This window comes from Triturus cristatus, chromosome 11 (genome assembly GCF_964204655.1).
Source record: "Triturus cristatus chromosome 11, aTriCri1.1, whole genome shotgun sequence".
Lineage (NCBI taxonomy): Eukaryota > Metazoa > Chordata > Amphibia > Caudata > Salamandridae > Triturus > Triturus cristatus.
In genome coordinates, this window is record NC_140594.1 from 909,234,702 (window position 1) to 909,306,790 (window position 72,089).

The window sequence follows — 72,089 nt, forward strand, 5'->3', positions numbered from 1 at the left end:
ACCACAAACTGTTAAAAAGAATCCAGATATTACCACAGGACAAGGGTATATATCTGTCACCACGCGAGGGACTTTTTCGTCTCACATCCCATGATGCAAAAGGTTATACAGATGTAGTGTGATGAAAACACATTGAAGAGAACTTGCACTCTGTGAGGCATTAAACCATGTTATCTAATGCCAGTTCACGGTATTATGGTAATAACGCAGAATTCAACATTTCCACTGTGTTAATAAATGTGCGACTGTGCAAGAATTACATTTTAAAGTTTACTGTTTAAAATATATTGACTTTAAACTTGATAGTTGACTAACTATTACTATAGCAATGTATGCAAACGATGCAAATAGAATAAATAAGTTAAAACAATAAAACAAATTTGCGTTCTTATTTTAAGTTTTAACAGTAGGTGAGCTATGACAGCAATTCATTTCTATCAGGGGGGAGGCGTTCACATTCTTCTCAATGGCCTCCATCATCTACACAAAGGTGAATTATTAATGGGTCATGGTATCTCTAAAGTAAGAGGAGATTGCCATTACAGGCCTAAACGAGGAAGTGAAGGAAAAAGATGGACAGGGCATATTTCTTATGCTGTACTTTCAAACCTATTGCTACAGACACCGCAGCTGGGATTTTGTCTTTTGTATTTCCAGGTTTGTGCAACTTCCTCTACGTCAAAATAGACAAACTGCAAACGCAGGAAGTTTAATGTCAAGTCCCATGATCAAATGCCTTGCGACACCCATGGTGGCTTGTGCTGCTGTGTGTTTATAAAGGAAACCGGGCAGCAGTAGCTCCTTTTCTGAAAAAGCGCTTTATAGTGTGCATTTGAAACAAACCTGACTTGTTTCTTTAGGGCCATGTTGAAGCCCTGGTAGGGTAACCCTGAACCATCGGAGGCCGTTGCATGTTTGGATAGAACCGAGTCTATGACCAAGTGCCATTGGGGTGTGTTAGTATTAATGGGAATGTTTAGAAATTGCTCTAGGTTGCCTTGAGTGTCCTCTGGTTAGCTGCTTTAATTTGGACCAATATGTTAGGATAATCACTTTCTGTACAAGTGGACTGGTCTGGAAGCTTCAATGTATAATGCATTTGTTTCTGGATATTTATATGTGTAGATAGATAGGCAGGCAGCTAGACAGACAGCCAGCCAGACAGCCAGAGACAGACAGCCAGACAGCCAGACAGCCAGACAGCCAGCCAGACAGACAGACAGACAGACAGACAGACAGACAGACAGACAGATAGACAGATAGATAGATAGATAGATAGATAGATAGATAGATAGATAGATAGATAGATAGATAGATAGATAGATAGATAGATAGATAGATAGATAGATAGATAGATAGATAGATAGATCATTGCAATTCATAACTATAATGTCACCCTATAGAATCATTCTAACATCATACTTACATGTTAACATTTTTTGTCAATATAGTTGTACTTATATAAAAATAGCTGTAAATAGGTGTCAAGTTTCCTTCATTGTGCTTATGTTTAAAATAGCTACAAAAGTTGTTAAACTGCCCTAATGTACCACCTTTAATAGCGATTTTTGATATAAACAGAACTATAGCAAAACATGATGTTAGTGCGTTAGTATAAAGCATACAGCTTCTGTCATAAATGATACCACATGCAGTGATGACCCTATGTGGTTTTAAAAGTCAGTGTTTTATGTATGTGATATATGTGTGATTCTTCTATTTTTCCAATAAATAGTTTCATAATCTACAACATGCACACATCGATCCTGAGCCTTGGCGTCAAGTGTGTCAAACTGCTGCGTTTACCTGCTGCTTTCTCCTCCTACGTATTACTTGTTTGGACAAGTGCATTTTTTCTGCAGGGCATAGTTTAAATGCCACAAGTGTCTTTTTAAGAGTGCCTGCGCGCGCCTGGGGCTCTGCAGCGAGGCTAGCAAAGCAGGAAGGAAGGGCGGTGTGCTAGAGATTTCCTGTCTTGCTGTGAGTCACTGATACAGTTTGCTTGGTTTCTGCATTCATTCGGTATGAACAGGAACAAAAACCACTGCAACAGAAGCAGCAACACCAAGGTCTGGCTTCATAAACTTTGCAAACTTCGGCAAAAAGTATGAGGCATAATTCTTCCATGGTGACCTTATTTCTTAAAAAACTCGACTTTGAAAAGAAAAGTGGCATATAAAAGCAAAAAAAAAAAAAAAGTGTTTCTAAAACTTAGTAGAAACTTTAGTACATCGCCACCTTCGTTTCCACAGGCCTGCTTATTTTTTCTGGCCCAGTGCAAAATAAATAAAGTCATGTTATTGTGTTTTAACTTCCTAAAGAAGAATATATTGTAAATCAGAAAGAAACTTGATTTGCTGCTCGGAACTTGCCTAACTGTGTTTGTGGATGCATCATTTTTATTCAGTGGAAATGTGTGTTTTAAAAAAATAACAATGACAGTTTGGTAAACACACAATGACATAACCAATAGGTCTGGCTCGCTGGGAGCTGCTGCTTCAGCTACAGGCCTCCTTTCACTCGGACAGCAGAGACTGTTACCAGACAGAGCATCTCCGAGCCATTTTACACTTTAACAAGACTTCTTGCCTTGAAAAAGCCCTTGGCCTAAGGGTGAAACACATGCTGGCTGGTTTTCCTTTTTTGGTGGCTCATTGGACCTGCTTCAAAAAAATGAACACAAAAATCGAAGAATGTGTTTAGGACTATATCATTACAGTACACGTTATTTGAAGAAAAAAACTGTTTTCGGCCACAACTTTCTCCCTCTATATACCTACGAAGTTGCTCGAGATAGTGGCTCTTGGGTGCAGCCACTTGAGGGATGAGTGCCAATCACCGATTTCGGTCTTCACCCTGTTTGTTGCCGGCATTCCAGACAGTTTCCATCCATTTACCGACTACTTAATCAGTTACGGCCCCTGGTGTCTGCAAAGCGGGCATGAACATTGAGAACTTTGGAATATGACATGGAGACAATCTATAGTGATGTTTGACACAGATTGGGTGGCTCTGGTGTTTCACAGGGCAGAGTATCCCACATTTCTTCAGTTTTAAAAAGCTTTATTGAAAATTAACAAGATATATAAGAGGCCAACAATACAGGATAAGCATAATCAATGGAAAAATAACGAAAGCATTGGTTAGCATTATTAAGAAACAAAGCTTTTTTTATAGGGAATGAAGGGGAGAAGGAGGGTAAGGGAAGGAGAGAAGGGGAAGTGAAAGGAGAACATTATATACATTGGTGTACTAGGGTAGAGCATATTACAAAGGAATGTGAAAGAGTAACGAACTAAGTAATTCCATACAATAAGCTATCAAGGGTTAAGAAATAGAAAAAACAGAGAGAACATACATTCAAGGAGGTTTAAAATTCTCAGAATGTAAACAAGACTTATCTGTTAGGACTAGTTGATCCAAGTATTTAGTAAGGTGTAACCAAAACAGATCTCTATCAATCCTTGGTTTACAGGCGGAGGCGAAAGCAGTATCAAGTCAATGAAATTGGCAAAGGCTATTCCACCAGCGTAATATAGATAATTTTGTGAGTGTTTTCCAGTTGAGTGAGATATGTTGGAAAGATAAAGCAAGCATAAGATCGTAAAGGCCATGAGAGGAGGGAGGCATATCTATGGAGTCAGAAAGGCTTCCAGAGAAAAGAAGAGGAATAGTATAGGGGATGGAAATATGAAATAGGTGAGAGATGTAGGACCAGACTTTCCCCCAAAAGATAGAAACTGCAGGGCAAAGAAAAAGAAGGTGCATGAAACCAGCGTTAGGATAACCACATGTCCAACAATTAGAATCAGAAGAAGGTAAAAATCGCACAATAGATATAGGTGTGAGATAAAATGTGGTAGAGGAAAAATAGAGATAGTGTAAGTGAGGCAGAACGAGATATTTTTAAGGAGCGGGACCAAAGTTTGTCCCAAAAGATAACATTCCATTCACATCCCAGGTCAGATTCCCAAGAGAGTTCCAACTTGGATTTTACATGAACTGGATTAGGGGCTAAGAAGTACTTATAAATAGGGGAAGCTTTAGGGAGAGAGAGAGGAGTATTTGAAGAAGAGAATTGTGAACAATAGGAGGGGACGAAGAGGGAAGAGAGTAATAAACATCAAGAAGAACTGTCATTAAATTAGTGAATTTCTGTAAGAAAGATCAGGGGCAGTGGAATAAAGATTGAAAATGGGGAAATGAGCATGGGGATAGTCCATCAAAAAGATGTTTGACCCAAATTATACCCCTTGATCTCCAAGATTTCCAGAAAATGGGTCTATTATTAATGGGAATAAGAGAGTTGTGCCAAATAGGAGAATCCAAAAAGGATTCCCTACAGATGGGATCTGGATGAACTAGATGTCTCAAGAGGGAAGAAGTGTGTCTAAACAAAGGGGGAGTGGTATGGGGGGTTTTACTAGAGAAGGCGATAACTTCCTTTAAAGAGAAGGGTGGTGATCAGATTTGTTCAATATGTAGCCAAAGAGGAGTAAAGGCGGAAGGGTCGGGAAGGAGCCATTTTGATGCTCGATGAAGAGAAAATGACTTATGGTAGAGACGAAAATCAGGAAAATTCACACCACCATTGGATTTTGGTCTACGCAGGGAAGATAATTAAATCCTAGCTCTTTTATCCTTCCAAAGAAATTTAGAAAGATACGAGTCAATCCGCTTAAAATAAAAAGCAGGAATATGAACAGGAAGCATAGATAATGTATAAATCAAAATAGGGGTGATCATCATTTTAATTGAGTCTAGCCGACCCCACCAGGAAAGAAAGAGGGGATTCCAAGAAGAAAGTAATTTATCAATTCTGGATAAGACTGCAGACATATTTTACTTGATAGAGGAAGCAATGGAATTGGAGAACCACATACCTAAATATTTAATTTTTGAATTATTCCAGGCAAACCCAGTAGTAGAAAAATCATGGGGAAGACAACATTTTGTGACGGGGAGAATTTCTGTTTTGTCTGAGTTAATTTTATAACCGGAAACAAGGGAGAAAGAAGCAAATTCATGTAATAAAGGAGGAATAGAAGTTTCGGGTGCAGAAATAAAGAGTAAGATATCATCATAAGCAGAGAGTTTTAATTGATGGTCACCATGAGAGAACCCAGAAATGGAGTCATTATTACGAATAGAAGATAGAAAGGGTTCAAGAGCTAAAATAAAAAGGAGAGGGGAAGAGGGCAACCTTGGCGGACACCACGTTGGAGAGGGAAATAAGATGAAACACACCCATTAACTAAGACTGAGGCTCTAGGGGCAGAAGACAGTAAGGAGATAAGAGAAATCAACTCGGGACCGAAACCATGCCATTTTAGTGAAGCAAATAAGAAGGACCAATCCACTCTATCAAAAGCTTTCTCTGCAGAAACAGACATGGCCGCCAAGGATGTGGAAAGGAATTTTATTTAAAACATTGAGGAAGAGGCGGGAATTGTCAGAAGTAAGTCTGCCCTTAACGAAACCACACTGTTCTTTGCCAATTAAAAGGGGCATAAGTGGGTCTAGGTGTAAAGCAAGTGATTTGGCAAATAATTTATAATCACCATTGACCAAGGAAATCAGACGATAATTCTTACAAAACATGGGGTCGCGACCTTCTTTATGTATGAGGCAAATTGTAGCTTCCTGAAAGGTACCTTGTGTCATACCAGCTAGAAAAAAATGATTGGAAAAGATTTAAGAGTTTAGGGAGTAGTAATTTGGGGAAGTGTAGATAAAATTCAACCTAGAAACCATCTGGGCTGGGAGTCTTTCCTTTGGTCAAGGTATTTAGGGTATCGGATAATTCAGTAAGGGATAAATCTGTTTCGAGGTCAGAAAGATTAAGACGAGAGTTGGATGGAGTTGAAAGTTTATTTAGATAGTCTTGGATAGGAAGGAGGGGATTCAGGGGTGTAAAGATCTTTATAAAAGAATTTGAATTCATTAAGGATATCTTGATCTTTATGTAAGAGCGAACCATTTGGGAAATAGATAGAATCAATTAGAGTACGGTCTTTGCGTGTTTTTAGATAATTTGCCAAGAGTTTGCCCACTTTATTACGGCCACCATAATAGCGAGCGCTACTGCGGAGAAGTATGGAGGATGCGTTATCAGTAGTAGTTTTATTAAACTCTAATTTAGCGCAAATCAACTCTGGAGGGATTGAGTCCATTGAAGAAGTATAAAATTTATGTTCTAAGGATTTAATATTCGCCAAGGCAGTCTTCCGTTTTTGAAGGAAGCGTTTCTTTTTCTTTGAAAAAAAATCTATGATGAATCCTCTTGCAGTTGCTTTAAAAGAGTCCCATACACTATTGGGAGAGGACTCAGGGCCATTATTAAGGTAAAAAAACTCATTTGCAAAAGAGTGAAAAGAAGAGGAGAAAAGAGGGTCTAGAAGAAGAGAGTTATTAAAACGCCAACGGGAGGACATGGGATGTGGGGGAAGCAAATCAATATCAGTTATTATTGGAGCATTATTTGAGATAACAGTATCCAGCATTTCTAATGGGGGAGTCCCACTCAGCTAGGCCCCAACAAGAAAGAAGGGGCTGAGATTTTCAGAGGAAGGTCCCAAATCTTCTCGTCCAGTATATCTTAACCTTTTGACTTCTGCAGACCTCCACTTAAATATTACTAGAACCCAGGAACCCCCACTGAATCCTTATTGTAATCCGGGGGCCTCCCATGGAGCAGTTACTGGAAGCCGGAAAAACTTCCTTAAGCATTTTCGATATTTTGAACCGCAAAAGAATAGATAAAAATGACAGAAATATATGATGAAATATTTTATTTAATTCACAAACAAACATAAACAAATCTAAATTTAAATGAGAAGGTTGAAGCTTTTCTAAATTTAATTGAGGCCACTCATCGTTAATACTATATTTCGTTTGATGCACTGCTTCCATAAGGGGATACTACCTTAAATTTTAGCTTCCGATTTGAAATTCCTTCACATTTACATAATGTTTTAAAACTTTCAGTATCATATTTTGTTTCTTTATTTCTATGCACTTTATTGATAAGTTAGTAATATTTAATTTTCTAAGTAGTCACAGACCCCTGAGTAGTATTTGCAGACCCCAGTGGGTTCCCAGACACAAGTTAAGAACCATTGCCCTGGTCCATTGCAGAGCATGAACTCCAAATAGTCAAGCATGATAAAAGCTTACAGTGTGGTAGTTCCAGTCATTTATTAAGCTGTACCATGGCTAGCAGCTGTGAACTGGAGGATATGATGCCATCTAGGAATAGGAAGTATTTAACGCCTGGCCTTGGATGTCTGCCAGGGTGATAACATGTTGCCCTATGGTCGCTGGCAGGGCAGGTATCTGCTAGTGCCGGGATTCTGTTGGCCGATAGTTAGTGATACAGTAATTGCTGTAAAATGTTCACACAGTGAACTGACTGGTAGATAAAATAAATAAAGCAAAATCACAGCGTTTTGTTGCAGAAGTCCACTATACTTGGGTGCATGAGTGTGCCAAATCAAATATCAGACCAACTCATTGATACCGAAAGGCCAAAATATTACAGGTCCCGAAAGCTACATTCCATACTCTTTGATCACTGACAACATCAAATCTGATATTCCACCCTTGTCACATCAACAGGTTCCTATGTACTGCATAGGAACTAAAAGAAAACAAGCATTGGCATCGTCAAAATGTCTCGCCTTTTGGACCTCATAAATATGTAGCCATGCAGCACATTATTCTGAGTGCTGTGCCACCAGGGCTTGAAGAGCTATACAAGTACTACTCACTGTTTTTAACTTGTGCATTAGTGGGATGTCAATTTATTTTGTAAACATTTTCAATAGCAGAGCCGCATCCCAAGTTTTAGAATCAGTTTGGAGAGTGTAGTGTAAGGAATCACACTCCTGCGAGAGGTTTATGTGACACCTCGGAACAGTCCTGGCTTTTTAACCAAAAGAACATTTGGATTTTGGGTCTTATAGTTCTGGTTTGCTCGTTCTAGATATGTCCCCCTTTAAATCCCAGAATGCTGAGTGTTAGCTAAAAATACTGGCTGGGCTTGCCCATGTGACAGCTTGGCACTTATGCTGCCTCAAAGGGGTTATGAGCCAGCACCCCTTGTTTCCACAACTGCTACGAACCTGCCAATCTGTGGCAGCAAGCGCCATGAATAACAAATATGAGCAGATTTTTTAAGCTTGTACTAGTGAATACATAAATCCTCGCACAGAGCTGCTCTATCAATCCATGTCCTAAAAACAAATGAAATTAGAAAAAACATTGTCCATCAGACCATTGGCTACTAGAATAATCTGTTGAAATTGGTGCTATAAATTCCTGACTACAGGCTTTAACTCAATCTAAGGAAAATACATCCCAAAAAGCCTACTGTCATTAGCATATGCTTTTCACAATAAATAATTCTGGCCTAATGCCTTTCAGATCAGAGTTATGTATCTGGCATAACGTCCCATTGAATCCATCAGTCTTAAAGCCTTGATTCACTGTCATGTCACCATAACCAACTCATGCCTACTGTCGCATTCAAGCACTCTTTCAGGGGAGGCACACAAATTCTGCTCAAACAGATAGAGTAAGAAGGACGATTAACATGTGGGCAGAGCCAAAGGCCCTCTGTGCAGTGCTTCTTGAAGTTCTTTTTCTGTTGATCACATCAAGTTCATCAACAGCCACACCTGTCAAGTGAGACCTAAAAAGCATGTTGGGTTGAACTTCCCCTTTAAAGACTTGCACCAAAAAACAGCCTCTGCTGCCAGGTAATGTTGTTGTGTATGATTCAAAGTTGACAAGTGCATTGCTTGTATTGCTGCCTTAAGGTGTTTTCTCATCTCCAGAATCCCCTTTGTACAAAGCAGGCAATGTAGCTGCTGGTAGACAGAAAAGCTCAGTCACTTGACTTGCTGGTCACTGGTACCAGTGGCCTCACTGCTGACCTCTGCCTTTTAACCTTCTGCAGTTCAGAGGCCATACAGCTGGTCCTGCTGGGAAAGCACCTAAGCAGGCTTCTGCATGATATACCTGTCTGCCAAGCCCTCCTCCCTAGAGACCGTGGCATTATATTCGATGGCCATGTAAACAATTACAAGTGGCATCTCATAGGTTTTACAAAGGCACTAAAACTGCTTTCTTTCTGCATCTGCTAATAAACTCTTATGCAAGGGCACACGTCCTGAGAAAAATAGCACCTGGGTTTAATTAGTGTATTTAATTCACAATGACTGCACAAACCATCATGTCACAAGAAGTTGGGTTAAACCATTATAATAGTCCCCGTTTAAAATTGAACCAGCCTATTTTACAAAAACAACCCATTGTGCATAATCACAAGGAAAAGAGGAAAGAACATTTTTCGCTTGCGTCACTTTTTTGTATATCGCAGGTTGGCTTAACATGTATCAGTTTGTAATGCAGCTCAGGAATAGCGTAAAGGACACTGTTGTGAAAGAGACCAGAGGAGCTCGGTGTTAGATCTACGAATTGCGTCAAGAGAGTAAGCAAGACATTCAGGGTGTTCACCTATAGAGGGAATGCTACAGGTGGGAAGGGGGTTTTAAAACGTCCAGATGTTAGTTAATGCAAGCATCTGCAGGGCTGGGGCCCAGGGTGACGCCTCTCAGTCTCATTTTGCCTCGGGCAGAGGGAATGCAGGGCCCTCTGTAAGATGGATGGGGGTGGAGGGTGCAGACGGACTCCATTTACTCATGTCCACACCCGACTTGTACCCTGCCCTAGGCACAGCAGGCAAATAAAACTCCTCTGGTTTTCTCTGTGGGCTGCTGCAGCACTGCAGTGGTACAAGTCTGGGCAATTTTGTCGGAATGCAGGAGAGAACAAGCATTTGCAATGCAATAGGTCTTGCATTTGCGAGTGTTTAAGCTATTGGCATTGTAAATGACAATGCCTTTTATTTATCTGTTTTGATAATTAACACATAAATAAAAGGTGTTGTCATTTACAATGCCAATAGCTCAAACTCTTGTAAATGTGAGACCTATTGCATTTTAAAGAAGCGGGCGCCATTGTCCCGGGCTCCTTGGAAAGTGAAAGCGCGCATGGCACACTGAATGTTGCAGGAAAGCATGTCGTGACTGCACTAGGAGAAACTCATTAAAGTAAATAGTGCTTACAGACTAAATAAGGCGTAAGAGCCAGTCCTCATGGCAGGTTACAAATGAAGATAAGGCGGTACTAAGGAGGGACTAACAAGCCTATTAATGAATCAGAAGCCAGCATTTACGGAGGACAATGACACAAGCCAGCCAATGAAAAATATGGGTGGAGAATGGGCGTGGCATCAAGTCCATACTTGAATACAGCATGCCTCGCAAAGCAACGCAAGCGTTTCCCAGGCTCCACCTAAAAAAGAGCTCTTTCAGAATCAAAGGGTGACTAAAAGCTGGGACTGGTACATGACATTTTGGAGGCACAGAGGATGTGCGCATGATGGAAACTAGATCAAAAAATATCTGAAGATATTCAGTCCAAGATGTGGGAACCTATAAATTGTGAAAAAAAGAGGGAGACTGGCTGACCATTCCTGTCTGGTGGGAGACAAGTCAGATGAGGGAGGAAAAAAGCTCTTTGAGACACCCACTCCTCGTGCCATGGACAATAGTCTCACTCCTGGTATGGTTCACTGACCTTTATGGAGCATACATACTCGAAATCACCAGGATTGTGTTCAAACATTTACCTAGTGATCCCAAACCCTAAAATCGCACTCTCTTGATAAGACGTGCAATCGCAGCACTGTGTTACACGGCTTTCAACTCCAGTTTCACAGGATTGACTCTGACCACCACCACTGACCATTCCTTGACATGGACAGCGATAGGAAATACTGCACAGGAGTGTTACAGCTCACATTCCACGTGACTTTTCTAACCCTTTCTCATCTGTGTATCCCGACGGTGCTCTGTAGTGACCGCAAGTTGACATGTTGGTGTTTCATAAAATCCCTTGAATAAATATGTTGACTTAACATGAGTCAGGTGGTCTCAACCCGACACCAGTGGGAGCACAATGCCTGATGGGTATTAGAGGTCTGCCCTTGATGTGAACCATTTAAAATCAGTTTTGCAGATGTTAAGAATTGATTGACTTGAGCTCCAATGGAAAGGGCTGGCAGGGCAGCTGCCAGTCTCTTCCATGTAAATAGGCCATTTCCTTCACTCCTCAGATTTTTAAGCAACATAGAGAGGGCACTGAGCAGAGCGGAAATGCCAAATGCGTCAAGAATGAATGTGCATAGTCCTGATGGGAGTATGGTAAGTATTAACAAGCTGATTTGTGGCAAGCAAAGAAATCAGAATGTTTCTCACTCATGGAACTGAGATCTGGGGCTAGGAAAAGGTCTACAAAACAAATAAAAATCATTGCCCACATTCAAGAATCGACAAGAAAAAAAAGAAAAACTTAGCCAAAGGTGCAGTGCTATAACATTGCTAGCTCTCAGAATACATGTACAAACAAACTTTACAAAAGTGCATGTAAACCTGTAATATCCAACACACAGCACAACAAGTTTACCCTTGCCACGTGCAAGACCTGCGACAAGCCAAATGCACATGTAAACATGCAACCGAGCTACAATTGAACCCCGGAAACAAACAGAAGCACAAGTTCCCCACATCCGCTACTCAGATGTTACTCACCAAGATTGGAAGTTGGCAGGAGGCATGAAAACTGGGCTCTGTGCTGCTGCTGCCCACCCTCCATGACAAAGGGGTTTTAAATGGAACTTCAAGAGGAAGCAGGCACACACAGAGCCTGCCTGCAGCCCCATGATGTTCAGGGAGGGTCAGACTACCAGACTGCCCTGGGGCAAAAGGGTAGCACCATCACCCCAGGGGCACCTCAGCACACAAAACCTGCTTGAAACTGGTTGTTAAGCCGTATGGCACCCAGTAAACTGTTGCAGCAGTGCACATGTTTGAGGAAGGAATACCAAATCTCTGCTGGAAAAACAAGTAACGTGGCAGGAGGGGTGGGGAACTGGGTCAGCAGGGAACAGGGGCTACAAGCAACAGAGCGGGTGGTGCGAGAAGGATGCCAACAACAACAGGAGAAAGAAGAGCGGGAGCTAAGATGCAATAAAATATAAGCAGCGATGGCCGCCAAAGCTAAACATGCACACATTGAAAGCAAGCAAACAGTGTAACATGATCAGGAAAGAAGGAAAAAATAGTCCCACAAAACGAGCACATAAACACTGAAGCGTAAAGATACCAGTAGTTGGGCAGTGATCCATGGGAGGAAAAAAAATCAAAAGGATGGACAAAGAGGAAGGATTCACCACTAGCAAGTAAGCATTTTTAAAAGACAATTGAAGGGATGAATAAAAAGGCAATGGGTGGGCTGTAAGCCTACACAGTGTATACAACAGGTTTCGAAGAGACAGCACAAACGTTGCTTAGGCTCAACCTAAAAAAGGCATAGAGTTTACATGCATTAGGTATGTGGGGCCCATAAAGCCATGTTTACTTTATGATATTGTTGCTACTTTCATGACCACTGAGATTATGGTTTGCAAGTACAGTCCAGGAGTACCAATGGGAAGCCAAGAGTATCAGTACAAACACTGGCTACATCTAATGACATCCGATGACAAACTTGTCAAGATATTGCATGTGCCCGCAATGCCGTAGTCTGTGCATGATGTCAGGAAAGGTGGAACAAACAGTAAAAAAGGACTAAAAACTACATGTCACAGTAAAAGCTCAACCCAATACCCCCAATAAAACTCTCTCACAATAACTCTGCATGCAGCTATAACTGCAAAAGGTGCAGGAGATTTTACAAATGCCTAGAATAAGTGTAATAGTAAGATTAGTGGGCAACCTCAAGCTCAGAATCTGCTTCTCCTTGTACTCAAGCTTTGGAAGTGCTTATCAATGGTCAGAATTTTGGACCCTGTAGCCATGGGGACATAAAGGACAAGAATGGCATCTTGCTCTACAACCAGATGACCAGTGGACTGAACTGTGGAGAGGCCAGAACTGTAAAGATGGTTATAGGTATCAGTGATGTGGTCCCTGGAAAATGCCCACACCTGCCTGGTAACTTTAGCACTGCCCAGGAAGACAATATCTAACTTCTGAAGAAAGTGTAATCTTTGGTGGCAGCACTAAGGAAGCACAAGGGAGAAAAATGTGCCCTTCCCGTGGAGAAAGTGGGTACCTTTAAAGGGCCCTGCAGGTCAGTGTGACTAGACCCTGTCAACAAAAGCATTGATAGAGAGACTTTCATATTTGGCTAGTCATACCATTTGACTGGGGGGGGGGGGAGATTGGAAGCTTTCCAATACACCAGTCTGTAAGGTAACTGCCTCAGCCCCTGTCCTCCCTGCCCCTGCAATCCAAAACAGTGCTGGCAACTGCTTTTATGTTTTTGGTGCAATATCAACCGCTGGTGGCATCATGCAGTAATGCATGAGAGTAATATTGTATTTTTTTCTTTTTTTCTTCAGGGAATGTCATTACTTTGCTTTCTAATTTTAATGCTGTTTTGGTGCTGCTTAAATGCCTAAACATATCTTTGGTGGAAAAATGGCTCCCTTCAAAGGGCGGCCGGCACGGCTCGGGGGTGGGGGTTGCATGCATGGGGGGAACGGGCTCATGGGATGCTTTTAAAATTTTTACAAAAAGAAAATAAAACTTACCTTGCCGCTGCCGCCACCGCTGAGTCCTGCATCTTCTTTCCTGCTGCCTGTATCTGACTCCAGGTTGGAACAGGAAGCAGCCAGCCAGGCTACCACCCCTAAGCCAATCACAAGGCTCCAATGGAGCCTTGTGATTGGTCTGAGCGCTGTGACATGGTGCTCAGCAAGGGGCTGTAGGGGAGTGTGAAGGACTGTTTTGGGTGGCCCGAGAGGGCTTACCAAACAGTCACTGTACACAGGAGTGTCTACCACTTGTCCCCTACAGCTCCGCCCAGCCACCTCATGCACTGCCACAGCAGGAGGGGAAAAAAGATAATAACATTCTGTTAATATAATTTTTTTTCCCTTTCTTTTCTGCTCCTGGCAGTAGGACAATGCTCCTTCGCCTTAGCGGAGGAGCCGCCACTGCTGTCTTGTACTATTGTTACCAGATATCACGCCACGTAGGGGTCCGTGTAGCCATTTGGTAAAGTTGGCCATGAAAATCCACAGGACTGTTCCAATTTTACATTTTTACAAGCCCCATGGTGAGTGCGTGCAAATGCTGATGTTGCATTTCGCCCTGTCTATGGCTTGCTGCACAGGTTCAGTTACACATCACATTGTGGGATTACAGATGACAAAAAAAAGGTAGGTTCACACATTAGGCATTCAAATCAAGGAGCACGTTGTTAACTTGCAATGAACCAAAAGCTGATACTTATCTTGCCTGTGTTCATCACTAACTTTAATCTAACACACATTTATGTATCTTTTATTTAAATCCGCCCCCCCCCATCAAAAAATGTACACTGTATTTTATTTATACAAGCTGATACCGTTTTACAAAAGTATTGTTAGTAGATATTAATTCAACTGCAAGCTATACTATATACTTATTATACGAAATTCAAGTGTCTCCTATAAGATTAACGTGGCAGTGCCTGATACGCCAACAGATCTGTTCCAAGTTCGCACTAAAATCAGAAGTAAACAATGAGCGGCTGTAGGACTCTCTGAGATGCTATCTAGAAGCGTGTAACACACAGATGGCTATTGTATACATCTGATTACAGTGCCGTTGCGGAAGACGTCGGCAGCTGTTGTGCAGGGATACATTAAGCTGTGGTACTTTGACTGGCACAGAGTTGATTTTCTGTGACTCCAATAAAAGGCCCTGCTTACCAGGTTCATGGCAAACTGAGCTGAGCATTGTCATGTTTGGCAGCTCGAATAATGCAGACGGCACCACGAGGAAGCACGTTTTATTTATAGCCTGACTCAGGAAGGTGATGGTATTTCAAATAACAAACGGTGAGGTCATGGTTTCAGGCCTGGTGGAGGGCTTTCAATTTTTGTCTGACGAACAGCCCTTGCTTTCACGCCAAACAACAGAGGGAAACTGTCAATTTAATGCTGTCATAGCACTATCAAAGGAGAACCGGTCATAAACAAGCATTGTCAAAGCCAATAGGTCTCACTTACCAAAGGTATTGGCCTGTTGGAAAGCAGAGATGCTGTTTTGCAGCATGGCTACAAGATAAAAAGAAATGCGCTAAGATGCGGCCATATAACTTTTTAGGTCTCACCTGACCCAGCGCATGCGCTGGTCTGGCGAGACATTTTGTGAGGGATCCAAAAAGTGCTACCAGGCCAGCCTAGAGCTACAGTGCATGTGCGCTGGTGCGCGCGTCGCGCTTTACCGTGATTACTTTCACTTTCGCGGCCGCTTTGATATTTGATCGAGATCGCGACCACGGCCGCTTTGTTGTTCTCCATGAGGCTTCAATAGATTGCAGCAGTTAAAACAAGCATTGGCATAGCCAATAGGTCTCGCTTTTGGGACCTTATAAGTGTTTAGTTATGCAACTGTTGCATGGCTAAACACTTATAAGGTCCCAAAGGCGAGACCTATTGGCTATGCCAATGCTTGTTTTTATTGTTGGTTGGAGGGAGGACAGTGTGTGAGGCAACACAGTGGAAGGGAGGGTGTACTGGGGTGAACAGACTCCAGATTGTGGAGACAAATTATCCTCATATTGCCAGTAGTGTTGCTATTTGAGGTATTGAAGCATAAAATGGCTAAAACTTGAGCTTCACAGTTGAGCTTCACAAAAATCAGTGACTGAGAATCATAAGCCAAATATTTTATGATAATTAGATTGTCCATTGTGTCTTTAAAATAGGTGTATTTAGGAAAAAAGCTACTCGGTGCACCAAATATTAGACACAATCTGTCTTTGGGAGAATGCATAAGGGAGGAATCTGGGAATACTTCTATACTAGCAATTCTGCCTAATTTTTTATCCAAAAGGCTTTCTTCTAGTTCTTTCATAATCAAAGAACTGATGGCTGTGTGTAAGTCTTTATTGGGGTCAAAGGCTACACTACAATAGTGTTCCTGATTATTAATACGTCTGAAATTGGGTTATTTATTTGAAAGGGGAGACTCCCACCAACTTAATACAACCTGGTGATGTCAAAACAATTCTTGGAGTATCTATGCTTAACCAATGGCTACTGGCTATGGCACAAGTAACAGGCAGTCCCCCAGAGAAGTGTGTGTTAAGTTCAAGCAGTAATAACAATTTTAAGTAAAGAACACAGCACAATCAAATTCCAAAAGCAATTTATAAAAATGTAATGAGCAAGAAAACACGAAGATCATAGAAATATAATCGCAGACCCCATAGATAAAAAAAATTTAAGCACCAGGTCAAAATGCACCTAGTAACAGTAAAGCACAGTGGAGGGCAATATTTAATAATTGACCCGGACCCACACACGATTTGAAGTCAACCACAAATGGAGCAGTAGATGTTGGATACACCAAGCAGGTCAACCCAGTAAAAAAATGTACCTTTGGATTTGGTCTTTGAAATGTATTTCAAAATTGTCCAGTGGGGCAAGGTTGAAGGCTGTGGCCACAGAAGGACCTTCAAAGTCGGATACATTGCTATCGAGCTCCCACTGAAAGCATTGGTTTTGATGCCAAACTCTGTGAGTGGAATAAACCTGCATTTTGTAGCAGCCAAAGTTGCTTTGTGGGTCGGATACATTTGCTACCTCTCTCTTGTCCATGGTTTTACCTTTGAACTTAATCACCATTTTGGAGGTCAATATCTTTCATCGGCATGGGTGGAAGCTGTAGCTGGGCAGGGCTTCACAAGGCCAGAAACCTTTGCTGCAATGTCCTGCTTACCTGGTTTTCAGTGTGGCAAAAAGGTTCTTAGTGGGATGAAACTGGTTTTCTGCCATGCCTTGAGTGTGACTAACCCTGGGCAGCCCTCTGCATCTTGTCCCGGTCCCCAAGAGGTAAAACAAATGCCAACTGCCAATTTTTTCCAACTGCTAAGAAAAATCCTTCTGGTCAGTCCTGCAGCCCTTAGCTCCTCAGGACAGGGTTCTAGATAAAAGGTCTACTTCCAGCCAGGCCTCCTGCAGGGGCCAGTCATCTGTTGTCAGCTGGGTCCTCTTGGAGTCAGGAATTCTTCTGCCTTTTGTGTATCTGAAGCAGGCAAACAGGAGGTCAATCACTTGACCCTTGAAGAGTAGTTTCAATCCCTGGTTGCCTGCAGAAGTAAGGATTCCTTTATTGTTTGAGCTCCTGAGCCCTTGAGTGAGTCTTGTTCTTCAAGTAGAAGGTAGGACTTCTCTTTCAGCTGGACATTTTTTCTTTAGGTAGAGTGTTTCTAGGTCCAGGAAAGTTCTGAGGTGGTGGTGGTTGATTTGCCAGATTAACCTGTGCACTAGTCAGCGACTGAGGAAATCCTGCCACCTGGTCCTTAATGTTTTTCTCCCAGCACACTCACCTCCTTTCACAGCACTTCCTGTTTTCCTTACCATAGATTTACCAAAGAGATCTATTTTCAGTACAGCAGAACACCACTGCTGCCTGGAAGGCCTTTTTTCAACTTCTTGGCCCTCCCATATTTAGATGGCATCTTCTCTCATCTGACAAGGCCCAAATAGGTACTCTTCATCACTGTGGCTGGATCCTTGCTGTGGAGGAGGATCCTGGGGATGAATAGAAGTCAAAAGAAGTATTGCCTAATCTGTCACGTGTTGTGCCAACTGTTCCTGTCCTCTCCCAGATAGCTAATCCTTGCTAGGTTGTCAGCAGAAAACACCTCCCTGTGCATCCTAGGCTCAGAGGCAGGCCATTGTCTTCTGAGTCAGGGTTGTTAACTCTTTCAGCAAACAATTTGTATTTCAGCTTTGCGAGTGATGAGAGCCAGAAATGGGTTAAGCCAGGTCTGGCTCAGTCTGCCTGAAGCATAGTTTTTTAAAATTACTTTTACACTCAAGTTATTCACAAATATGATATTACAACTCAAAAATATTTAAAAAGTCAAATACGAAATGACATGGAAGTAATTTGCTAGCAGTTACTCTGTCCCAGGTGAAGATAAAAACTGCCTCTGCAGTGTTGGGGCGGTCCTGATGGGGATACGGGGAAGTTGTTCCAGATCATGGGTGCATAGATGGAAAAATCCCGTTGTCTTGTTTGTTTTTCATTTTTACACTTCTTAGCCTGCAATCTGAAGGAATGCTGGGCCAGGGTGTGCCGGAAAGGACCAGAGATGGCGAACATGTCTGTAAGATAAGCAGGGGTGTTGGTTGTGATGGCTTTGTGAATAAGGCAGCTGATTTGGAAGGTGATGCTGGTTGGTAAGGGGAGCCAATAGAGTTCCATCAGGATGGTTGAGATATGCTCATGCTTCTTCATGCCATGGAAGAGATATGCTGCAGCATTTGGGGTGCTCTTAAGCAGTTAGAGTGTAGACTCTGTAAAGTTATAGAGTGGAGTGTTACCACAATCCAGATGTGAGTGTTAAATATTTTAATCCCATGTAGGCCTGATTTATGGAAAATGTAGGTGGGTCTACACAATGAAATAGCTTTTAGGCCTTCAGTCACAATGACGGTATACTTCTGAAATAAAAAGTATACAACTTATTTATTCACTAGGCACTCTGCCTTGCAGAATTACAGGGTACATTTTAGGGGTGACTTAATAATATATAACAGAGATTTTTCTACATGACAAAGGAGACTTTGTCTTGACCATGTGTTAATGCAGTGCATTTAAACTGGTAGTCCAGACCAATCATTTTGGTGCTTCTGGCAAACATATACAATTTAATATGTATATGGGTTGTGTAAATATACATTGCAACCAATATGTGACATTTTAACTCCCAGGACATTTATCAAACTTCTATCATATGTCTCTGTAGCCAACCATTCCATCTAAATGATCTAACCACAAGGATGAGCATTGGTATAAAATGCAGTGCACTGGTAAATTAAAATTAGTGCTGTCATCAGCCCTTAATACTTTCAGGGTAGATGCTGATCACCAATGATGAAGGCTGACTAATAATTTTTGAAAATGTAATTATTCTCCATATTTTTCTCAAGTTGCTTGCACATCAATACTTCTATAATGTTACTAATTAGTGGGAGATTTTAAATGAGCTGTGTAGCGAACTGCATGGTTATCCCTGATTTTTCACCTATTGTCTCAACACTATTTTTAGCTCATATCAGAAATCTCAGTGCCACAGTCTGTGTTCTGCAGTCCTAAAATCGTATTGGTAAAATTGGCTTCACCCAATTGGCCTGTTTACTTTTCAATAAGGTTATGGTAGATGGTGCGGAAATTCCACCAGCAGTGTGGAAGTTAAATGCCATATTTGGGATGCAATTTATGCTGACACTACCAATTACTAAAATATATGTCTGCAAGGAGTACTACTCTGCTGTGGCTGGGCTGTAGTTGGAAAGTACTGCGGCGAAGCATGCAAGGGAAACGTGTTACTCTAATGTAAGAAAATCTCTTTTGTATATTAAAAGGCACACTTAAAGTGTGACTTGTTGTAGGTCCAGATGTCAGGGTACCTAATATATAAAAAGCTGAACAATATTTATTTTAAATACATGTCCTCAGAGTGACTGAAGGTCTAAAAGCTATATCATCTGTATAGGCTCATCTACATTTTCAGGAAGACAGGCTGGTGTGTTTAAAATACTATTCCACATCCCAATGTGGGAAAATACTGACAACATAATGCAAGGTTATTTTCCACTACATTTTCAAAATGTTATTTAATAGTGAAACCCAGCTTTGATAAGTTAGGTGGAAAACTACATTTATAAAAATGTAGTTTGGACTACCTGAGTCAAAACTAGCTCAAACTATTTTTGTTATTCATCACACCTCCAGAGTTATATTGGTCCTTTCTGCCTCTCTTATTACTTTGGTTACATACTGTTTGCTAAATCAGGCATTCTTGATCATGAATTCTCTTGTTGGGAACCACACAATTGTATCCCCCCTACTGCCCATTTCCAAAACCCTGCATTCATCTTCAGACGCACAGCTGCTTAACTCTGATGTTCCATATTATGCTGATGATTCTTGTCTTATAAGTAATGGAGGAAAACTAGTTGTAACATATTCTGTATGTACCTTACTGAAAATAAAACAGTTGATGTTTATCACAGGTACATTTTGCCCAAGATGCTAAGCTAATTGCTCTTACTCAAGATTGTATCTTTTCTACACAGTAAAGTGTCACTATTTTCACTGACTCAAAGTATGCCTTCAGGGTCTCTGATGATTTTTGGCTTGTGTACTTTCAGGCGGGAGGGGGTGTTCCCTACTTTGCAGGTACTGACAGAAAGCACTAACCTTGTACTTGAGATCCAGTGCGAACAATGCACTTTTATGCTACTCATTGCATCCACCACTGACCAAACACAATATAACATGTTAGAGAACTATAGAAATGGGAAAATGGAAAAGGAGGTAAGAAAGAACAAAGAGACACTCAATATAACTACTCTGCTTCATCACTGTTGTGGTCATTAATGTCTGCTTGTCAGAATGATTGTCTAAAGGCAATAAAAGATGTCTTAATAAACTGCCATACATCTAACTCTTACCTTTTAAAGGATGTACCTTCAGGAGAACTCTTCTTAACTGACTACCTGTGTTCAGGGTATGAAATAAACCTTCTTGAAACCAAAGCATAACAAGATGACTGTGACTTCTTAAATGGGAACTAATCAACGTTTATTAATTCCTTTGATTCCTATTCTTAGCAATACATTATGATGTTATAAATATCATTTGTATATTAAATTCACATTCACATAAACATGAGAAAATTAATGACATGTTGGTGCAAACAATATTCATGTTCCTTTACAAACCAAACACAATTTTCAGGAAATGTAACAAAACCTTACGTCTTTAAACTTAAAAGCCATTTGTTTTTAAAATAATTTGTTTTCCATCATAACTTTATTCCCACACTACTCTTCTATAGTCAAATATTCAAAATGCTCTTGAGCAATCCTCAAAAATAGTAACAGGTCTCAGAAAATGAATCACAAATCCAAAAGCTAGGGTCATAGCTGCAACAGTAGGTGACCTAGCAAAGATGCTTTGCGACATGAAGGATGTTGTACCAGATAATCCAAGGTGGAACCTACCATCTCCAACCACAGAATTTGAAATACCTGAAAAATGCAGTTTAGTTGTCAGATGTTTGGCATAGTGCATTCTATATCTCTTATCTACATAAATACAGAAAGAGCATTTTTGTTTCCCTTATAACTTTGGCACCATTTGACTAATCTCCACAAAACTTTTCCCCAAAAAATGTTCATCGAGCTCATCTTTGTGGAAAGTTTTGGGCTGACCCATCATGCGGGGTTAGGACAAAGTGGGACAGCAAAACATTGTTTCCCGTGTCAAATGCTATAGAATATTTTGGGACGCGATACAGAAAAACAGTCCGGAACTGAATTACACCAAATTTGGCAGAAGGTTAGAACTTTACTTTGAAAGCATGCCTTTCATGATTTGTTGTCAATCTGTTCTGCCAAAGAGGTGTACGAGTGGGCTTGGCAGTGATAAAAAGGAGGCATATTAGATGATTGGTACTGTAAATTAAATTAAGAGAGCCATCTGATTTGCTGATGGAGCTTTTTTTTAGCATCAGTCATCTTGGTCCCATAGAGCTATTAATGGTCCTGTGGAGACATGTGATCTGACTGGATGGCTGCAGTATGAAGAAAAATGTTGTAGCTGCCATTATATGAAACGGGGACTCAGTCCCAGTGTTCTGAAGTTGAATAGGTAACATCTAGGGGGCATGGTAGTAATCCCCTTACACTTCTGTGGGGACCCAGAAAGCCCCCTCATGGGCCAAAAAGAAAAAGAAAAGGATGCACTGTGGATATCACAGTACTGCTGCAGGACCCAGTGCTCGCCTCCCGTGAGGTACAGAGGGACTCCTATGGGAGCTACAACACAAGTGGCATCACATGGCAGCAGATGACTGTGCAAGCTTCAATTAGTAAAGCTTGCACTGTCCTGCTGTACCATGTAGGTGAAGCCTATGCAATGGTATCACACAAGTACGTTGGTACCATGGGAAAAAAATGAAAAAATGTGAGGAGGGGGACTGTTGGGTTTGGCTGTCTGTCTAGGGTTGACTGTCCATGTCCCATGGGGATTTGGTCACCCACAGGGGTTGGGCACATAGCCTGCCTGCAGTTCAGGTCCTATAGTCAACCCCAAGCACTGCATGACCAAAGGCTATGTGTGGCAGGGAGTTGGGTGCCTGTGTTGTGTTGAGCTCAGGACCAGGACAGAGAACATGCTCTGAGGCTAACCCCCCACTGCATACAGACAAAAGATCTTGTCAATAAGGGAGATGGGTGATTATGATTAAAAAAAATAGAAACGTTAGTGTAGCAGAAGAATTATGTATCATAATAGAATTGCACTTTAAGTTAAAAGAAACCCTAGAAATTCCCTGAAGAAAACAGTGGCTAAGTAACCTTGTAGTTAGGTATGGTAATATGTTCTTACCTTAGATTTAAAAAAATCTAAACATTTCACCCAAAAACCTCGAAATGTCTGTATATGTAGGTAAGGCAATAAGATTTAAAGATGTTAAAAAAAAACTAGAAATTCATTGAAAAGTACAACGGAGTAAGTGACATTAAAGTTAATTGTTTAAATAATACAAAAAATAGATGTCAGATTCTCAATTGTATACGAGAAAGAACTCCTCAGAATCAGAGCGATGAACAATATGGTCCACCTTTTAACATCCCCAACTCTGATATAACAAAATATGTTAGTTTTATGGCGATCAAGTGAGAGAAAGGGTATTAGGTAATGAACTGCGAGGAAAGGGAGACCTTATGTAAAGTATTCACCAACTGAACCAGAATCCAATAGGTGTTACTGGGATTACTATGTCTCCTTTCCCTGCATAAACCAGAAATGAAAGAAAAACAAATCTGAGAAAACTGAGGCAAAAAAAAAAAAATTAACCAGAATGGAACTCTCTGCAATGGCCTTTACTTCTTAGAGTCCAGAAGTGTGACCTGATTGTAAGTTTTCCTTGTCCTCAGTATTCTACATGAAACATTCAAATGTTCCTTGGCTTTATTCCAGAGTTTCCAAATACAAACTAGCATATGATACTAATACTTTTCTTGGAACCAGAAAGCAACTTCAATAGCCAGCCATGGCTGAGGAGAGTGTTTATAAAGGATTCACCATCTGCCCTCATTAGAATGAAAATATTCAGACATGATCTTCAAACGCTGGACTCCTGTATGTTTTCCACCACCACCCCTGGTGAGTGAACGCTATTTCTGCCCTGCATTTATTCCCATCACTGTTTTCTGGAACGAATAGCTAAGAACTCCCGAATAAACGTGTTCATAGGATGAAGTCCGTAACCAACAATAATGCGGTACAAAAAGGAAACCACAAAGGCTCTTTACCTGAGTGTCGGCTTGCTCAGTTGCTGACGAGCACTGACAACATGTTAGAGTGTTGGCGAGACAGCCTGTCTCGCTGCGCTGTAATGCAAAGCTTCCAAGTTACTGTTCAAAACTGCCACACTTCGGCAGTATTCAGAATTCTCCCTCCCATGAAGGAGCATGGACGTTTCTCAAAGGCTCCATATCATCGGCAGTGAACAACACTCTCAGAATGCCGATGTGAGCCCTCTGAAAGTTCCACACAAATGAATTACGAACGCCGGCTGGCATGCTGCCCCACCTATATAGCCCATGATCCTCATACCCAATCATTCCTTCTCAGGCATCAATGGAATTATAGTACCTTACACAGAAAAATCATTTAGGCCTGCTATGAAGGCACTAATGAGGCTGAATCCTGACATTATGCCATCCTCCCAATCACCTCTTAGGCCCTGGTTTGGAAGGACTTGCCAAATAAAAGGCTCACACAGGTTGAGGTGCATGTACATAGGTACTGGGTTCTCAGGATTTATCCTCAGTTAAATAGCATTTCCATGAGACCAAGTACCAAAAATGACCCCTACGGTACTTGGAATATAGAATGTTACATACTTCGTGTTCAAGATTACCATCTCGAAGAACTGGAGGGGCCCCCCGACACCTCATCCCATGACAGGCTCCAAAAGGCTACAGTGGAATACAAGATGAATCCATGGAGAGTTAGGCAATTTCAACTTGTACACAACAGGATTGGTTTGTATGAGCACGGTATAAAGGTCAATGTACTTAGAATGAAACACACTAAGCACCATAAATAAAATATTCCGATTAGACAACCACACCTTATCTCCAGGCTGATTCCGTGGACCATCTCTACAATGCTGATCAGCCCCCTTTTTATACTGCTGTTTAGTGTGATTCAAATGGATCTGGATTTTATTTTTTTATTTGAGTCATCACAGCTGGTTGACCAACAACTTCCTTGGGTATAGTCACTGGTAATACTTTGGAATGGAAACCATAGTTTGCAAAGAAGGGAGAAGTACCAATAGCACTATGTGATGTGTTTTTACAGGACAATTCTGCAAGTCACAACAAAGACACTCTTGATTCATTAGCTTCATCTGCATAACAACACAAATATTTTTTGAGAGTTTGATTCAATCTTTCTGTTTGTCCATCCGTCTGTGGATGGAAGCTGGTGGGCAAAACAGCCGTGACCTGTAATGTCTTAGACCACATCTGCCGGAAACGGGCTATGAATTGAGGACACCAATCATATATGATAACTTCAGGCAATCCATGTAAACGAACCACATTAGAAAGCAGTATCTGTGCAGTCTGACCTGCTGTTGGTAAATTCTTACAAGGAACGAAATGCTGCATTTTGGCAAGGCTATCTATTATCACCAGCATGGCTGTATAAGCTTGATTGATCGGCAAACCTGTAATGAAATCCACACTGATATTTTGCCAAGGTTGAGTTGGTGTTGGCATAAGCATTAACTTCCCTTTTGCCTTTAAATGATCTCCTTTACCTCTGGCACATACCTCACAACTTACTACACAGGTTTTTTATGTCTTTAGCCGTGGAATCCCACCAAAAATTCGGTTGCATCAAATGCATGGTTTTCAGATATCCAGGATACCCTGCAAGAGCTGACAAATGACACGATCTAAAGACTTTTAACTGGATTTCTTGAGACAATAAGTAGTTCAATTTTTATCACACAAAGTACCTTGGAAGGGTTAATAATAGAACCTATGATAACTTTCTTTGGATCGCTGTCTGTATCTTGTCTGGACAAGGTATCCGCCTACCGATTCTCACTTCCTGGTCCATAAGTGTCCACAAAATCATATTCAGCAAAGAACAACATCCATCTCATTTGTCTCTGTGATAACTGTGTTGCTGTTTTCGTGCACTGTAGGTTCCTGTGGTCTGTATACACTGTAACTGTGTGCCAAGGCCCCCACAGATACTATCTCTATTCCTGAAAAGCCCTTTTAATAGCCAACAATTCTTTTTCAGATATTGTATAGTTTATTTCCGCTGTATTCAATTTCCTGGACAAATAAACCACAGGTTGTAGTTGACCTGTTTGGTTATCTCTTCGGGATAGTACAGCACTGATACTGACATCGTATGCATCTGCCTTGACAATGAACGGAGCCCCTGGCTGTGGATGAATCAATACAGGTGCTCTGGTAAATGCTTTTTTTTAGGAATATAAAGGCTTCCATGGCATCACCGGTCCATACAAAAGGAACTCCTTTCCTGAACAGCCTTGTGATTGGTGCTACCACGTGTGAGAAGTGTAGATTTAACCTGCAATAATAATTGCCGAACCCCAAGAAGGATGGCACATCTTTCACACTGCTGGGTACTGCCCATTCCTGCACCTCCTTCACCTTCCTCTCAGCCATGCTCAAACCAGAGGGACACAACATTACCCCGAAAAACTCCACCTTCCACACCTGAAACTCGAACTTACTCAATATGCAGAGCAAGTGATGTTCTCTTATAGCTGTAACACAAGCTGTACAACATGCTGCTTATGCATCCCCTGAATAAACCAAATGTCATCTATGTATTCTACCACATATTTGTCCAAAAAGTCTTTTAGGATGACATTTAGGAAATACTGAATTGCTGCAGGGGCATAACATAACTCAAATGGCATCACTGTATACTCAAAAAGTGTGTAACGTGTTTTGAAAGCTGTCTTCCACTCATCCCCTTCTCTCAGTCTCACCAAGTGATAAGCACCTCTCAGATATATCTTAGTGTAAAACCATGCCTCCTTTACCTGATAATAAGAGGACTGGAAAGAGAGGGAGCGGGTACCTGTTCTGGGTTGTGATTTTATTTAACATGCGATAATCGATACAGGTATGCAATTCACCATTAGCTTTGGAGATTAAGAAAAGAGGGGATGCAGCAGGGGAACAGGAAGTGCCGATAAACCCAATATCCATGTAATGATCTAAATACTCTCTAAAATGTTTTCTTTCTGGTTCACATAATCCATATATCCTACAAGAAGGAATAGTGGCCCCTGGAATCAAATCAATCTGGCTATCATACTCCCTGTGAGGAGGGAGAGTTCCTGCCTGAGTTTCACTAAAAACGTCTCTGTATTGTTCCTAACAAGAAGGTAGTGCTACATCTTTCACCACTGCAGTGGCTATTTGAAAAGGAATTGCCAACGCTACTATATGAGAAGAAGAACATTGCAGACAGCAGTTCTTGCATTCTCCAGACTGGAACCTTACTGTCTTATGCTTCCAATCTATAGTTGGGTTATGTTGCCACATCCATGGCATACCTATAATAACCTCATATTAAGGTTCTTCAATGATGTTCAAGGATATACATCCAACATGCCACTGCATTTTCTCTGCTACTGTCAATAAAACCAGCTCTGATTGTTCTATGATGGGACCAGACTTCAAGTGTTTGCCAACCACTGCCAGTACTCTTTCTGGTAAATTTCTGGAGATTTTATTCAAAACTAATTTATGAACTAGGCCCTGATCAACTCTGATAAAAGGATTTTTTTTATTTTTTATTTTTATTTGTTAGACCTGTCACCATTGGCGTAGGTCTTCCTTCCATTTTTGTCGTTTTTGTCTCCTTCATGGTTGCTGACGTTAGATGTTCTGGGCGCTGTGGCACTGCCATTCAGTGACACAGCTCGAATGCTCCTTATTATAAAATAACTATTGAACCGGTGTAGTCCTAGTAGTACCAAGGAACATGTTAGGGAAGTCGAATTTGGTATGATTCCGCTCCAAATATTAAAGGGCATCTGGTAGTCGTGATTGTCTTTATATTCTGTGTGTGCAACTGCCACTTTTGGAAAGTAGGTATCTTTTTGTCTAAGTCTTTCTGTGTGTTTCACTAGTATGTGTATTGGTCATCTGGTTTAGAGGGCCAGGGCAGGCTGGGACCTACCTGGGTCAAACGGAGCAATCTGCCGTTGAAATATGGGGAGGGGTGACCCCTTTGATCTGAGCAGGGCTGTGCCTGGCAAGGTGAATGATGGCTCCACCTCCCTGAAAGGGAGGATGCAGCCTCGTAAATAAAGTGACCCAAGTTGACACCAAACTGGTTCTGGCCGGGTCGAGTGATTTGTGACTTTCTCAAGAACAGAGACTTTGGGGGTATAAAGATCTGAGCTGAAACCCCTGCATGGTGTGTAACTTCGGGATGCGAAGACGAACCTCTGGCCGTGGAAACGAGAGGGAAAGGACTTTGAAACTTTCATCCATCCACTGAAGCAACTACCCAAGGGCCTGAATTGAGATTGCCTCCTGCCGAAGTCTCAGGGACATTAGACTTCATTCATCAGCAGCCCGGATTCCTATTGAGAGAAATCCTACTCACAGGTGAGGCCTCTGTCGAGCAATCCAAGGCCTTTGGATCTATTGTGGGGAACGCCGCTTTGCTTGCCTACGGAAACTATTGCTATCGCCATTGTGGGCCGCTGCAGCTGAGAAGCTGTGCCGCTGAGTGCCCGCATTTGCCTTGCCTACGGAAACTATTGCTATCGTCATTGTGGGCCGCTGCAGCTGAGAAGCTGTGCCGCTGAGTGCCCGCATTTGCCTTTGCTACGGAAACTATTGCTATCGCCATTGTGGGCCACTGCAGCTGAGGAGCTGTGCCGCTGAGTGCCCGCATTTGCCTTGTCTACAGAAACTATTGCTGTTGCCATTGTGGGCCGCTGCAGCTGAGACGCTGTGCCGCTGAGTGCCCGCATTTGCCTTGCCTACGGAAACTATTGCTATCGCCATTTTGGGCCGCTGCAGGTGAGAAGCTGTGCCTTTGAGTGCCCGCATTTGCCTTGCCCATGGAAACTATTGCTATCGCCATTATGGGCCGCTGCAGCTGATGAGCTGTGCCGCTGAGTGCCCGCATTTGCCTTGTCTACAGAAACTATTGCTATCGCCATTGTGGGCCGCTGCAGCTGAGGAGCTGGTCCGCTGAGTGCCCACCTTTGCCTTGTCAATGGAAACTATTGCTATCACAATTGTGGGCCGCTGCAGCTGAGGAGCTGTGCCGCTGAGTGCCCGCATTTGCCTTATCTACGGAAACTATTGCTATCGCCACTGTGGGCCGCTGCAGCTGAGGAGCTGTGCCGCTGAGTGCCCGCATTTGCCTTGTCTACGGAAACTATTGCTGTCGCCATTGAGGGCTGCTGCAGCCGAGGAGCTGTGCCGCTGAGTCCCCACATAGGCCTTGCTACGAGATCCATTATTGACGCCATTGTGGGCCACTGCAGCCGAGGAGCTGTGCCGCTGAGTGCCTACCTTGGCCTTGCTACGAAAAACCTTGTTGTCGCTATTGTGGGCCGCTGCTGCTGAGAAGCTGTGCTGCTGTGTGCCCGCATTTGCCCTATTACGAGAATCAGTACCACCGCCACTGTGGGCAGCTGCAGCCGAGGAGCTGTGTCACTGCAGGCCCGCATTGGCTTTGCTACAAGAGTCCTTACTATCACTGTTTTGGGCCGCCGCCATTGAGAAGTTGTGCCGCTGAGTGCCCATCCCTACTTTGCCACAAGAATCATCGCTATCGCTATCATGGGCCGCTGCAGCTGAAGAGCTGCGCCGCTGAGTGCCCACACTAGCCCCACATCGGGAGCATTGTCAACTTCCGCGTGCGCCGCTGGGTGCCGCTTTTACCCGTCCCATGATTATCGTGAGTGCACGCTGCGGATCACCACCACCCAGGAACTGTGGCCGCTGGGGTCCACCTGCCATCCCGCACCTTCCCTGAGGAGCTGTGCCCGTGCCCCTTTATATCCTAAGCACCTTGTAGATTGTGCATCACCGAGTCGCATAGATCCTGGCCCGAACCCAGTTCGTTCCACCCGCACGCACAAGTGCTTTCATCGCTCTTGAGACAAATCTGTAATTACGTGCATTGAGGTTCTTTGAGCATTTCCCAGTTTCGTGTTTAATCTATATAAAGATAACTATTTTTTATAAGTGCTTGTGGTGTCTATTTTGTAGCGTCTTTCCTGCGTTATTGTGTATTGGTCCTAAATGCTTCACACACTGCCTCTGAGATAGGCCTGTATGCTCGTGCTAGGTTACCACAAGGTTGAGCAGGGGTTATCAAAGGGTGTAGCTCCCTTACTCTGACTTAGGAAGAAGGGTTACTATTCGACATCGGCGCCAGCCACTATCGACTAGAGACCCCCATTTCTAACATTATTTATTTGAAAAGTTTTATATAGCACTGGCTAGACCCGGAGGTATCAGAGCACTTTACGTGAGGTAGGACATTGGTTTCAGAACATTGTTACATAGTTACATCAGTTGCTGGAGCATCGCAAAACATAGAAACTTAGTTACATGAGTAACAAAAGCATAGTATAGCATAAGACAATAACCACCAAGGGGGAAAATACTTCAGGGGACACAGAAAAGTCAGGCTGGAAAAGGGGAGGCAGACAGAGAGTCACGGAGGGAGGAAGCAGCGGAGGGAAAAGAAAAACAACGGGGAGACGAGGAAAACAATGTCCGATGTCTGTCTGGGTAGTTGACGGCCGAGGGGTGAACCAGAGCCAACTCCTCTATAGCTGCATAGTACAGCTCGCACAGGGCATCGGCCAAGGTTGCTCGGGCAACGTGGAATGAACAGACGGTTATGAGGATAAGTGAGAAACAAGTTACAAATTACATCAGTTACAAGGGCATGTTACACAGATGTTAGTAGAGCATAGAATAGCACCAACACATAGAAAAACAATGTTACACTGTCACATGAGTAAAAAGGGTATTAGATAACTGAGACACATATCCTAGGGGCATAGAAGGTAAGGGGGGAAAGAAAAAGGGATAAGGAATGCAGCTCGGGTCAGGCAGACCAGCAACGGGAGAGCCACTGGGATGGGAGGCAGCCACAGGAATAAGGAGTGCAGGAGATTGCAGATACTGTGTCCAATGTCCGGCTGGGTAGGTGACGGCCGAGAAGGTAAACCAGAGCCAATCTCCTCTATAGCTGTCTAGGCAGCTCCACCGGGCATTGTGCATGTTGCACGGTCTCATACATGCATGGAAATGTGTTTCTAATGATTCAATTGAAGAGACTTTCATTTGACTGCAATTTTGCAACTCACATAGCGCTTGGGAGTTCGAGTAACATTTCTAACCATGTGCATCCTTCCACTGCTACCTGAGATTTTCGCTTTGGGATCGCCCTGTCTGGCTCTACCTGGAGGTATCAGAGCGCGTTACATGAGGATAGAGTAACTTCAATTACATCAGTTCAGAAAAAAAGACAAAGTGAAGCTAAACATAGAAACAGTCCTGTGGAGCATAGAGGGTCGTGGGGGCCTGGGAGATAGAACTTAGGGGGAACATTGCAAAGTCACAGCAAGCAAACAGTAGTATGGAACTACATCAATTACCAGGGCACAAAAGATAAAGCCATGCATAGGCTACCAGGGAAAGAAGAAACGTAAGAACGGGTCAGAAGAGAACACAAAGGTGGAGGGGGAGGGGAAATGAGCCTGAAACTGGACAATGGACAAATCAGGCAAACCGGCGGTGAGGAACAGCTAAACATCATGAGTCACATAAAGACGAAGTCAGCAAATAAACCAGACAGGTGGGAGACAAGGAATCCACGGCATCTGGGGTCTGCCTCAAACACCACGCTGGCGCAACCTGGCTGTGGAGAGGGTCAGAAGGGGGGGTTAAGTGGATGTATTGGACAGATCCTCATTGTAAAAAGGAGAGAAGGCGGCCCGTTAAGAGGGGATAATCGTGAGAGAACAGCAGTTTTAATACCGGGTCTTCCAAAGGGCTATGTGTTAATTTTTGTCCCCGGGGCCAGCCCCTAGAATCGTCGAGCCTTCCAGGGCTTTCCTTCACACCACCGCCTGCCGCTTTGTGTCTGGAGGGGAGGACCCAATGCCTTGATTCAGTCAAGACCACTTAAAGGCCCCAGGGAGTGGACCCTGCTGTTCCTTACGTGCCCAATGCACAGGGCTCCAGCCCCCTGCTCAGGCTCTTGCTGCCGTGAACTTCCCCTCCCCCAGTTCCGCAGTTAGTACTCACGGCCTGCTCAATCCCCGGCCTTGCGTAGCTGCGCTGGCTGGGGATCAAGGTCCCAGAGGAGAGGAGGCTCCCACTTCCCCTCCCTGTCCCCAACAAGGTCCAGCTCACCTTCGTTAGACCTCGTACTTCAACCGGCTGGCCACAGGGGTCTCTGTTTTTTTCCCCCTGAAAGGAAAGGGGGCCACTAAGCTGCTACGGGGACGGTCTGCTCCCCCCACTCTCCAGGCCCGGTATTGCCTCGGGGCTCGCTCTGCCTCACCGGGGGTGCGGCGCAGGTTCGTCAATGGTCCGCACACCATTGCCTGTGCGTGCAGGCACTCGCAAGCTCCAGTCCGGTGATGCGCTATGGCCTCCGGACGCTTGTCCCGCAGCTCGGCGTCATGGGAGTGAGAGGCAAGTTCCTCCGGGGCCTGTGTCGCTTGTAAAAACAGCTGTTCCGCTGTTGTCCGTGTTCAGCGCCATCTTAGAATATTTACCGGCGGGGACGTCACAGGTGATATCTCAGCGATGCTCTATCGGAGAAGGGCGATATTGCTCTCGAGGTGATCTGCCTGCATTCCAGTGGTGGAATCATTGTTTTGGGTGGGAGAACAGTGCGGCAGAATGCTGCTCAGGAAGCTAAAAGGAGGGTTCACCATGGAGCATCAGCTCCAAGCGGCCATGATGGAGGCTGGCTCCTCCTCCTATCAGCCTTTAGTTTTGAGGGACAGCCTCTCACAATGCCCTTTTCGTCCACAATACATGCACCGTCCATGCATTTCGAGCCTCTAATTCCTCTTTGGAAAGAGGAGACCTAATCGCTCCTAATTCCATAGGTTCAACACCGGCCCCATTGCCTTCTAAATCCTCTTTCAACACGTACACACATTATATCAACTTTCTTTTTATCCCCTGCTCTTTCAGCCAACCTATGATCCAATCGTAGAGTGAGATTCATTAAATCCACACAATTGTTCGGTTGTGGGTCGATTTGGGCTGCTATATCTTTCATTTCATCTCAAAGCCCTTGATAATATAAAGACATCCTCTTCTCTTCAGACCATGCTGTCTCTGCTACTAGGCGGTTGAAGGTTGTCAAATAAGTCACAAAATCCTTTTTGCATTGCCTCAACTCTAGAAGCTCCTTATCAGCACTGAAAGTTGCGGCTCTCCTATCAAATACTCTTATGAATTCACAACAAAAGGCATTCCAATCAGATAAGACTGGATCATTGTTTTTCACCAAAGGTACCTCCCAATTAGCTGTATCACCTGCTAAATATGAAATAATGAACACTACTTGTGAGTGATTGTTTTGAAAGCAAGCCGGTTTACATGAAAAATGTACCATAATCTGGGTTAAAAAAACTGTCTTTTTTTGGAGATCTACTGCATATCTCTCAGAGGTTGCCAACGGTTTTGGAGGGGGTTCATTAACCTGTATTTGTGAAGCAGATGTAGAAGCATCAAAAGCATTTCTTTGTTGTTTCTCGATCTTATCCCTAAGAGCTGCAGTTTCAGCATGAGAAGTAAATAACTCCGGTTGTACAACTGCTAAAGCTTGGAGCACGTCGTCCATGGTAGCCATTATTGTGAATCAGCCTCACTGGGAGGAGTATATATTCTTGGGTGCGTAATTCTGTCAGATTCTTGATTTTACAAGAGAAAGAACTCCTCAGGATCTGAGCGATGACCAATATGGTCCACCCCTTGACATCTCCAACTCTGATCACAAAATATGCACAGAGATTTAGGGCGATCAAGTGAGGGATAGGGTATTAGGTAAGGAACTGCAGGGAAAAGGAGACCTTATGTAAAGTATTCACCAACTCAACCAGAATCCAATAGGTGAAACTGGGATTACTATGTCTCTTTTCCCTGCATGAACCAGAAATGAAAGGAAAACAAATCTGAGAAATTTGAGGCAAAAAAAATAAATTTTAAAAAACCAGAATGGAACTCTTTGCAATGGCCTCTACTTCTTAGACTTCGGAAGTGTGACCTGATTGTCAGTTTTCCTTGTACTCCATATTCTTCATGAAATATTCAAATGTTCCTTGGTTTTATTACAGAGTTTCCAAAATACAAACTAGCATATGATCCTAATACTTTACGTAAAACCAGAAAGCCATTTCTGTAGCCAGCCATGTCTGAGGAGTATGTTGATAAACGATTATTCACCATCCACCCTCATTAGAATACAAAAACAAGGTTAAATGAAAATATTCAGATACTCTTTCCAAACACTGGATTCCTGTATGCTTTCTACCACCACCCCTGGTGAGTGAACGCTATTTATGTCATGCATTTATTCCCATCACTGTTTTCCGGAAAGAATGGCCTAGAACTCCTGAACAACATGTTCATAGAACAGACTCTGTAACCCACAACCATGAGGCATGAAAGAGAAACCACTGAAGACTCCCTACCTGAGAGTCGGCTTGCTTAGCTGCTGATGAACACTGAGGACATGTTAAATTGCTGCCGTAAGACAGCGCGTCTCACCGTGCTGAAATGCAAAGTTTACGGGTTACTGTTCAAAACCGCCACGCTCTGCTGGTATTCAGAATTCTCCCTCTGACGAAGGAGCATGGAACTGTCTGAAAGGCTCAGTATTATAGGCTATGAACAACACTTCCAGAATGCTGATACGAACCCCCTGAAATTCCACACAAACGAATTATGCAGGCCTGCTGCCATGCTGGTCCCACCTATAAATCCCATGATCCTCCTACGCAATCATTTCTTCTCAGGCATCATGTGGATTGTAGTACCTTAAACAGATATATTATTATGTCCTCCTACAAAGGCGCTAATGGGGCTGAATCATGACATTGAAAGACAAAAGAAACACTAAGATTTATTAACTTTGATACAAGATAAATGGCGGCCTTCCACCATTTATAAAAAAAAATTAAAAAGTGGGGCGAGGCCCGGAGGAGGAGGGGTTGTGGTAATTCTATTTAAAGATCATAGGGACATGTGACCCCCCTCCTTATCCTCTATGTGGCTCCGGGACAAAATCTCCCAGGGTCAATGTGGGGAAAATTAGGGGAGGATGGCAAGCAGCACCCCTCCCTGAGCCTCTAGGAGGATCGAGGAACATCATCCCCAGGGATATTAATATAATTAGGGGAAGGGGGAATGAGCCCCAGAGTCAAGATTGGCCCTGGGGACCCAATTCTAGGGGATCTGATCTAAGCTGTGTTCTGGGTACCCAACCCCGGGACACTGCTGATTTCTACCCAGGAGTGCGGCGTCCGCGCATGCGCATTTGTGAGAAGAAGCTGCCGTGAACCAGGAAGAGGGAGCCCTGGGACGCCGCACCGCAGGTACGGCATTTTACTTACTCTAAAATACTTTAAATTATTTTAAAATGAGGGCGGGCGGGAGGCGGGTGATGGGCAGCTCTGCTCCGCTGTGGCGTGTGCGTAGCGCTGCCTGCTGTGCCTACTTCGTGAACCGCGAAGCAGGCAGCACTACATACACTACGCGGGCGGAGCGGAGCAATACGCCCAGGTTTAGTGTTTTGTTGAGATGTATGAATTTAACTTTTGCATTTTTTATTTAGATCTATTTTTGTTCCTATGTAGTGTCTGAGTCAAGTGAGGTTTACCTCAGACATGGGGATTTCTGGAATTCCGGTACTGTATTATTTTGCCCCCATTTCTAATCAAATTCAGTGATCTACTGTCCTGAGTGGACATGCCCATCAGCACCTCAGCAGCCTATTTGCGAAATACTGTTACACATCAATGCTGGTGGTTACCATAAGGCAAGCTCTTTTATACCTGTCTTCACCTGGACTGTGCACTGCATCCAATATGCTGTCTAATTGTTTGTTATCCTGTATCTTTGACTGTTTGCTGAACTCACGGGTTTTTATCCTTGCACCCATTTAACAAGTGGCATTCATCATTTTCCCAAAAACAACAGTTGATGGACAGAATGCAGAACAATGTCATACATTCACCCCAGTACAGAGATCTGGGCCTAAATCCATCGTTTTTTTGCTCACCATGCCATTCCAGTTTGAACCCAGCCATATGCAAATCAGTCTTGACCCTGTGCCTCATGGGAAGAGTCCAGCCAGAACTGCCAAGCCAGGTCCTCCCTGGACTGGAAACAAGCATCCTAGGACAGGTTTCGGGGTTTCACCCCTCTTCAGCCAGGATAGCTTGATTCCAGTGGCATGGAGAGCACGGGACTCACGTCTGAGCACCCGTCCCACTCAGGGTCAAGACTGATTTGCATATGGCCATGTCTGAACTGGGGTGGCGTGGTGAGCAAAATAACGATGGATTAAACCCAGATCTGTGACTGGGGGTGAATGTTTTGCCAATGTGCAACATTCCGTCCATCATCTTGTGTGTTTTGCTGTTCGCCCTATGTGGGAAGGGTATGCCCAGACATGGGTCCCGTGCTCACTACGCCACTGGAGTCAGGCTATCCTGGCTGAAGAGGGGTGAAACCCTGAAACCGGTCCTAGGATGCTTGATTCCGGTCCAGGGAAGACATGGCTTGGCAGTTCGGGCTGGACTGTTCCCATGAGGCACAGGGTCAAGACTGATTTGCATATGGGCATGTCTGAACTGGGGTGGCATGGTGAGCAAAACAAAGATGGATTAAACCCAGATCTGTGACTGGGGGTGAATGTTTTGCCAATGTGCAACATTCTGTCCATCATCTTGTGTGTTTTGCTATTCAACATTTTCCCCTCACCAGCTTAACGGTCCTGCTTCTTACATACTATGTGATTTTACCTTATGCACTCATGTGAAGATAGCCATACCCCCCAAACTCCGCAACAGGAATTGATGTCTATCCCTACCTTCAAACAGCCTTCGATTCAAATCCAATCCCTTACCACTCTTGAGACACTCAAACTTTGTCTTGTAAGTATCAGGTCACTTTCTAAATAGTCATTAGATATCTTTAAATCAATCTCTACCACCAAATTTGACATGGTTTTCTTACAGAAGCACGGACCAAAAACTAATCCTTCCCAGACCTTGCTCTGGCTATGTTTAATGGTTTTTAACTAGTCCATCAAGAATGCCCCTTTTACAAAGGTGGTGGCCTAGCTATTAGTTTTCGCTCTAGCTTTGGCTATTCATTAACAAGCATTGGCATAGCCAATATGTCTCGCCTTTTGTATCTTCTAAGTGTTTAGCCTTGCAGCACATTATCCTGTGTGCCATGCCGCCAGGGATTGAAGAGGTATACAATTACTACACACTGGGTCATGCAGTCTGATTCAGAAATACGTGCTTGCCTCTGGAAACATTTATGGACATAACACACAGACAGGATGACTAGGTCCTCAAAGCAAATCAGCAGCAATATAACATTCTGTGTGAGACTGTATCACTAGAGTTTAGAACAGCCTGAAGAATCAGCATCACAGGAAGTTATGCTTAACACAATAAGATGACGGATTTAACACCTCCCACTGTTAACTATGCACTGAATTTACAAAAGCCTTATTGTGAAGTGCATGAACCTTGCTATATGTGCATTCAGGCTGTCTCCGAAGCACCAGACCAGTAGCAATCTGTTCATGGACTGCCAACCTTTACTGTGTTGTACTGCAGTCTCAAAATAATTAGAGTGCATTACCCTGTCTCCGCTTTAAATGAGGACATGTCATGTCTGACTGAAATGTGACTCCCACAATAAGTAATGTTAAACTCTTATAATAGTCCCCATTTAAAATTGAACCACACTATTTTGGAAAAACAACCATTCTGCATACTCAGAAAGAACTGTGGAAAGAAAAAATGTGTTTGCTTTACTTTTTTGTAACTCACAGGTAGGTTGACGCGTATCAGTTTCCAATGCAGTTCAGGAATAGTGTAAAGTGAACCTGTTGTGGAGAGACCCGAGGAACTTGGAATTAGATCTTCAAACTGCGTAAAGAGAGTAAACAAGACGTTCAAAGGGGTTCCGCAACTCTTCCCTCCCCCACAAACCCCGGTCCGCTCTCGCACATAAAGGGAATGCTACAGGTGGGTAGGGGGCTTTAAACGTCCCGAGGCCACGTTTCACAAAGTTTGTAAACGCAAGGCAGGCATCTGCAGTGCTGGGCCGAGGTGAGACCTCTCAGCCTCATTCTGCCCCGGGCAGAGAGAACGGAGGCCCCTCTGTTAAGGGGGTGGGGTGGAAATGGACCTCCTTCACCCACTATTGTCCCGCCCAAGGCCGCAGAAAAATGAAATTCCTCTGTGCCTTTCTCCGAGGGCTGCTGCTGTGCTGCAATGGTACAAATCTGGGCGATTTTGTCGGAATGCAGGAGATAAACAAGACGAGCTCCCTGAACACATGAACAGCTGAAAGTTGCTCAGTGTGGCAGCAAGCACTCCGTAAAACAGTATATTGTTATTGGTTTCTAAAATCGGACAAAACCTGGATCGCACGTTGCAGGGTTAAGTGGGCATTGTTTTTTTTATATAGCCCTGGTCATAATAAGCCCATTCCTTCTGATGATTGCGGAGGTAAGCGGGCCCGTGCCTGACTACTATTAGCAATAATACTTGCTCCCATGGCCCCTTCCTATTCACTGGTTTTTCATTTGAATTATGGGGCCTGTCACACACATGGAAGAAGTCTATGCACTGTCTTGACGTGCCTCTAAAAGACAATTATAGATGCATAGATCTGGGTTGCAATCAGGCTTACCTGGCTTACTGGCACCTTGCTTGATGGCCATTGGGCGCCTCTCGTGATGCTCGCCTTCCTTGCTGCTGGTTCCTCTTCATGCTGCAGCCAGCCCAGTTCCCTTCCCAGACTCAGTGGTAGAGGAAAACCTGCACTGCTGGCGCCTTCAACAGCCGCCTCTACGGGGAGGGACGGTGCAGAAGCATGTGTGAGTGAGGTGGTGGGCTGTGAGAGGAGTGTGTGAGAGGGCATGGGAGAGCTTGGGAGACAGAGGCAGAGAGAGCAACAGGAGCCCGGAAAGAAGGCTGTAAGACAGAAGAAGGGAGCACATTTGTGATGGAGAGGGGCCATGAGGTGAGTTGTAGACTCTTTTCAAGCACTCGTGCTTGTGCTGGCATCCACCTTGCGGGAGAGAGCAGCGGCGCGCGGGCCATCTGTTTTCAATTAGCGTGGCCGTGTGCGCTGCTGCTCACTCCCGCAAGGTGAATGCCAGCAGAAGCACGAGTGCTTGAAAAGAGCTGACCAATTTCTAAAGGTCATCCCCTAGAGCAACGCATGCACGCTGCCCAGGCGAGACTTAAAAAAGCTCAGTATGGACTTCATCCTTAAAATCACCCTGCATCTCTTCTTTTAAGGTGCTTTAATATTTTAACCACCTGGATATTCATCATCTTTTATTAGCTTTCTCTCATGGACGATTGACCCTATCTGTGGATATTGCTCTAACTTTACACTTTTTGAGTGTCTTCCTTATGCATGCTAAAGACCACCAACCCATAGCCCAGGTTCCATTTTGACTCTTTATTTACTTTGAATCTTCCCTAATTGGCCATGTTTGATTCATGCAGAAGGGCACACAATCATTCTATTCTTTTCCAACCATTCTCTTCCACAAGCATTATGCCTGTTACCCCTTACCTCATCTGACTATTTCATGATCCCTTTTATTCTTCCCATAGAACCCACAAGAACTTCCACACTTACAGCTTAAGCCACCCCGTTCTTGGTTTAACGTTAACCCTGCCAAAGAGATGGTGTGTCCAATATGGCAGCCCGTGAAGGATCCTGTATTTATCCTATCCATGGCGCCCCTGCTTGCCCAGTTAAGCACCCCATCCTGTCTGCAATACTCAGTGGGAGCATTTATGGGGCTGAAACCTTAGCACTGTCCCCCATTTAGCCTTTGGGCTCAGAGCGGTGACCAAGGTTACGGCCTGTACTGGATATTAGCCGATGCGGTCCCCCTGCTTTAAGAAAGCCACACGGCGGTAAAACAGCATAATGTTCATTTTCTTGCAGCATAATTTAATCAACCCTGCCACATAATTTGGCCCTCACCTGCTGCATAATCCAAGTGGACCTGGCTATAGCCTCTATTTTAATAAGTATGTCTTAAATATAATTTTAGTAAAATAAAAACGTCTTAGCTGATGAAAGACCTTGATTTTGGTATTAAAAGAGCCATTATGTAGGCTTGTATGGCAGCACTTGCAGTGATGACTTGTGACGTTGGAAACAACTTTTATGTAAAACAAACATATTGAAAAAGTAACCGATATTCAAAAACCCAAGCATTCTTTATAGGGACTGTACCCCCTAACACAAAATAAATGGAGTATTTTAACTTCAGTTTTCAATACTTTAATTTCCAATATGTGAGTTGGAACTTTTCACCTCCCTTTCACAGCCATTGATATCTCATGGCTTAGATGAAGACAGTGCAGAGCAAATAAAATCCAAGAATAGGAAAAGCCATGTCTTGTTTCAGGCCTCTCAACCACCATCAGCTTTATGTAAAATATTCGGGTTTACTTCTTTGGAAAAATCTGAAAGTCTGCTGGGCTGTGCCAATAGCTTTATCTTTTATTCATGCTTACCCTGTCTCGACAGAACCATTTGAATATCATTTTCTTACAGGGTTTTAATGAAATTCAGGCCCAGGTACCGTTCACAATTATCTATTCTGAGTGCCTTGTCGGGCCTTTCAGCTATCTGCACCAGATGGCGGAGCGACTGGAAAATGGTACAGGCGTGTAACTGTATATACTACGGGTCAAGGCACTCGGTGACACAAACGACAACGTTCTTTGTCTGAACATACATTTCCCGGCCACCTGTGATTTGTTATAGGGGTAGAAATCAGGCCGTGTTCAACACAACAGTGTTCCTTCTTTGTGTACATATATAGATTATCGTTCCCTCTGGTTTACCTGTTTGCTTCGATCCATATAACATCAAAAGGTTACATTAGAAAAATATGTAGATAATTGATTTGAAAAATTGCAAAATAGATATAACGCAAATATTGCTTTAAATTAATTATGTGTATTATGTAGATTGTATTTACAAAATATAGCAAGTAAATATTTTTTTTCAAATGGAGCAGAATTATGTTGCAATATTTTTATTTTGTGTTAACTGATCTTTCTCCAGAGTTAATCCCATCCCATCTCTCTCGTTTAAATAGATGGACACCTTATTGTTTTCAGATTACAGTAATATAAAGACAATAAAAATGGCACGAACGCAGCTAGTTGTTAAATGTTTGGCTCAGGTGCAAAACCTTAGTTTGCAGGCCCTGACTTTCCTCCATTGACTGGTTCCCAAAAAGCTAAAATGGTGAAAACGAATTTACCCTGTGTTTTTCCAGCAATGCAAGGATTCTGAAGTTAGGGATAGGGGCCTAAACATCTTCAGAGAAGATCCTCCTTACATTATTTTGAGTATCTTTAACCCCTTCGCTGCGGCGGGAATTCCGCCGCAGCGCTGGGGGAGGTTGGGGGGGCAGCGCGGTGGCGCTGTGCTCATGACGGAGCCACTCCGTCATGAGCCACGGTTGAGCTGTGCTCATGACGAGTGGTTCCGTCATGACTCCGCCCAGTTGCATTGTCCCCCCGCACAGGCGGGGAAACAGCGCCGCGTGGGCGGAGCGGCCGCCAACGGTCGCGGCATGACGGAACCACTCCGTCATGAGCACACGGCAACCGTGGCTCATGACGGAATGGCTCCGTCATGAGCAGGGGAGGGGTTAAATTTGTTTAGAAAATTACAATAATGTTTTGTCAATAATATGGTATCAAGATTCCCAATCACTGTCCTTCTACTTACATGAAGAATGTATCATTCAAACACATTTGAGACACAACACCTGCATTGTTTTTCCCAGGAATCCTTCTTTCACCAAAATATTAGGTGACATATGATGTGAATATCCCAATGCCTTCTTCCATTTTGCTTATTGAGGATATGCATATCTAGCTGGGAACTCTGGGCAAGTCTTTTACATTTTCCACACCTGCAGATGACCAAATCCTGCATGATTTAGAATCTGCGGCTTTAAATGTCTCGTTAGCAGCCGCGGAACGTGCAGGTAACAGCGGTGGGACCGTGGGGCCCAGCAAGGGGGGAATTCGAGGGACGATGCAGAGGGAAAATATATTATTTATTTATTTATTTTGCCTGCTGCATCGTCCCTCGAAATACCCCCTCATCGGCCCGCCGCCCCACCGCTGTTACCTTCATGGACCGTGCCTGCTTGTTAGTAGCAACACTGACGGATATTGGTGGAACGCTCTTGACCTTGTCCAGCTTTTTTCCACAAAATTGACTCATCAAGTCAAACTCGGACTCCTCTTTTCCAGAACGGCTAAAATACACTTTGGAGCTATTCAGGGATTGACCCTTTGATCATCACTTCGGTGTAAATTTACTAAAAAGTCACGCAGCGCAACCTCCAGCGAGGCTGTGCTGCATGACGCGACAGAGAGGAAGCAGGAGAGCACCATATATTCAAAGATGTGGCTCTCTCCTCCCCTTTCCCTTGTGCCAGCACTGATTACAGCTGCGGTGCGCCACGCACACACCTTAGCGCCACAGCGCTAGGGTGTGTGTGAGTCTAGCATACGTTTTGTACAGGAAGGGTACCCTTCCTGTGCAAAATACCATGCCTAGACAAGATGCAAAGCTTTTCCTACTTTGTATGCATGCTTCACAGTGCAGCACGCATGCAAAGTCGGAAAAGGAAGCAGAAATGAAAGCATTTCTCCTTCCGTGCGCCTACTTGAAAAGGGAGCAGTTTTCTCATGCTAAACCTCATCTACTTTATTTAGTCATTCGGGTTTAGCATGAGAAACCTTGGATGTTTGCTTAGGAACGCCCATGCTCCAAACTTGGTACGCCTCCATGGCGCAAAGTAATGCGAAGCAATGCTATGCGCTGCTTCGCGTTACATTTCTGGTATTTCCAGCTAAACAAGATTAGCGCTGCATAATAAAAAGGGAAAAAAAGATTTGGGCCCGATTTGCCTCACTTTTGTGACGTAAACACGGTGCAAAATCTCAGTAAGTCTCCCCCTTCGATTCATTCATGGCTGTGCTCTGCCACGTCTCTTTCACTCAAAACTTTGGGTACCAAAAGTATGTTGATCCAAGCCAACATAGGCCACCCTGCGGATCTTCCAAATGTGACTCAAAGTCTCACACAGCTTTACAATAGGATGTAGAAAATATTGTCTCTGCTTGAATGGGGTGAAAAGTGGTATTTCTGCTCATCGGTTTTGCCATCCCTATCTGCAGGTGTCATCGAGCCCACTTCCGCTACCAGTGTAGCAAGCACAGAACTTGGGTGTGATTTCCATAGCGAGTTCACAGCAAGCAACATTAGAAATCAAGAGATGTATTTCCTCCCCTCCAGAAAGCAGTACTAACATGAAGCTTAAAAAAGAAGAATGTAACAAAATTGAATGTTTCTGGAATTATGTTATATCCTAATTAGTGCCAGATGAATAATTGTGTCTCATTTACTAGCAGCACCATCAGATGCCAGAAGGCAGAATTGACAAGGACATCCTGTAAAGCTGACCTGACCTTATAGAGAAGATCCGTAAATCCAAACACATCTGGGGTTGTGGGTCTTCCAGTAACTCAATTTAAATGCCATCTAAATTGGCTCTCATTTAATACGCCATCTGAGAAAAAAATAAACAGGGCATTAGAATGATCGTAGTAAATATAAGGGCAACCAAAACAGCTTGAAAGAACATTTGTAGACTACCGAAATTCTATACTTGGCTCGAGGAATTTATGGAGGGGTCAACAAATTATTGTAAAGGATATTGCATTTAAACCTAAATTGTATTTATTTGAAAAGTTTTATATAGCGCTGGCTAGACCTGGAGGTATCAGAGCGCTTTACATGAGGTAGGACATAGGTTTCAGAACATTGTTACATAGTTACATCAGTTGCTGGAGCGTCACATAACATAGAAAGGGAAACAGTATAATGTAGATACATGAGTAGCAGGAGCATAACATAGCATTAGGAAATAAAACCCGGTAAGGGTGAAAATACTTCAGGGAACACAGAAAAGTCAGGCTGTAAAGGGGAGGCAGGGGAGGGAAAAGAAAGACAACGGGGAGATAAGGAAAACAATGTCCGATGACCGGATGGGTAGGTGACGGCCGAGGGGTGAACCAGAGCCAAACTCCTCTATAGCTGCATTGGACAGCTCCACCGGGCATCGGCCAAGATTGCTCGGGCACATACAATTTCATACTTGGGATATGAATACAGAAATTTTTAATTCATTGACAAAGATTCATTAACACAGGCTGCTTGTGATATCAGAAGGTGAAGGGCTGATAATATATGGAATAAATTATTCCTGTTTCCCTATCTCCAGTTCAAACAAATTATTTTGTCGGTCACTGTTTCGCAGAAATAGTGCTACTTGAAATTTTGTCACTATGTAAAGTGTGATATTTTTGCTGGATTGTAAGATCACCCATAAATAAACAGAACAACAAGATATGGTTGGTAATATGGGGACTGTTTGCACTGAAGCACAGCCATCCCCAATTTGTTAACATGGACATGTCCTGGCCACAAAAGATTCCTATCAATTGTGGAGTCCCCAGGGCTTCAAACTGTCTCCTGTTATCTTCAGTCTATACATGGAGCTGCTTGGTGCTCTACTCACAAATAACAGCATCACGATTCACCAATATGCGGATGATACACAACTCTGATTTAAATACTCTGCTTCTTCGGACATCCAATGCCTCAAACACTGCTTGCAAATGATACAGACCTGGATGTCTAGCACCTACATGAAGCTCAAACATTCATTCATATCATTATCAGAGTTTGCAACCAGGATGTGGTTTCATGGCTAGACTGACGACTTTGGAGCTGGGAAACCAAGGTTTGAGCCTCGTGGTGGACTCCACATCCTGTGATTCTGGGCAAATCACTTAATCTCCCCGTGCCTACCAAAAAAATGAATGTGTTCTTGTGTAACGTAACTGGTGCCGATGTAAAGCTTTCCAATACCTTTGGGTCGAGTTCGCCCTACATAAATCCGGAGAAAAAAAAAAACGTTGTCATTGTTTATCAACACCCAATGCAGCTTCAGGCCGCTAACCCTGACCACTTAACTCCATGGAAAAATATCATATGTCTTCAAACGAATATTGCACATTGGGAGTGTCAGAGCAAGAGGAATGTGGTCACTATAAACACTATGATTAAGTGGTCAGAGATAATCTTTCTGTCACAGCATCTGGTGGTAAAGGTGGAGATTAATGAAATATTTGGGTCTGAAATCTTGTTCACAAAGATACTTTTTGCAAGAAGATCTAGTAGAAATCCAAACTGACGATCTAATTTATGCTGTAGTGTTCACTGCATATCTACACATAACCATATTCATTTACCATGAATATAAGGCTGGCAGGCCCAACTTGGCATTAAAATCACCTGACAAAACTACAGAGAAACTCTTACCATGCCCAAACGTATATTGGCTAACTACTTCATCAATGAAATGTGACAGTCTATCGAATATAACAGATTGCAATTTGTTAAAATTATCATTGTATTAATTGACCACAAGCAACTTAAAATGATAACTAAAATGAACAATGAACGCCTAAATATCAACCACTCTGAAAGAAGTGGGAAGCATACTTGGGACCACAAAAGAGATATAACTATAGAGGTGGTCTTCCGATGCTGTTTCCTAAAAAAGTATAATATGATATTGCTTGATAAAAATGAATCCTCGCTATTTTTGGTCTAATTGCAGATATGTTCCAAGAAAATAACTGTATACCTCACCAGATTAAATTTCCCGATGATCAATTGAATCAACAAAAGAGATCTTAACAGATACTTGAAGACTTGCACCCCCATCTTGCACAGTCCATCAGTAGAATCTAGTGATTCTAATGGTGTGAACCTATAGGAAGTAGATGAAAAAACATGGTAAAGGAAATTCACAGTGGTCAAACTAGTACCTTTAACATTACACTGAGAAAATCAATGAGCAGAGGTGCATAATGTTGGTTTATAAAAAAAATCAAGAGGTAATACCCTGAATCAAGATCGCAGTCTGCTGTGTCTCATTTTCAAAATCAAACAGACACTGCAACAAGTGTGGATTTCTAAACTAATCACCACAAAGTCATGTTGTCCAATTCTTGGTGAGGAACTCTCCCAAGAGACGCGCCTCTATATTCAATTCATCAACCATTTTAGATCTACCATGAACGTATGCATGCTTCTAGTGCATTGTGCTAGTTGTTTTAGCTTGTGCACTTTTTTCTGTGGATGAGTCAGAGGAGACACATCAATGAGCACCATGATGTATGGAAATGCTTGCAGGGGAAACTCAATAACAAGTAATCTTTCAGCATTGGATATGTTAAGGGGAGCGTTCTTTTCTGACACAATTAAAACATTATTCTGTTTGGTTGGGTGTAAAGGACCTAAAGACATTGACGCTTATTCATTAATTGCATTGCGTATGACATAACACAGTACTACCATAGTAGTGCTCACATACTACAGAATGCCCTTTAGAGTCTGGTAATAACTTCTCAGTAGCAGCAACACATTCCTTCACAAACTGAGGTGAATGTACCACAAGAAACCAGGATGCATCACATTGGCTGATTATCAGTTGAATCGTAGATACAACAGAAGAAAATCTATCATCGATCCTTTTTAAAAGGATAGTAACCATACTTCAAATACATGTAAGCAGATCCTCTAGCTAGTTCTATAAGTTCAAACTATCAGTTGTGTATATGGTCTTTGTGTTGGAGCCCTTCTTTGAGGAACCGCATTTGGAAGATCATTTGGACATATCTGATGAAGAATTAGAATCTTAGAGGCCCTATGAACATCTACCACAAGGACAAGAGTTGTGTCACTGGTAGACAAGCTGCCAAGCCATCACAAGTTTTACTAATGAGATCAAATACTCAATTCCAAAGAGTACCTCCTGTTGTTAGTTTTTTGCACAGAATTTAGATGTTTACTCTGTTTCTATAACCTTATTATGAATCACCCCGATAGCACCTTGGAAGAACCTGTCAATAAGCATGGAGAAGTGTCACTTTTTAGTCGGCTGATTCTCAGGTAACATAATAGAGGTGTTTCTTTTGCACTGAAGTAACCATATAGGGAGAGGTTGAGGACCAATAGAGTGAGCTCGCTCTTGCCTCTTACAGACTGTGGATAGGTGTGCCCTTTGTGGGAGCATACCCATGCATACCCAGCGCTGTAGGGGAGGCATCTGCCTTTGTCCACTGTGCGGTGTTGTATGGAGCAATGGCAACATGGCAGGCACGGGTCCTTAGAGTTTCCCTTTAGCCTGCCAGTTACAGTGAAGGCACCCTACACTCTGGGAGAAGTGTCTACCTTTTGGTCATGATACTGGTTTGTAGATGGGGACTCTCATTCTTGGAGTCTTGTATTAGCCCCTTGCTCGAGTGAAGGTATCCCTTGCTACGAGGTGAAGAACCAGAACCTTTTGGACCTGGCGGCGCAGGGTACGCCCTCCGTCTCCTGGGTTCACCTGCTTCGATACACAGAGACACGGGACACTCTGTCGGCGTTAGAAGATAGGATTTATTTAGCTGCAGCTAGTACAGTTATCCTAGAAGTACACAAAGTAGGTTCTCAGGAGACTGCCACTTCACTCTGTGGCGCATCAGAAAAAATCCTATACAATATAGAATTATTAACAGAACACACGCCCCAAGCAAAGAAGAAAAGAGCCAATAGGGTAAGTGGAAAACAAAGCGGAACCAGTAAGAAGGGTTCGAAAACAGAAAGATCAGGTGACTCGAAGAGACCTCTCCTCCAACTGTGTTTGTCATCCCACCCCCGAACTTAATTTATTAACAGATTACAACTGACTTGCAGGTGGTGAGATACGTTTGTGTGTAGTGGAGGACAGGCATGACACAAGAGAATGCTAGCAGGAGACAGTGAAGGCCAGTCGATAAGATATGATCGGGAAAGAATGGTGTGAGCCTACAGATAGTTGAAACAGGGATTAGGAAAGCCAGACACGGATTAGTGTACTCGGCTAGTCCAAACACCAGCCTCGCAAACAAGGCCGAGGACGTATTTTGACACCAAGCTACGGGAAAAGCAGAAAAGACTTAGTTCGCCGTACTGCCTGAGTGATGGCAACACAAGATGGCGGCGGGTTACAAAATGGCGGGTCGATTCGATCGTGATTGAAAATCGAAGTTCCTCAGACCCTCCTTTTGCCAGAACTCAGGCAAGATAGACTCACGTTAATCAACGTAGGTTTGGGTCTTGAAATGCACATGGTAGCACAAAGATCACAGATAGCGGGACCACAGTGCATGCAAAGGCAACAAGAAAATATGATTGTCAAGATTACTCCAAGGAATGTCAATACTTTCCAACCCCATTTGGACAGTAGTCCCCAAAACCATTCCGTTAAGGACCAATCTCCTTCGTCCTGATGAATAGACTCGGAGATTATATGCAACTTGGAAATAGCTTGGTATACTGTCGGAGCGTCATTAGGAATGAAAATACAACAGCTTGACCCGATCAATTTACATACTCCACCACGATCGGCAAGAATAAAGTCTAAGGCAACTCGGTTTTGTAAGGTCATAAGACGATCCGCCTGTAGTTCTGCCATGATATTACTCAAGGCTCCTACAGTGATGTCTATCGTAGTTTCTACAACACGGACCAGTTGCCTTATATTTCTGCTATTGGCCATTGGACCCCAGAAGGGAAGGAAACCTTTAAGGAAATCTCCTCCTTCTTGATCCGAGGTGTCTTTGGAGTCAATAATTCCTCGACTGAGACGAGTTTGGTGATAGTTGGCAGAAGCAGTGTAAGTAGGGGGAAGAAGGAAAGCTATGTAGCAGGTACCAGAGAAACCCGTTGGCAACCAGGTATAAGCTCTATCATGACAAATGAAATAGGTGCCTTGTGACGGTACTAGAGGAGGTGAGTTCGGAGAGGAATAAATGCATGTGTAGGAACAGTTGCTCTTTGGTACAATGTCAGAAGAGCGATCGTTTATTTTTAAACAGAAATTACCTTGATGCGGTACAGTCCAGATTGGTGAGGATTTCTCCTTTCCCATTTTATTATTAAGACTCGACATGTATTGGATGACATTCCAATTGGTGTAGGCTTTTCTTTCATCGATAGAAATCTTGCTATTCTCCATGGTTTTAGCCATAACTACCATACCCTTAATCAAAGAACTATGGCTAAAATCCGGATAATTAATTTGTGAAGCAACAGACCGTCTGAATTTACTTTGATATGCATTTGAGAAAATAACAAAGAATGCCCAAGCGGAACCCTCGTAGGAGAAAGGAAGAACTAGAAATGGTATTCCCTTCTCAGTAGTATGCGGCATAAGACCACATACCCTACAATCAGTTGTGTTAACCACTAATTGATGCTGGTGTAATAGTTGAACAAAAGAATTATTGTAATATTCGGTTCTTCTGACAAGTTCATGTGAAGGAAAAGTATGGAAAAAGTGTGGAGAGATAGTAGAAGAAGGCAAAGAAAAGGAAGGGGAGGTGTGTCTTGGCTGCAAAACATAGACTATCCATCCAATAATCGCCAAAGCAATACATAATGATATCAAAACACATAGGGTTATACTGTAACGACTGTACATTATTTTGCAAGATGCTTTCTTTGTTTCATTTCTTCTCTCTTCAATACTTGGTGTAGTTTCCATTTTCACTAGTGGATGCTCACGGCAATCTTCCTCAATCACTAAAGTCACGATGCTCCACCGTCCTATGACACTGAAAGATCCTGCAGACCTATTGTCACTACTCAGGTCGTGACCTAGACTCCTACCGTGACCCTGCAACCTAAACAGAACACTACACAAGGGAGAAGAAAGTCTCAAATGTTCTATTGTCTGGGCCTAAGATTATAGCGCTCCTTCCCAGGAACACTCTGATCTTGAAACAATGTACTTGGTTCAGTCGTATTTAAGCGACGATGTAATGGAATTGCTCCCTGTAAAATGTCGTCCTCCTCTTTCTCAGACAATGTCCCATTCGGGTGTGCATCGCTAAAGGGTACAAATCGTGGAACTGTTTCCCCTTCACAGTCACCAACCCCTCTACGAACCCACTGATCGAAAGGCAAGGGCAAAGGTACTTTCTTGCAGTGCACACCGTGAATCCAATTTTTCTTTCCTTCAACTTTAACTGCTGTCCTTGTTGTAAGAAGGACCACTCGGGGCTCCCGCCATCTGGGCTCCAAGTTCTTCAAGACCCAGTCACCTGGACAGATGGAGTGACCTGGATCTGTGGAAGCCTCCTGCAAAGCACTCTGAACCTGTCGATGAAGGACATGCAATTTAGTTGTAAGGTCATGCAAATAGTCAATTAACATTGGGTAGGGCAAATCTGAGAACTTTTTAGGACGAGGTATTCCCCATACGTTTGCCGGACGGCCAAACACCACTTCGTAAGGGCTAAGTCCCAGACGAGAGTGTACTGCAGTACTGGTGGATAGCAAAGCTAACGGCAAAGCATCAGGCCAATTAAGTCCCGTACTTGCTTGAATTTTCGCTAACTTTAGTTTCAGGGTCCCATTGTAGCATTCTACTAAACCTGCTGATTGGGGATGATTTGCCGCATGGAACTTTTGCTTGATTCCAAGACCTGCACAAACTTTCTGCATGACTTGGCCAACAAATTCGCTCCCATTGTCGCTCCAGACAATGCGCGGCAATCCAAACATGGGAAAGAACTCTTTTAGAAGGATTTTGGCTGTGGATAAAGCTGTGTTGTCTTTCAAAGGGTATGCTTCTATCCATCTCGAAAAGGCACATACTACCACCAGAACATATTTGAGGTTGTTGCATCGATCCATGTGAATGTAGTCGATTTGCAACACTTCAAATGGGTATGTTGGAGGAGAAAAGTGACCTGCTGGAGTGGGGGTTCCCTTTCCTGGATTATACATCAGACAAACAATACAATGCTTTACTACGTTGTCTGCACATTTCGGGATATTTTCATTTTGCCAAACTGAAGCTAGGAGTTTACAAATGCTTTTTGCGCTAAGGTGAGCTGCACCATGAGCCATAGTAACCACTGGGAGTACATAAGCATTTGGTAACAACCAACGTTGGTGTTCGGATAATTCTACCCAACAACCCATCTCATCTAACATTCCCGTACTTTCTCTCCACTTGCTTATCTCTCTTTCTGTAGCCTCTTTCTGAATCGTTTTCACGCTTTCCACTGTATTCTCACACATTCCTCTTTCTCTGACCCAATTTGCAAGACCTGCCATATACATTCGACTCGTTGAATCTTTCGCTGTTTTCTTTGCTGTTTCATCAGCAAATGCATTTCCTCGTCCAACATCATCCGTTATCCTCTTGTGAGCACTACACTTCACTATCGCTTTTTGGACAGGTAAAGCAAGTGACTCAAGGAGATCAGTTACTAACTGACCATGCTGTATCTTAGTGCCATGTGAAGTTAGGTAACCCCTCTCTCTCCAGAGACGCCCAAAATTGAACGCGACACCAAAGGCATACTGACTGTCAGTGTATACGTTCACTCTTTTCTCTTTTGATAATACACAAGCTCTCGTCAGTGCTATCAACTCTGCTGCTTGTGCTGAATTGTGTCTAACACGCGCAGTTTCCACAATCGTATGTAAAGTAGTTACAGCATAGGCTGAAACCGTATCTCCATTAGGCATCTTAAAACAAGAACCATCTACCCATAGAGTCCCATCTGGATTCTCTAATGGTGTGTCTCTCAAATCAATCCTTCCTTTTGTTTCTTCCTCAGTACGGAAGAAACAGTCATGCTGATCCTCGACACTCTCCTCATTAGGAAGGGGCAACAAAGTAGCTGGATTCAGAGTATTGCATCGTTTGATGTGTACGTGACTAGCCAATAGCGTCAGCTCGTAACCAGTTAAACGTGCACTCGTGAGATGCTGTGTCTTTGTTCTGTTTAGTAAAGTATCCACTGCATTTGGCACCATGACAATAAGAGTGTTGTCTAACACTATCCCAGCGGACTGTCGGATAGAAATCGCTGCGGCTGCTGTGGCTCTGAGACAACTAGGCAATGCTTTAGCTACGGGATCTAACGTAGCCGAAAAATAAGCACATGGCCGCTGTCTGTCTCCGAATTGCTGTGCCAAGACTGATAATACACAACCCTCTTTCTCATGAACATACAGCGTAAAAGGCTTAGTGTAATCTGGGGTACCCAGTACAGGAGCAGAACACAGAGCAGTGCGTAAATCAGTAAAACTCTTTTGGCACTCGTCAGTCCAAGGAAGGGGCTGAGGCGTATCTTTTAAGGTGAGTGCCAACAAAGGTTTGGCAATCAAAAAGAAGTTAGGGATCCACTGTCTACAATAAGCAGTGATTCCCAGAAAAGCACGTACTTCCCTTTGTGTGGATGGCACAGACATTCGTGCAATCGCCTGAATTCGTTCTGGTGTCAATCGTCGTCCCTCCTTTGATAGGAGATGACCCAAATAGGTAACCCCTCGACAACATACTGTAGTTTGGAAGGTGAAACCTTATGATTCAGTTTAAACAAGTGATGCAACAGTGCAACAGTGACATCCTAGCAGATATCTTCTGAATCGGCGGCGACTAACAAGTCGTCCATGTATTGGATAAGGGCAGCACCAGACGGTAAATAAAAAGTATCAAGATGACATTTCAAAGCTTGACTATAAATGGAGGGACTTTCACAGTACCCTTGGGGTGCGCGCTTGAATCGGAAGCTTCGGCCTCCAAGAGAAAAAACAAAAATGTCCCTACTCTCTTCTGCAATTGGAATACTAAAGAAGGCATTCTTTAGATCAATAACGGAAAACCAAGTTGCTGTGGAAGGTATCATAGTCAACAAGGCAGTGATATCTGGAACAACAGGAAATTGTGGAATCACAATTTTGTTTACTTCTCGCAGATCAATCACAAACCGGTACACAGGAGGCTGAGAAGGATCAGTACATTTAAGAACAGGAAGAATAGGACTATTGCATGTGTTGCCTCTCATTTCTTCAACCACACCCTTCCGAATGAGATCGTGAATGATTTCTAAAAGCGCTTTTTCACCTTCAGCAGAAATTCGATATTGTGGAATACGTGGTAATTCAACATTGGGCTTAAGAGTAACAACATAAGGCGGTATCTTAAGACAACCCACATCGTTCGGACCCGTGGCCCAAAGTGCTGTCGGAAGAGAAAGCAACTCAGGAGGAAACTGATCTTTAGACAGATACATTGGGGGGATCAACTTTTGACCTAGAGTGAGATGTACGCCTGAAGGAGAACAATATATGGTAGCATGCATTCTTTTCAATAGGTCTAGACCCAACAGATTCTCACCACAACCATTCGTCAGCAGAAGTGAAGCTTCCAAATCATAAGGACCAACTGAAATAGGCAAAGGACAAGAAACCGGGTTGCGAACAGGGGCGCCAGAGAATCCTACAGAAACATTCGTTAAGCCAGACAAAGGTGCACCAGGGAGTTTAGAATGAATAATAGAACTTCTCATTGCTCCAGTATCTAGAAGAAATGGCTCTGATACACCCATTGTAGTGACGTTGACATAAGGGCCATTTTGATGTACTGGGATTGGCACAACTCCTCTACTTTGTCCATGGCTGTCCTAGTTGGCATGAAGACTCTCATTTTCGCCTTCAACATAATGGTCCTCATTATAATATTGAGTGGATCTCACATTTTGCTGATCAAAGTAGTTCATGGAATTAGGAGAAGGAAGGGCACGCTGTTCTTGGGTTGACATGCCTCGACCTCTACCTCTGTTTGCTGACTGGAGGCCAGCACGACCTCGTGGAGCAGATGATGCTCCATTGCGCTGCAATAAAATCGGACAACTGCTCTTAAAATGACCTTCCTCTTTACAATAGGCACATTGATTAAGACCTAACAAAGGTCGCGGAATGTATGCCTCAGGTTTCTGATACAATCTCTGAAACTGCGGTGGCTGTTGAGTCTGAGGCTGAACATAACGTGGAGGATAGGCTTGCTGCAAGAGAACTTTCGTTTTTAAATCTTTTGTCTTTTTCTCTTGCTTTTCTTTTTCTTCTTTATCCCTATTCTCATAATATTGTGCAGTAGCCAATATCTGAGCAGAAGAAGAAACAGCCCAAGAACTTTCTGAATCCTTTAATTTGTGTGACAGCTCGGGAAGTAAATTGAATACAAATTTGTCCACGAATAATCGCTGTCCACCTTCGGTAGCCATGTCCTGACCACTATGATCGATGAATGTCTCTTTGAAACGAGTGAAGAAATCAGAGACACTTTCATCTTTCTTTTGTTTACATGCTGCTAGCTTATCCCAATTCACTCTCAGTGCATGCATCATAGTTTTCATTAACGTAATGATTCTACCAGGAAGCTCAGAGATCAAGGCGTCAGGCTTTGCACCACCCACTTGGTCTCTATCTGTATTAGCTATGACATCCCAAGTAGCACCCAGTTCTTGTGCATGATCCTCTCTACAAATTTTTGCCCATATTGTCTGTGGGACTACATTACCCATTAGCATATCAATATCTGCCAGATTCCTAATACAAGCATCGATTGTCTGTGATAATTCTTTATGGTAACCTGCAGGGTTCTTACGAGGATCTGGTAGTCTGCTTAAGGGCCAAAACTTCAGATCTCTTCCATGGTAAATGTACCCATATACGCTGGAAGTGAGCAGGAATAAGAGGATTAGCACCTGCTGCTGGAACCTCTTCTTTCCATACTGGAGGAACCTCTCTCATATGGTAATTTTTCGATGTCAGTTTAACCGACGGATCAGAATCAAGAAAAATCTGAGAGAACAATAAGTTTCTATAAGAGATGAGTGTTCTTACGGCTTCCTCAACCTTGGAACCTACAATAAGTCCTTTTCCAAAATCAGCTTGGACATCTAATAAATCTTGTGAGATCGGACTCGAACTCACATCTTCCCATTCTTTAATGAGAATGTCGCACATTACATTAAAAACATACCTTTGTGTAGGTGCATTCCATTGCAAAAAGGTAGGCATAATATCAGACATACTATATTGTGGACCCTTCTTGATCCATCTTCATGCCAGAGAATCTAGCTTCTCTCGTTCCTCGAAATCTGGGAACTGACTACGTGATTGTCTCCGAACAAAAGCTGGAGACGCATTCAGAGCTCCAAAGATAGGAGATGAAATACTAGTGACAGAATCTGTGAGACGCTTACGCATAGACGGTGAATTAGACATTAGAACTGGAGACAGAATATTAGGAGAATTATCAAGAGAAGAACTAGAAATTACAGGAGGAGCAGAAGGCAAAGGAGATGATGGCTGAGAAGCTGGTAATACCGGCAAGGGCGGTAGTACTGGAGGAGGCAAATGCTGAAGAGCCGGAACCGGCGGAGGTACTACCAGCAACTGAGCAGGCTGTAACGGCTGAGGCACATTGGCATTTTGCGCATACGGCGGAGGCAACCTCAATAAACGGGACATTAGGGGATCTTCTTCTATATCTTTCTTGTTATCAGAAGGAGAAACAGGCAACACCGGATAGCATTTATCTATCGCCATACGATGTCGTCTTTCTGAAATTTCAGTCGCATTGTCAATTTCATCATTTTTGAACTGTTGGGCAGCCTGTATAATCATCATACTCTGTGCTTTCCTAGCTCGTTTTGCTTGTTTAATTTCTTTCTGTTTGGCTTCCTTACGCCAAAGGCGAAGAGAGTCAAACATTGCCGGCCGGGCTTTTCTTTTAAACAAAACTGTTTCTAAATTATCTAAAACATCAGAGTCAAAACTACCGTTTTCTGGCCATTTAAGAACACCATCTTTCTTCGTGTATTGAGTCCATGTCTCGTTAAAGGCAATGGGGCCAATACCATGTTTTGAGTAGAGCTCATGTGTGGGAGTTCCAACCGAAGGAATCGGACAAGAGTCCTCAAGTCGGGAGTCCCTATTACAACCAAGACAACAAAATCTTCCAAACTTAGTCAGACCAGACATTTCACAATGACTCTAGACTGTTCACAAACTTCAAGGGAGTAAAACTCAGTTTACGCAGCACAAATGCACTTACCCTTGGCTTTAGTCTCTGCAAAAACGAAATCTAAGTAACCTAAGGACATCAAACAAAGAACCAAGATTTGTGGGCGCGACCCACGAAAATCCTTAACTTAACTAAGGACGTCTTCTTCCACCAACAGAGGCCCGTCTATCGTCTCGCTTTACCATACATCACCAAAGGAATGGGCCAAAGCAGGGCAGCAGTCAGGGTAGCGGTCGCCAGTAGCCGTCAGGAAGGAGTAACCGCGCTGCAAAAGACCTTCGGACCACTTTCGACATACAGGGGTCGCTTAGTGCGGCTCGCGAACCCTCCGGAATTTTCTTGCGAGGTTCCTCACGACCTTCGAGCAGAACCGGTAGCACTGAAGCCGCCCCACTAAGGGCGCCAATTGAAGAACCAGAACCTTTTGGACCTGGCGGCACAGGGTACGCCCTCCGTCTCCTGGGTTCACCTGCTTTGATACACAGAGACACGGGACACTCTGTCGGCGTTAGAAGATGGGATTTATTTAGCTGCAGCTAGTACAGTTATCCTAGAAGTACACAAAGTAGGTTCTCAGGAGACTGCCACTTCACTCTGTGGCGCATCAGATTAAATACTATACAATATAGTATTATTAACAGAACACACGCCCCAAGCAAAGAAGAAAAGAGCCAATAGGGTAAGTGAAAAACAGAGCAGAACCAGTAAGAAGGGTTCGAAAACAGAAAGATAAGGTGACTCGAAGAGACCTCTCCTCCAACTGTGTTTGTCATCCCACCCCCGAACTTAATTTATTAACAGATTACAACTGACTTGCAGGTGGTGAGATACGTTTGTGTGTAGTGGAGGACAGGCATGACACAAGAGAATGCTAGCAGGAGACAGTGAAGGCCAGTCGATAAGATATGATCGGGAAAGAATGGCGTGAGCCTACAGATAGTTGAAACAGGGATTAGGAAAGCCAGACACGGATTAGTGTACTCGGCTAGTCCAAACACCAGCCTCGTAAACAAGGCCGAGGACGTATTTTGACACCAAGCTACGGGAAAAGCAGAAAAGACTTTGTTCGCCGTGCTGCCTAAGTGATGGCAACACAAGATGGCGGCAGGTTACAAAATGGTGGGTCGATTCGATCGTGATCGAAAATCGAAGTTCCTCAGAGGAAAACATTCCCATTTTGGCCACAATTCTGGTGGTTGTCTGAGCAATGGCTACATGGTAGAATGTGATCCTTAAAGTCTTCCTTTAGCCCATCTGCTCCATAGAATGTGTCCCATGCTACAGATGAAGCTTTTGGTCACAGTGTTGGTAATGAAGGGGGTAATGGCAATTCATTTGCACAATAAACTCTGTCTCTGCTCTTCATGCAACATGCATTCTGATCATGGCATTGGTGCTAGAATGCTTTCCCAAATAGTACATACATCAACATAGATTGTGATAGCACTCAGCCAAGGTGACACAGAAGTTATCACAGGTGTGTGCCTTCAGTAAGAAAGTCTTCAATATGAAACCACAGCATTGTGGTAGATATAGTCCTTTAATGTAAAAAGGTACATTTGCATTTTCACTGAGGTAATCTCCTAGCAACATACCTTTTCACTTCTTTTAAAGCTATTTAGAGGAGCTAAACCTTCTTAGGTGGTGCTGACTTTGAATACACCTGAACATTGCATGCAGTAAAATACCCAAGTTTTTGTACCAAGAGAAACAACCTTCCAGTGCAGACAACTGGCTCTGAAAGCCACAAGAGACTATCATGGTTGCCAGTGTTGTGGGCCAACGGAGGACCATTACACCTATTAGCTCATATCCTGTAGAGGCTACTAAAGGGTGTACTCATACGTCGTGTGTGCCATCATCAGAACAGCGCAAGTTGTGTGTGTGTGTGTGTGTGTGCCCTCAGTCTGTTCATGTTGGATCCCAAGATGAAGGCTACAAGTCCAGGGACTGCTGTCTGTTGCTTTTGCCTTGAGGCCTGTGAATCATGGAAGCTACTCTCACAAGAGGAATCTACCTAAAATCTCGGCTTCTATTTTGTGTGACATGTGAAAGAACACCAAGCCCAACAACCCCACTATGTATTCTGCAGACAATCAGTCCCTATTATGGGCGTGAGCCAGCAACAACAGGCAAGACTACATTAATTTAGGGCAGCATTTTCTGAAGCAATGTTATCTATGGTGTTTCAAGAGGACATTTAAGCCTTTGATATAGTCTTAAACTGAATAACGTCATGTGCATAGTAGGAATTTCCCTTGTATAGGTGGTTTAATTTTATGATGCATTTAAGTGTAATGCTGAACATCTCTTAGATACATCGAACATGACATTCCTGGCAAACAATTGGGGTACAATTGCAAGCAAGAGACTTTACAGAAATAGGAACTGCAGTGGACCCCCCCTCAGGGCTGGTATAAATCAGCACTTTGCTTAATACATGGCTCAGTGAGCAGAAAAAAAGAGTTGCATCTCAGAGTCATTCTGAAAAGCAGAGACACTAGAATCCCTTATCTGCCAAATATATGTGTTATGGATTAATTTGTCGCATACTTACTTATTCTAAGGGAATTATGGTATGAAATGGTGGGAAAGAAGTTGTATCTTCATCGACTTATGACTTTTCTTGTATCCCTTCCTAGTAAATATGGAGTACGATGCGGGCAGCTCTTCTGCATCACTCGTTGAGTGCACAATGTGAGGAATAACAATGTGTGCCATATTTATGGTGACATCAATTCCATATGCAGCAGTTTTTCTCTGTTATGTCTTCTTCAGATCAAGGATCATCCGCCAATACCTTCTTATTCCTGATTTCCCTCCCAACATCATCCTTCCTAATAGCACTTTGCTTCATTAGCCCACTCTCAACCACTATGTGTTCACCCAAGCAAAGCAGGCACTGCAATAAGGTGGGTTTCTTGGAGTGTGCAATCCCTGTGGAGTCAGGATGTGGTAAAAAGACACACAGATTATGGTAGCAATTAGGCAGAGCAGAATAGAAGATATATCACAGGTGCGCGCCGTCATAAAGGCCGTCGTAAAAAAGGCTCAGAAAAGCATTGTGGTAGATGTACGCCTTCTATTTTCAATTTATTTTTCAATTTTCATTATATCAATAAGACAACAATCATATTTCAATTAGATAATCGCCTTTCATTTAAACAGTTAGCACTGCACAGTTCCATTTTCTCTGCAGAAGTCTTCTGCCAGAGTGAAATTTCACTTTGTAAAGTTCTTCAGAGGAATGAAAAGTTACTAGATCGGATAAATGTGTCACTGCAAAAATGCCCAGATTTCTGAAACGAAGTGTGGAAGCTGGTGCTGAGACATCAATTTCTAATGCCACTCGCCATTCCATATGGGATCCATAAGAAATTACTCATAATTAAGGCTCCCTGTTTTCTATTTGTACTGATTTTTACAGTTAAATACAGACAGAAAACAATTTATTTTCTTGTGTGTGTTTATTTTGAAATGTGGATAGAAATGGAAATTTGGTTGCTTTTTAAGTGATTCTAAAATACTCCCTACCATGACTGCCAGGCCAATAGCTGTGTAGATTGATAGGGAATTGGGTTAAAAAAGAAAGGAATTTTAGTGAAGAGGAATAAACAACAATAGATAGGCAGAAGGTTGATACTGAAATTTGTATATTTTCATAAAAGTACTTTGATTTATCTTCTGCGGGTGCTCATATAACTGAAACCTGCCAGGCATATTTATAGTTTAAATAAATGTGGACCTATATCAGTTTCTGTTTCAGTTTTTCTCGCAAAAGCAAACTAAATATAAATAAATACAAATAAAATTTGCAAAAAATTAATATGGATAAAAACAGACAGATATGTCCCACAAAAATATACCATAAAACCGGGAGCCCTTCTCATTATCCAATGGCATTTCTGCACCTGGGAACTACTGACAGCCATGGTATCAGGAACTTTGAGCTCAAATTACTGCTCTGCTGTGAGTGCAGAACTCATAATAGATTGATAGACAGAGACACAGCACAGACTGAAGCTTTCAATGGCCGATGAGTCACAGGAAATTCCAGCATTGCAATGCAGTTTACGTCAACAAATCATTTTGTTCTTACAAAGCAACCTGTTGCAAAACTACAAGCAGGATGTCAGATAACCTATGGTCAAAAAACAGTATTTCCTAGCTCTTCCAAAGAGCTGAAGAACACAACCAAGTTCACATTTTAGCAAGCACTGTATATATATATATATATTTATATATATATATATATATATATATATTCACAGAAAAAAAACATAGGTTTCAGGGGTGTTATAGTTAGCTGCCCATTTCACTCGTTCAAAACCATAGAAATTCCTCCGTTATAGTTAGTTCTGCTAACTATAACTCACGCGCCCGCAATGCACTGCTGATGATGTCACATATTGCATCATTCATGACATGGTCAGTGACATCACTGATGACATCACTGATGACATCTCAAATTTTATCACGTGATATGCGCGATTTGTATGCGACCAGTCTGCGACTCCTGCTCCCGCGCATTCGCGACACATGCGCATTACTGTACAAGATGTTTGCGCGCTTGCGGGTCCCGCGTGACATCATATACGTGCTGGGGCGCGCTGGGTGCGCGACTCCCGCAAAAAAAATTTAAGTTCCACAATGATATGTATGTGTCTTTAATATACATATTAAGGCAAGAGATTATGTAAGATATTCATCAAAATAATATATTTGTACTTATAAGAAACTTATATTATTTTTAAATATATTTTCGCGAAGTCGGGTGCGTGCGTCGTGAGTGCAGAAAACCAGGTCAGCAGAGCTGCTGTAGAGCCAGAGAACAAGGTCAGCAGAGCTGCTCTAGAGCCTAAGAACTAGGTCAGCAGACCTGCTCTAGAGTCAGAGAACCAGGTCAGCAGTGCTGCTGTAGAGCCAGAGAAACCAGGTCAGCAGACCTGCTTTAGAGGGAGAGAACCAGGTCAGCAGAACTGCTTTAGAGCCAGAGAACCAGGCCAGCAGAGCTGCTTTAGAGCCAGAGAACCAGGTTAGCAGAGCTGCTTTGGAGCCAGAGAACCAGGTCAGCAGAGCTGCTTTAGAGCCAGAGAACCAGGTCAGCAGAGCTGCTTTAGAGCCAGAGAACCATGTCAGCAGAGCTGCTTTAGAGCCAGAGAACCAGGTCAGCAGAGCTGCTTTAGAGCCAGAGAACCAGGCCAGCAGAGCTGCTTTAGAGCCAGAGAACCAGGTTAGCAGAGCTGCTTTAGAGCCATAGAACCAGGTCAGCAGAGCTGCTTTAGAGCCAGAGAACCAGGTCAGTAGAGCTGCTCTAGAGCCTAAGAACCAGGTCAACAGAGCTGCTCTAGAGCCAGAGAACCAGGTCAGCAGAAATGCTGCAGAGCCAGAGAAACCAGGTCAGTAGAGCTGCTTTAGAGCCAGAGAACCAGGTTAGCAGAGCTGCTTTGGAGCCAGAGAACCAGGTCAGCAGAGCTGCTTTAGAGCCAGAGAACCAGGTCAGCAGAGCTGCTTTAGAGCCAGAGAACCAGGCCAGCAGAGCTGCTTTAGAGCCAGAGAACCAGGTTAGCAGAGCTGCTTTGGAGCCAGAGAACCATGTCAGCAGAGCTGCTTTAGAGCCAGAGAACCAGGTCAGCAGAGCTGCTTTAGAGCCAGAGAACCAGGCCAGCAGAGCTGCTTTAGAGCCAGAGAACCAGGTTAGCAGAGCTGCTTTAGAGCCATAGAACCAGGTCAGCAGAGCTGCTTTAGAGCCAGAGAACCAGGTCAGTAGAGCTGCTCTAGAGCCTAAGAACCAGGTCAACAGAGCTGCTCTAGAGCCAGAGAACCAGGTCAGCAGAACTGCTGCAGAGCCAGAGAAACCAGGTCAGTAGAGCTGCTTTAGAGGGAGAGAACCAGGTCAGCAGAGCTTCTATAGAGCCAGAGAACCATGTCTGCAGAACTGCTTCAGAGCCATAGAACTGGGTCAACGGAGCTGCTTTAGAGCCAGAGAACCAGGTCTGCAGAGCTGTTGTAGAGCCAGAGAACTAGATCAGCAGAGCTGCTCTGTAGCATAAGAACTAGGTCAACAGAGCTGCTCTAGAGCCAGAGAACCAGGTCAGAAGACCTGCTGTAGAGCCAGAGAAACCAGGTCAGCAGAGCTGCTGTAGAGAGAGAGAACCAGGTCAGCAGAGCTGCTTTAGAGCCATAGAACCAGGTCAGCAGAGCTGCTCTAGCTGACACTGACTGACTGACACTGACTGACTGACACTGACTGACTGACACTGACTGACTGACTGACACTGACTGACTGACTGACACTGATTGACACTGACTGACACTGATTGACTGACACTGACTGACTGACACTGATTGACTGACACTGATTGACTGACACTGACTGACACTGATTGACTGACACTGACAGACTGACTGACACTGACTGACTGACATTGCCTGACATTGACTGACACTGACTGACTACTCTCTACTACTCTACATCTGACTCTCTACTACTCTCTCTCTACTACTCACTCTCTACTACTCACTCTCTACTACTCACTCTCTACTACTCTCTACTACTCACTCTCTACTACTCTACTACTCTCTACTACTCACTCTCTACTACTCTCTACTATTCACTCTCCACTACTCACTCTACTACTGTCTACAACTCTCTACCACTCACTCTCTACTACTCTCTGTCTACCACTCTCTACTACTTGCTCACTACTACTCTCTACTACTCACTCTCTACTACACTTTCTACTACTCTCTCTCTCTACTGCTCTCTAATACTACTCTCTACTATTCACTCTCCACGACTCACTCTCTACTACTCTCTACTACTCACTCTACTACTCTCTGCTGCTCTCTAGCACTCACTCTCTACTACTCTACTACTCACTCTCTACTACTCTCTACTACTCACTCTCTACTACTCACTCTACTACTCTCTACTACTCACTCTATACTACTCTCTCTCTACTATTCACTCTCTACTACTCACTCTCTACTACTCGCTCTCTACTACTCTCTGCTGCTCTCTAGCACTCACTCTCTACTACTCTACTACTCACTCTCTACTACTCACTCTCTACTACTCACTCTACTACTCTCTACTACTCACTCTATACTACTCTCTCTACTATTCACTCTCTACTACTCACTCTCTACTACTCGCTCTCTACTACTCACTCTCCACTACTCACTCTCTACTACTCGCTCTCTACTACTCTCTACTACTCACTCTCTACTACTCACTCTCTACTACTCTCTCTGCTACTCACTCTCTACTACTCACTCTCTACTACTCTACTACTCTCTACTACTCGCTCTACTACTCACTCTCTACTATTCTCTACTACTCACTCTACTACTCTCTCCTACTCTCTACCACTCACTCTCTACTACTCACTCTCTACTACTCTCTCTCTACTACTCACTCTCTACTACTCACTCTACTACTCTATACTACTCACTCTGTACTACTCACTCTCTACTACTCTCTACTGCTCACTCTCCACTACTGATTCTCTACTACTCACTCTCAACTACTCTCTACTACTCACTCTACTACTCACTCTCTACTACTCTACTACCCTCTCTACTTCTCACACTCTACTACTCTCTCTACTACTCACTCTCTACTACTCACTCTCTACTACACACTGTCTACTACTTGCTCTCTGCTACTCGCTCTCTACTACTCTCTAGTACTCACTCTAATACTCACTCTCTACTACTCTCTACTACTCACTCTCTACTACTCCACTACTCTCTACTACTCACTCTCTACTACTCACGCTCTACTACTCTACTACTCTCTACTACTCTCTCTCTACTACTCACTCTCTACTACTCACTCTCTACTACTCACTCTCTACTACTCTCTACTACTCACTCTCTACTACTCTCTACTACTCACTCTCTACTACTCTCTCTACCACTTTCCACTACTCTCTCTCTACTACTCTCTGCTACTCACTCTGATACTCACTCTCTACTACTCTCTACTACTCACTCTCTACTACTCACTCTCTACTACTCTCTACTACTCACTCTACTACTCTCTACTACTCACTCTACTACTCACTCTCTACTACTCTCTACTACTCACGCTCTAATATTCACTCTCTACTACTCACTCTCTACTACTCACTCTACTACTCTCTACTACTCACTCTCTGATACTTTCTCTACTACTCTCTACTCACTCTCTACTCTCTATTACTCGCTCTCTGCTCTCTACCTCTCTCTCTACTACTCTCTACTATTCACTCTCCACTACTCACTCTACTACTTTCTACAACTCTCTACCACTCACTCTCTACTACTCTCTCTCTACCACTCTCTACTACTCGCTCACTACTACTCTCTACTACTCACTCTCTACTACACTCTCTACTACTCTCTCTCTCTACTACTCTCTAATACTACTCTCTACTATTCACTCTCTACTACTCACGCTCTACTACTCTCTACTACTCACTCTCTACTACTCTCTACTACTCACTCTCTACTACTCTACTACTCTCTACTACTCACTCTCTACTACTCTCTACTATTCACTCTCCACTACTCACTCTACTACTTTCTACAACTCTCTACCACTCACTCTCTACTACTCTCTGTCTACCACTCTCTACTACTTGCTCACTACTACTCTCTACTACTCACTCTCTACTACACTCTCTACTACTCTCTCTCTCTACTACTCTCTAATACTACTCTCTACTATTCACTCTCTACGACTCACTCTCTACTACTCTCTACTACTCACTCTACTACTCTCTGCTGCTCTCTAGCACTCACTCTCTACTACTCTACTACTCACTCTCTACTACTCTCTACTACTCACTCTCTACTACTCACTCTACTACTCTCTACTACTCACTCTATACTACTCTCTCTCTACTATTCACTCTCTACTACTCACTCTCTACTACTCGCTCTCTACTACTCTCTGCTGCTCTCTAGCACTCACTCTCTACTACTCTACTACTCACTCTCTACTACTCACTCTCTACTACTCACTCTACTACTCTCTACTACTCACTCTATACTACTCTCTCTACTATTCACTCTCTACTACTCACTCTCTACTACTCGCTCTCTACTACTCACTCTCCACTACTCACTCTCTACTACTCGCTCTCTACTACTCTCTACTACTCACTCTCTACTACTCACTCTCTACTACTCACTCTCTACTACTCTCTCTGCTACTCACTCTCTACTACTCACTCTCTACTACTCTACTACTCTCTACTACTCGCTTTACTACTCACTCTCTACTATTCTCTACTACTCACTCTACTACTCTCTCCTACTCTCTACCACTCACTCTCTACTACTCACTCTCTACTACTCTCTCTCTCTACTACTCACTCTCTACTACTCACTCTACTACTCTATACTACTCACTCTGTACTACTCTCTACTACTCACTCTGTACTACTCACTCTCTACTACTCACTCTCTACTACTCTCTACTACTCACTCTCCACTGCTGATTCTCTACTACTCACTCTCAACTACTCTCTAGTACTCACTCTACTACTCACTCTCTACTACTCTACTACTCTCTCTACTTCTCACTCTCTACTACTCTCTCTACTACTCACTCTCTACTACTCACTCTCTACTACACACTCTCTACTACTCGCTCTCTACTACTCTCTACTACTCACTCTCTACTACTCACTCTCTACTACTCACTCTCTACTACTCTCTCTGCTACTCACTCTCTACTACTCACTCTCTACTACTCTACTACTCTCTACTACTCGCTCTACTACTCACTCTCTACTATTCTCTACTACTCACTCTACTACGCTCTCCTACTCTCTACCACTCACTCTCTACTACTCGCTCTCTACTACTCTCTGCTGCTCTCTAGCACTCACTCTCTACTACTCTACTACTCACTCTCTACTACTCTCTACTACTCACTCTCTACTACTCACTCTACTACTCTCTACTACTCACTCTATACTACTCTCTCTACTATTCACTCTCTACTACTCACTCTCTACTACTCGCTCTCTACTACTCACTCTCTACTACTCACTCTCTACTACTCTCTCTGCTACTCACTCTCTACTACTCACTCTCTACTACTCTACTACTCTCTACTACTCGCTCTACTACTCACTCTCTACTATTCTCTACTACTCACTCTACTACTCTCTCCTACTCTCTACCACTCACTCTCTACTACTCACTCTCTACTACTCTCTCTCTCTACTACTCACTCTCTACTACTCACTCTACTACTCTATACTACTCACTCTGTACTACTCTCTACTACTCACTCTGTACTACTCACTCTCTACTACTCACTCTCTACTACTCTCTACTGCTCACTCTCCACTACTGATTCTCTACTACTCACTCTCAACTACTCTCTACTACTCACTCTACTACTCACTCTCTACTACTCTACTACTCTCTCTACTTCTCACTCTCTACTACTCTCTCTACTACTCACTCTCTACTACTCACTCTCTACTACACACTCTCTACTACTCGCTCTCTACTACTCTCTACTACTCACTCTCTACTACTCACTCTCTACTACTCACTCTCTACTACTCTCTCTGCTACTCACTCTCTACTACTCACTCTCTACTACTCTACTACTCTCTACTACTCGCTCTACTACTCACTCTCTACTATTCTCTACTACTCACTCTACTACGCTCTCCTACTCTCTACCACTCACTCTCTACTACTCGCTCTCTACTACTCTCTGCTGCTCTCTAGCACTCACTCTCTACTACTCTACTACTCATTCTCTACTACTCTCTACTACTCACTCTCTACTACTCACTCTACTACTCTCTACTACTCACTCTATACTACTCTCTCTACTATTCACTCTCTACTACTCACTCTCCACTACTCACTCTCTACTACTTGCTCTCTACTACTCTCTACTACTCACTCTCTACTACTCACTCTCTACTACTCACTCTCTACTACTCTCTCCGCTACTCACTCTCTACTACTCACTCTCTACTACTCTACTACTCTCTACTACTCGCTCTACTACTCACTCTCTACTATTCTCTACTACTCACTCTACTACGCTCTCCTACTCTCTACCACTCACTCTCTACTACTCTCTCTCTACTACTCACTCTCTACTACTCACTCTACTACTCTATACTACTCACTCTGTACTACTCTCTACTACTCACTCTGTACTACTCACTCTCTACTACTCACTCTCTACTACTCTCTACTGCTCACTCTCCACTACTGATTCTCTACTACTCACTCTCAACTACTCTCTACTACTCACTCTACTACTCACTCTCTACTACTCAACTACTCTCTCTACTTCTCACTCTCTACTACTCTCTCTACTACTCACTCTCTACTACTTACTCTCTACTATACACTCTCTACTACTTGCTCTCTGCTACTCGCTCTCTACTACTCTCTAGTACTCACTCTAATACTCACTCTCTACTACTCTCTACTACTCACTCTCTACTACTCCACTACTCTCTACTACTCACTCTCTACTACTCACGCTCTACTACTCTACTACTCTCTACTACTCTCTCTCTACTACTCACTCTCTACTACTCACTCTCTACTACTCACTCTCTACTACTCTCTACTACTCACTCTCTACTACTCTCTACTACTCACTCTCTACTACTCTCTCTACCACTTTCCACTACTCTCTCTCTACTACTCTCTGCTACTCACTCTGATCCTCACTCTCTACTACTCTCTACTACTCACTCTCTACTACTCACTCTCTACTACTCTCTACTACTCACTCTACTACTCTCTACTACTCACTCTACTACTCACTCTCTACTACTCTCTACTACTCACTCTCTAATATTCACTCTCTACTACTCACTCTCTACTACTCACTCTACTACTCTCTACTACTCACTCTCTGATACTTTCTCTACTACTCTCTACTCACTCTCTACTCTCTATTACTCGCTCTCTGCTCTCTACCTCTCTCTCTACTACTCTCTACCTCTCTACCTCTACACCTCTACCTATACACCTCTACCTCTCTACCTCTCTGTACATGCACACATATGCACATATATATATGCACTTATATGCATATGCATTTATATATGTATGTGTGTATATATATATATATATACATATATAAACATATAATCTGCATATCTATATAAATATAAATTCATGCAAACATACACATATACATATATGCATACATATGCATGGTATGTATATGAAATTTTGAATAACACTAATAAAAGCAAAGCTAAAAAGCCACCTAATTATAAACAGAATTGCTTTAACTTAAACGAGGGCGAGACCTATTGTATTTTCAATGCTTGTTTACTTTGGTTCCATCAAGAAGGCATTCAGATGTGACACATTTGCCATAAATTCTGAATGGCAGCACTCTAGTTCCTCATTAGATCACTGTAGCAAAGCTACTGCTCACCATGGAAATCTGCTGCTGGTATTCAAAGTGCATGTTTCAGTCTGCATGTCAGAACTTTTTAATTAAATAGAAGAGGATTTGAGAAGTCAAAATGTGCCCTAAGTTTTCTTTCTGCAGCACTAATCATAATTTCTATGGCAAAATGAACCCCCTCATTTTGTTCCTTTGCAAATTCAATGTTTTAAATGTTACCACTTTATTCCAATCAAGATGGCTTCAGGTGTGCCATACCTTTGTCATAAGTAAGACTGTTAGCGCTCTAGTAGTTCTTTAAAACACTCTGGGATTTCTGTCATTGGGCTATACTTGGGCTACATCTCGGTGATATTTGTGCTAGATTTGGGCTCTTTTGTCTCTGGTGGCCATCTTGGGAACCTTGTTATGAAGATTCCTAGTTTCCTCATTTACTGCAGTCTCCTCAGTAGGCATACTGTCAGTTTTTTACTTTGATTCAATGAAGAAGGCATTCAGATGTGTCAAACATTTGCCATAAATTCCGAATGTTAGCACTCTAGTCGCTCATTAGATCACTGTAGTAAAGCTACTGCTCACCAGGGAAGTCTGCTGCTGGTATTGAAAGTGCATGCTTCAGTCTGCATGTCAGAATTCTTTAATGAAATAGAAGAGGATTTGAGAAGTCACTCAAAATGTGCCCTAATTTTTTATTTCTGCAGCACTAATCATACATTCTATGGCAAAATGAACCCTCTCATTTTGGTCCTTTTTAAATTAAATGTTTTAAATGTTACCACTTTATTCCAATCAAGATGGCTTCAGGTGTGGCCATACCTTTGTCATAAGTAAGACTGTTAGCGCTCTAGTTGTTCTTTGGAACACTCTGGGAAGCTGCAGTAGAACACAAAGGAATCAACTGACAGTCTCTGCCCTTGTTGGATGTACATGTTTTACTGAGAATGTCAGACTTCATTCTCACATGACTGAGAAAGATAATGTGAATTTACAGAAAATATGCTCTCAGTTTAGCTTATAGATCACCTTCCAAACCTCTGTGGGAAAAGCATGTGAAAATAGTTTTCTCTCAAACATGATTCATGATATCACAGCAGAAGGCTTTTTCACATGGTAAAATCATCTTAGAACATACCACAATTCCTAAAATGAGTATGGTACGATCAACAAATGATTTATAATGTAACTAAAGTCTTAAAACCTTCTATTAACTGCAATGCTTTTTAATGAGGTGTTATCATGTATATTGGTCCCAAGATGGCTGCCAACACTTCTTGGATGAAGTGCTGACAGCCAATCAGATCTCACAATGAGATGTGTGGTTAGGCTCCGCCCAGATATATATATGATTTTACTTTTGATTTTCACAGGAACTACTGACCGGATTTACACCATATATGCAAAAGGCACATCCCTGACCTGAGGACTACCTCTTTGCCAAATTTAAAGTAATTCTGTTCAGTCGTTTGGGCTGTACCTTGAACTAAAGGTCCCTATGGAAAATTGCATGGGAAAAACGCGTTTTGGGACCCCCTTCTTTTTTCTCAGCCCCCGCTTGATGAATCCCCCCGAGACTTTCACCACCTTCAGTATTGCAGTTCCTTCGCGCCCGAAGGAACTCCCCAAAGGGAAGGAGGGAAGGTGATTTCTCTAAAGAGAAACAAATCATGGAGACGAGATTCAAACAAAGAGGCTATATGCCCAAGGTAATCTCCATGGCAAGTCAAAGAGCTAAAAGTATCTCAAGAAATGAAGCACTCTTCTCATCACAAAATAAAAAGAAGGAAGAGACAGCTATACCTAGATTAATCACCACCTATAATAGCAGGTCAAACACTCTGAGGTACATGATGAAAAAACATTGGGGATTATTAGAATCTGACCCCATAATTGGCCCAGATATAGGTAAAACACCCCTAATAACATACAAAAAATCGAAGTCTCTTAAAGACCAACTTGTACATAGTTACCAGAATACCCCAGAAAACATCACATGGTTGGGAACAGCAAAGGGCTTCAAAAAATGTGGCTCTTGTAAAGCATGCAGACACAGTAACAATCGTGACAGTTACCTTGTGGGACAGAACAGGAAAACGAAAAAGATCATCAGTAAATTCATAACCTGCACCAGTGACTACACCATCTATGTCCTGGAATGCCCATGTGGTTTATACTACGTGGGCAGTACTAAATTACAGCTTAAGACCCGCATATTACAACATATGAGGGCAGTGACAAATTTTGACCTTAACTACCCTGTAGCGAGGCATTACCAAGAAAAACATCAAAGTAATGCCGAACTGATTAAATTTTTCGGAATTAACAGATTCCTACCACTTCCCAGAGGGGGAGATCGTGAGAAACTTCTAAGAATCACAGAGTCCAAGTATATCATTGAACTCAATACTAAAATCCCTAATGGGATGAATTATGGAGAAGAACTTGCTACTCACATAGGTTAAAAATCCTATCCCCGGAGCCTTCTCTCTCCTGTGCTCCCCCTTTCTGAATGTAGATTTTTACAACTCACTTTTTATAGTATAGAAGCAGGGGGTAGATATATACATGTTTTTCATCTAGAATCACCTCATTGTATTGATTACATGGTTCATTATAATCAAATAACTTAATTTGTTCACTACAAGCTAGGCTTAGCGTAGTGATTTCAGATTAATTGAGATATGGATGTACACTATTGATACCCGTATATACTGCTATCTAATATTCCTAGTATTCATTTTCTTAACTATATTCGCTTGTTGTATTCATTATAATTATTGTTTATTTATTGGATTTTATGGTTGTATTCACAATTCACAAACAGTTTCTGACTTATGCCCCGGGATATGTTCCCCATTATTGATGCATAGACATTTATGGCAAAAAGAAAAATTGCAATGATGAGTTAAAGAATTGTTTTCGCCTTAAATGTGTATATATTGTATATCGTTTAACATATGATCTGATTATAGTTTGGCATTTGCCTTTATGATAGGTTTCTCGGCTATTACCGATAAAAGCATATTGTAAATGTAATAGGTGATCATGATTGGGCACTTGCCCTCAATATCGATGTTAATTGGTACATTACCAGTACAAAAGTAAATATTTACCTTCGATTAATTGAATAAAGGATATAGAAAGAACATGGAATGTATCATCGAACTTACGCGATATATTTCTATATTTCTATATATGTATATGTGTGTTCAGGCCCATATATATTTTCAAAGTTTAAATTGAATTGTAATTGTTTTTAAGGTAAAAAACATTTATTTGGTTTCATGAGAAAATGTCGATGATGCCATAATTCATGATTTAATTATTATGTCTTACCGTTCATACAAAGTTTTCTTTTATGTCTATGAACAATGACCTGTATTTCTATGGGAATTTGGGCACAGGTCAACAACTTGACAAAGGCTTCGCCGAAACGCGTAGTTCTGTTTGTTTAACACAATAAAACTCTTATTGTGTCGTCCTTTGGTGTGCCGCTGGATTATTGTCCGGGAATTCTCGGATTTCTTCCCAATAGAAAAATGTTTTTAGCGGAGTCGGGACCGCTGCTGGCACCGGCGTCGAGAGGAGGGAGAGCGGTGTTTTCGCAACGACTCCTGGTAAACATATATATATATATATATATATATATATATATATGTATATATATATATATATTACCTGCTGGCGGTAGTTAGGACCTATTATCCATAAGAAAATCATAACATTCTATTCCCAATAACTTTGGCGCCGGTTGATGAAACTTCGCAAAATTTTCAAAACTAATGGCCCGTTCCGGTCAGCTCCTATCCTAAAAGTTTGGGGGTGATTCATCAAGCGGGAGCCGAGAAAAAAGGGGGGTCCCAAAACGCATTTTCCCCATGTCATTTCCCATAGGAAATTTTAGACACGGCTACAGCCCGAACTGCTGAATGGAATTACACCAAATTTTGCAAAAAGGTAGCCCTTGGTTCAGAAAGCGCCCTTTCTAGGTCTCGGCTAGCGAAGGCTGCGCTTGCCCAGTCTCGCTCGTGAGATTTAATGACTTGGAGAAGAGGGGCTTGAACCCGCCTCTCTTCTCTCCTCTTCTCCATTGGCTGGCCTCTTAAATGCTGGTCAGCCATTGGAGAAGAGGTTTGTCTCTCCAAACA